Source organism: Schistocerca gregaria, unplaced genomic scaffold (genome assembly GCF_023897955.1).
Source record: "Schistocerca gregaria isolate iqSchGreg1 unplaced genomic scaffold, iqSchGreg1.2 ptg000247l, whole genome shotgun sequence".
NCBI classification, from domain to species: Eukaryota; Metazoa; Arthropoda; class Insecta; order Orthoptera; family Acrididae; genus Schistocerca; species Schistocerca gregaria.
In genome coordinates this window covers 3,350,337-3,422,425 of record NW_026061756.1, presented here as the reverse complement: position 1 = coordinate 3,422,425, position 72,089 = coordinate 3,350,337, and positions in this window count along the sequence as shown.

The following is a 72,089-nucleotide window of genomic DNA, read 5'->3' as shown; positions in this document are numbered from 1 at the left end:
TGTTCATATGTAGTAAAAACCTGAGAAATCCGTCCGTTTTCGTCATTTGTTATCGAATCGGCTTAAAGCCAGATCGTCAAATTGGCAACTTTTCTCTCTGAAACGGTTACATTTATCGTCTGCAAAGCCATGTCGCATGTTGCGGTATGCCGAAACACTAAAAGCACCATAGTAGAACACAGAAGAAGCTTCTAAGTTGAAGTAATAGCCAGTAAGAAGTAGTAGAATTGAAGTTTTAGTTGTCGATTATTCACTTTTTAGCCGGCTTTTGTGGCTTGGACATGACCTAGGACCATAAGATTTTGCATGAAAGGAGGACTTGCAGCCGCGTTGCACGGGAGAATGTGAAAAGTGTTCATATGTAGTAAAAACCTGAGAAATCCGTCCGTGTTAGTCATTTGTTAACGAATCGACTTAAAGCCAGATCGTCACATTGGCCGCTTTTCTCCCTGAAACGGTTACATTTATCGTCTTAAAAGCTATGTCGCGTGCTGCGGTATGCGGAGACACTAAAAGCACCATAGTAGAACACAGAAGAAGCTTCTAAGTTGAAGCAATAGCCAGTAAGAAGTAGTATAATTCAAGTTTTAGTTGTGGATTATTCACTTTTTAGCCGGCTTTGGTGGCTTGGACATGACCTAGGACCTTAAGATTTTGCATGAAAGGAGGACTAGCAGCCGCGTTGCACGGGAGAATGTGAAAAGTGTTCATATGTAGTAAAAACCTGAGAAATCCGTCCGTTTTCTTCATTTGTTATCGAATCGACTTAAAGCCAGATCGTCACATTGGCCGCTTTTTTCTCTGAGACGGTTACATTTTTCGTCTGCAAAGCTATGTCGCGTGCTGCGGTATGCGGAGACACTAAAAGCACCATAGTAGAACACAGAAGTAGCTTCTAAGTTGAAGCAATAGCCAGTAAGAAGTAGTACAATTCAAAATTTAGTTGTCGATTATTCACTTTTTAGCCGGCTTTGGTGGCTTGGACATAAAGCGGAACCTTAAGATTTTGCATGAATCTAGGACTAGCAACCGCGTTGCACGGGAGAATGTGAAAAGGGTTCATATGTAGTAAAAACCTGAGAAATCCGTCCGTTTTCGTCATTTGTTATCGAATCGACTTAAAGCCAGATCGTCACATTGGCCGCTCTTCTCTCTGAATCGGTTACATTTATCGTCTGCAAAGCTATGTCGCGTGCTGCGGTATGCGGAGACACTAAAAGCACCATAGGAAAAAACAGAAGTAGCTTCTAATTTGAAGTAATAGCCAGTAAGAAGTGGTACAATTCAAGTTTTAGTTGTCGATTATTCACTTTTTAGCCGGCTTTATTGGCTTGGACATGACCTTGGACCTTAAGATTTTGCATGAAAGGAGGACTAGCTGCCGCGTAGCACGGGAGAATGTGAAAAGTGAGATATGTAGTAAAAATCTGAGAAATCCGTCCGTTTTCGTCATTTGTTATCGAATCGACTTAAAGCCAGATCGTCACATTGGCCGCTTTCTTTCTGAAACGGTTACATTTATCGTCTGCAAAGCTATGTCACGTGCTGCGGTATGCGGAGACACTAAAAGCACCATAGTAGAACACAGAAGAAGCTTCTAAGTTGAAGTAATAGCCAGTATGAAGTAGTACAATTCAAGTTTTAGTTGTCGATTATTCACTTTTCAGCCGGCTTTGGTGGCTTGAACATGACCTAGGAACTTAAGATTTTGCATGAAAGGAGGACTAGCAGCCGCGTTGCACGGGTGAATGTGAAAAGTGTTCATATGTAGTAAAAACCTGAGAAATCCGTCCGTTTTCGTCATTTGTTATCGAATCGACTTAAAGCCAGATCGTCACATTGGCCGCTTTTCTCCCTGAAACGGTTACATTTATCGTCTGCAAAGCTATGTCACGTGCTGCGGTATGCGGAGACACTAAAAGCACCATAGTAGAACACAGAAGATCCTTCTAAGTTGAAGCAATAACCAGTAACAAGTAGTACAATTCAAGTTTTAGTTGGCGATTATTCACTTTTTAGACGGCTTTATCGGCTTGGACATGACCAAGTACCTTAAGATTTTGCATGAAAGGAGGACTAGCAGCCGCGTTGCACGGGAGAATGTGAAAAGTGTTCATATGTACTAAAAACCTGAGAAATCCGTCCGTTTTCGTCATTTGTTATCGAATCGACTTAAAGCCAGTTCTTCAGATTGGCCGCTCTTCTCTATGAAACGGTTACTTTTATCGTCTGCAAACCTATGTCGCGTGCTGCGGTATGCGGAGACACTAAAAGCACCATAGGAGAACACAGAAGAAGCTTCTAAGTTGAAGTAATAGCCAGTAAGATGTAGTACAATTCAAGTTTTAGTTGTCGATTATTCACTTTTCAGCCGGCTTTGGTGGCTTAGACACGACCTAGGACCTTAAGATTTTGGATGAAAGGAGGCCTTGCAGCCGCGTTGCACGGAAGAATGTGAAAAGTGTTCATATGTAGTAAAAACCTGAGAAATCCGTCCGTTTTCGTCATTTGTTATCGAATCGACTTAAAGCCAGATCGTCACATTGGCCGCTTTCTTTCTGAAACAGCTACATTTATCGTCTGTAATGCTATGTCACGTGCTGCGGTATGCGGAGACACTAAAAGCACCATAGTAGAACACAGAAGAAGCTTCTAAGATGAAGCAATAGCCAGTATGAAGTAGTACAATTCAAGTTTTAGTTGTCGATTATTCACTTTTTAGCCGGCTTTATTGGCTTGGACATGACTTAGTACCTTAAGATTTTGCATGAAAGGAGGACTAGCAGCCGCGTTGCAAGGGAGAGTGTGAAAAGGGATCATATGTAGTAAAAACCTGAGAAATCCGTCTGTTTTCGTCATTTGTTATCGAATCGACTTAAAGCCAGAACGTCACATTGGCCGCTCTTCTCACTGAAACGGTTATATTTATCGTGTGCAAAGCTATGTCGCGTGCTGCGGTATGCGGAGACACTAAAAGAACCGTAGTACAACACAGAAGAGGCTTCTAAGTTGAAGCAATAGCCAGCAAGAAGCGGTACAATTCAAGTTTTGTTAATCGATTATTGATTTTTAGACGGCTATGGTGCCTTGGACATGAGGTGTATCCTTAAGATTTTGCATGAACCAAGGATTAGCAGCCGCGTTGCTCGAGAGAATGTGAAAAGTGTTCATATGTAGTAGAAACCTAAGAAATCCGTCCGTTTTCGTCATATTTTATCGAATCGACTTAAAACCAGATCGTCACATTGGCCGCTCTTCTCTCTGAGACGGTTGAACTTATCGTTTGCAAAGCTCTGTCGCGTGCTGCGGTATGCGGAGAACTAAAAGCTCCGTAGTAGAACACAGATGAAACTTCTAAGTTGATGTAATAGAAAGTAAGAAGTAGTGCAATTCAAGTTTTAGGTATCGATTATTCACTTTTTAGCCGGCTGTGGTGGCTTGGACACGACCTAGGACCTTAAGATTTTGCATGAAAGGAGGACTTGCAGCCGCGTTGCACGGGAGAATGTGAAAAGTGCTCATATGATGTAAAAACCTGAGAAATCCGTTCGTTTTCGTCATTTGTTATATAATCGACTTAAAGCCAGATCGTCAGATTGGCCGCTTTTCTCTCTGAGACGGTTACATTTATCGTCTGCAGCGCTATGTCGCGTGCTGCGGTATGCGGAGACACTAAAAGCACCATAGTAGAACACAGAAGAAGCTTCTACGTGGAAGCAATAGCCAGTAAGAAGCAGTCCAATTCAAGTTTTGGTTATCGATTATTGACTTTTAGCAGGCTTTGGTGCCCTGGTTATGAGGTGGAACCTTAAGATTATGCATGAAAGGAGGACTAGCAGCCGTGTTGCACGGGAGAATGTGAAAAGGGTTCATATGTAGTAAAAACCTGAGAAATCCGACCGTTTTCGTCATTTGTTATCGAATCGACTTAAAGCCAGATCGTCACATTGGCCGCTTTTCTCTCTGAGACGGTTACATTTATCGTCTGCAAAGCTATGTCGTGCGCTGCGGTATGCGGAGACACTAAAAGCACCATAGTAGAACACAGAAGAAGCTTCTAAGTTGAAGCAATAACCAGTAAGAAGTAGTATAATTCAAGTTTTTGTTGTCGATTATTCTCTTTTTAGCCGGCTTTGGTGGCTTGGACATGATATAGGACCTAAAGATTTTGCATGAAAGAAGGACTAGCAGCCGCGTTGCACGGGAGAATGTGTAAAGTGTTCATATGTAGTAAAAACTTCAGAAATCCGTCTGTTTTCGTCATTTGTTATCATGTCGAGTTAGAGCCAGATCGTCACATTGGCCGCTCTTCTCTCTGAAATGGTTACATTTATCGTCTGAAAAGCTATGTCGAATGCTGCGGTATGCGGAGACACTAAAAGCACCATAGTAGTACACAGAAGAAGCTTCTAAGTTGAAGCAATAGCCAGTAAGAAGTAGTACAATTCAAGTTTTAATTGTCGATTATTCACTTTTTAGCCGGCTTTGGTTGCTTGGACATGACCTAGGACCTTAAGATTTTGCATGAAAGGAGGACTAGCAGCCGCGTTGCACGGGAGAATGTGAAAAGTTTTCATATGTAGTAAAAACCTTAGAAATCTGTCCGTTTTCGTCATTTGTTATCGAATCGACTTAAAGCCAGATCGTCACATTGGCCGCTTTTCTCTCTGAGACGGTTACATTTATCGTCTGCTAAGCTATGTCGCGTGCTGCGGTATGCGGAGACACTAAAAGCACCATAGTAGAACACAGAAGAAGCTTCCACGTTCAAGCGTTAGCCAGTAAGAAGCAGTACAATTCAAGTTTTAGGTATCGATTATTGACTTTTTACCCTTCTTTGGTGCCTTGGACATGAGCTAGGAACTTAAGATTTTGCATGAAAGGAGGACTAGCAGCCGCGTTGCACGGGAGAATGTGAAAAGTGTTCATATGTAGTAAAAACCTGAGAAATCCGTTCGTTTTCGTCATTTGTTATCTAATATACTTAAAGCCAGATCGTCACATGGTCCGCTTTTCTCCCTGAAACGTTTACATTTATCGTCTGCAAAGCTATGTCACGTGCTGCGGTATGCGGAGACACTAAAAGCACCATAGTAGAACACAGAAGAACCTTCTAAGTTGAAGCAATAACCAGTAAAAAGTAGTACAATTCAAGTTTTAGTTGTCGATTATTCACTTTTTAGACGGCTTTATCGGCTTGGACATAACCTAGTACCTTAAGATTTTGCATGAAAGGAGGACTAGCAGCCGCGTTGCACGGGAGAATGTGAAAAGTGTTCATATGTACTAAAAACCTGAGAAATCCGTCCGTTTACGTCTTTTGTTATCGAATCGACTTAAAGCCAGATCGTCACATTGGCCGCTTTGTTTCTGAAACAGTTACATTTATCGTCTGTAAAGCTATGTCACGTGCTGCGGTATGCGGAGACACTAAAAGCACCATAGTAGAACACAGAAGAAGCTTCTAAGTTGAAGCAATAGCCAGTAAGAAGTAGTACAATTCAAGTTTTAGTTGTCGATTATTCACTTTTTAGCCGGCTTTATTGGCTTGGACATGACCTAGTACCTTAAGGTTTTGCATGAAATGAGGACTAGCAGCCGCGTTGCACGGGAGAATGTGAAAAGGGTTCATATGTAGTAAAAACCTGAGAAATCCGTCCGTTTTCGTCATTTGTTATCGAATCGACTTAAAGCCAGATCGCCACACTATGGGCTTTTCTCTCTGAGACGGTTACATTTATCGTCTGCAAAGTTATGTCACGTGCTGCGGTATGCGGAGACACTAAAAGCACCATAGTAGAACACAGAAGAAGCTTCTAAGTTGAAGCAATAGCCAGTAAGAAGTAGTACAATTCAAGTTTTATTTGTCGATTATTCACTTTTTAGCCGGCTTTGGTGGCTTGGACATGACCTAGGAACTTAAGATTTTGCATGAAAGGAGGACTAGCAGCCGCGTTGCACGGGAGAATGTGAAAAGTTTTCATATGTAGTAAAAACCTTAGAAATCTGTCCGTTTTCGTCATTTGTTATCGAATCGACTTAATGCCAGATCATCACATTGGCCGCTTTTCTCTCTGAGACGGTTACATTTATCGTCTGCAAAGCTATGTCGCGTGCTGCGGTATGCGGAGACACTAAAAGCACCATAGTAGAACACAGAAGAAGCTTCCACGTTCAAGCGTTAGCCAGTAAGAAGCAGTACAATTCAAGTTTTAGGTATCGATTATTGACTTTTTACCCTTTTTTGGTGCCTTGGACATGAGCTAGGAACTTAAGATTTTGCATGAAAGGAGGACTAGCAGCCGCGTTGGACGGGAGAATGTGAAAAGGGTTCATATGTAGTAAAAACCTGAGAAATCCGTCCGTTTTCGTCATTTGTTATCGAATCGACTTAAAGCCAGATCGTCACATTGGCCGCTCTTCTCTCTGAAACGGTTTCATTTGTCGTCTGCAAAGCTATGTCGCGTGCTGCGGTATGCAGAGACACTAAAAGCACCATAGTAGAACACAGAAGAAGCTTCTAAGTTGAAGCAATACCCAGTAAGAAGCAGTCCAATTCATGTTTTGGTTATCGATTATTGATTTTTAGCCTGCTTTGGTGCCCTGGTTATGAGGTGGAACCTTAAGATTTTGCATGAAAGGAGGAATAGCAGCCGCGTTGCACGGGAGAATGTGAAAAGTGTTCATATGTAGTAAAAACCTTAGAAATCCGTCCGTTTTCGTCATTTGTTATCGAATCGACTTAAAGCCAGATCACCCATTGGCCGCTTTTCTCTCTGAAACGGTTACATTTATCGTCTGCAAAGCTATGTCGCGTGCTGCGGTATGCGGAGACATTAAAGCACCATAGTAGAACACAGAAGAAGCATCTAAGTTGAAGTAATAGCCAGTTTGATGTAGTACAATTGAAGTTTTACTTGTCGATTATTCACTTTTTAGCCGGCTTTGGTGGCTTGGACATGCCCTAGGACCTTAAGATTTTGCATGAAAGGAGGACTAGCAGCCGCGTTGCACGGGAGAATGTGAGAAGTGTTCATATGTAGTAAAAAACCTGAGAAATCCGTCCGTTTTCGTCATTTGTTATCGAATCGACTTAAAACCAGATCGTCACATTGGCCGCTTTTCTCTCTGAGACGGGTACATTTATCGTCTGCAAAGCTATGTCGCGTGCTGCGGTATGCGGAGACACTAAAAGCACCATAGTAGAACACAGAAGAAGCTTCTACGTTCAAGCGTTAGCCAGTAAGAAGCAGTACAATTCAAGTTTTAGGTACCGATTATTGACTTTTTACCCTTCTTTGGTGCCTTGGACATGAGCTAGGAACTTAAGATTATGCATGAAAGGATTACTAGCAGCCGCGTTGCACGGGAGAATGTGAAAAGTGTTCATATGTAGTAAAAACCAGAGAAATCCGTCCGTTTTCGTCATTTGTTATCGAATCGACTTAAAGCCAGATCGTCACATTGGCCGCTTTTCTCTCTGAGACGGTTACATTTATCGTCTGCAAAGCTATGTCGCGTGCTGCGGTATGCTTAGACACTAAAAGCACCATAGTAGAACACAGAAGAAGCTTCTAAGTTGAATTAATAGCCTGTAAGAAGCAGTACATTTCAAGTTTTGGTTATCGATTATTGATTTTTAGCATGCTTTGGTGCCTTGGACATGAGGTGGAACCTTAAGATTTTGCATGAAAGGAGGACTAGCAGCCGCGTTGCACGGGAGAATGTGAAAAGGGTTCATATGTAGTAAAAACCTGAGAAATCCGTCCGTTTTCGTCATTTGTTATCGAATCGACTTAAAGCCTGATCGTCACATTGGCCGCTATTCTCTCTGAAACGGTTACATTTGTCGTCTGCAAAGCTATGTCGCGTGCTGCGGTATGCAGAGACACTAAAAGGACCATAGTACAACACAGTAGAAGCTTCTAAGTTGAAGCAATAGCCAGTAAGAAGCAGTCCAATTCATGTTTTGGTTATCGATTATTGATTTTTAGCCGGCTTTGGTGCACTGGTTATGATGTGGAACCTTAAGATTTTGCATGAAAGGAGGACTAGCAGCCGTGTTGCACGGGAGAATGTGAAAAGTGTTCATATGTAGTAAAAACCTGAGAAATCCGATCGTTTTCGTCATTTGTTATCGAATCGACTTAAAGCCAGATCGTCACATTGGCCGCTTTTCTCTCTGAGACGGTTACATTTATCGTTTGCAATGCTATGTCGCGTACTGCGGTGTGCGGAGACACTAAAAGCACTATAGTAGAACACAGAAGAACCTTCTAAGTTGAGGTAATAGCCAGTAAGAAGTAGTAGAATTCAAGTTTTAATGTCGAATATTCACTTTTTAGCCGGCTTCGGTGGCTTGGACATGACCTAGGACCTTAAGATTTTGCATGAAAGAAGGACTAGCAGCCGCGTTGCACGGGAGAATGTGCAAAGTGTTCATATGTAGTAAAAACCTGAGAAATCCGTCCGTTTTCGACATTTGTTATCGAATCGACTTAAACACAGATCGTCACATTGGCCGCTTTTCTCTCTGAGACGGTTACATTTATCGTCTGCAAGGCTATGTCGCGTGCTGCGGTATGCTTAGACACTAAAAGCACCATGGTAGAACACAGAAGATGCTTCTAAGTTGAAGCAATAGCCAGTAAGAAGCAGTACATTTCAAGTTTTGGTTATCGCTTATTGATTTTTAGCCGGCTTTGGTGCCTTGGACATGAGGTGGAACCTCAAGACTTTGCATGAAAGGAGGACTAGCAGCCGCGTTGCACGGGAGAATGTGAAAAGTGTTCATATGTAGTAAAAACCTGAGAATTCCGTCCGTTTTCGTCATTTGTTACCAGATCGTCACATTCACCGTTCTTCTCTCTGAGACGGTTACATTTATCGTCTGCAAAGCTATGTCACGTGCTGCGGTATGCGGAGACACTAAAAGCACCGTTGTAGACCACAGAAGAAGCTTCTAAGTTGAAGTAATAGCCAGTAAGAAGTAGTATAATTCAAGATTTAGTTTTCGATTATTCACTTTTTAGCCGGCTTTGGTGGCTTGTACATGACCTAGGACCATAGGATTTTGCATGAAAGGAGGTCTTACAGCCGCTTTGCACAGGAGAATGTAAAAAGTGTTCATATGTAGTAAAAACCTGAGACATCCGTGCGTTTTCGTCATTTGTTATCGAATCGGCTTAAAGCCAGATCGTCACATTGGCAACTTTTCTCTCTGAAACGGTTACATTTATCGTCTGCAAAGCCATGTCGCGTGTTGCGGTATGCCGAAACACTAAAAGCACCATAGTAGAACACAGAAGAAGCTTCTAAGTTGAAGTAATAGCCAGTAAGAAGTAGTACAATTCAAGTTTTAGTTGTCGATTATTCACTTTTTATTCGGCTTTGGTGGCTTGGACATGACCTAGGACCATAAGAATTTGCATGAAAGGAGGACTTGCAGCCGCGTTGCACGGGAGAATGTGAAAAGTGTTCATATGTAGTAAAAACCTGAGAAATCCGTCGGTTTTCGTAATTTTGTTTCGAATCGACTTAAAGCCAGATCGTCACATTGGCCGCTTTTCTCTCTGAGACGTTTACATTTATCGTCTTCTAAGCTATGTCGCGTGCTGCGTTATGCGGAGACACTAAAAGCACAATAGTAGAACACAGAAGAAGCTTCTAAGTTGAAGTAATAGCCAGTAGGAAGTAGTACAATTCAAGTTTTACTTTTCGATTATTCACTTTTTAGTCGGCTTTGGTGGCTTGGACATGACATAGGACCTTAAGATTTTGCATGAAAGGAGGACTAGCAGCCACGTTGCACGGGAGAATGTGTAAAGTGTTCATATGCAGTAAAAACCTCAGAAATCCGTCTGTTTTCCTCATTTGTTATCATGTCGGATAAGAGCCAGATCGACACATTGTCCGCTCTTCTCTCTGAAACGGTTACATTTATCGTCTGAAAAGCTATGTCGCGTACTGCTGTATGCGGAGACACTAGAAGCACCATAGTAGTACACAGAAGAAGCTTCTAAGTTGAAGCAATAGCCAGTAAGAAGTAGTACAATTCAAGTTTTAGTTGTCGATTATTCACTTTTTAGCCGGCTTTGGTGGCTTGGACATGACCTAGGACCTTAAGATTTTGCATGAAAGGAGGACTTGCAGCCGCGTTGCACGGGAGAATGTGCAAAGTGTTCATATGTAGTAAAAACCTGAGAAATCCGTCCGTTTTCGTCATTTGTTATCGAATCGACTTAAAGCCAGATCGTCACATTGGCCGCTTTTCTCTCTGAGACGGTTACATTTATCGTCTGCAAAGCTATGTCGCGTGCTGCGGTATGCGGAGACACTAAAAGCACCGTAGTAGAACACAGAAGAAGCTTCTAAGTTGAAGTAATAGCCAGTAAGAAGTAGTACAATTAAGGTTTAGTTGTCGATTATTCACTTTTTAGCCGGCTTTGGTGGCTTGGACATGAACTAGGACTTTAAGATTTTGCATGAAAGGAGGAATAGCAGCCGCGTTGCACGGGAGAATGTGAAAAGTGTTCATATGTAGTAAAAACCTTAGAAATCCGTTCGTTTTCGAAATTTGTTATCTAATCGACTTAAAGCCAGATCGTCACATTGGCCGCTTTTCTCTCTGAGACGGTTACATTTATCGTCTGCAAAGCTATGTCGCGTGCTGCGGTATGGGGAGACACTAAAAGCACCATGTTAGAACACAGAAGAAGCTTCTAAGTTGAAGCAGTAGCCAGTAAGAAGCAGTCCAATTCAAGTTTTGGTTATCGATTTTTGATTTTTAGCCGGCTTTGGTGCCTTGGACATGAGGTGGAACCTTAAGATTTTGCATGAAAGGAGGACTAGCAGCCGCGTTGCACGGGAGAATGTGAAAAGGGTTTATATGTAGTAAATCCTGAGAAATCCGTCCGTTTTCGTCATTTGTTATCGAATCGACTAAAAGCCAGATCGTCACTTTGGACGCTCTTCTCTCTGAAACGGTTACATTTGTCGTCTGCAAAGCTATGTCACGTGCTGCGGTATGCAGAGACACTAAAAGCACCATAGTAGAACACAGAAGAAGCTTCTAAGTTGAAGCAATAGCCAGTAAGAAGCAGTCCAATTCATGTTTTGGTTATCGATTATTAATTTTTAGCCGGCTTTGGTGCCCTGGTTATGAGGTGGAATCTTAAGATTTTGCATGAAAGGAGGAATAGCAGCCGCGTTGCACGGGAGAATGTGAAAAGTGTTCATATGTAGTAAAAACCTTAGAAATCCGTCCGTTTTCGTCATTTGTTATCGAATCGACTTAAAGCCAGATCGCCCATTGGCCGCCTTTCTCTCTGAAACGGTTACATTTATCGTCTGCAAAGCCATGTCGCGTGCTGCGGTATGCGGAGACATTAAAGCACCATAGTAGAACACAGAAGAAGCATGTAAGTTGAAGTAATAGCCAGTTTGAAGTAGTACAATTCAAGTTTTAATTGTCGATTATTCACTTTTTAGCCGGCTTTGGTGGCTTGGACATGCCCTAGGACCTTAAGATTTTGCATGAAAGGAGGACTAGCAGACGCGTTGCACGGGAGAATATGAAAAGTATTCATATGTAGTACAAAACAAGAGAAATTCGTCCGTTTTCGTAATTTTTATCGAATCGACTTAAAGCCAGATCGTCACATTGGCCGCTTTTTTCTCTGAAACGGTCTAATTTATCGTCTGCAAAGCTATGTCGAGTGCTGCGGTATGCGGAGACACTAAAAGCACCATAGTAGAACACAGAAGAAGCTTCTAAGTTGAAGTAATAGCCAGTAAGAAGTAGTACAATCCAAGTTTTAGTTGTCGATTATTCACTTTTTAGCCGGCTTTGGTGGCTTGGATATGACCTAGGACCTTAAGATTTTGCATGAAAGGAGGACTAGCAGCCGCGTTCGAGGAAGAATGTGAAAAGTGTTCATATGTAGTAAAAAACCAGAGAAATCCGTCCGTTTTCGTCATTTGTTATCGAATCGACTTAAAGCCAGATCGTCACATTGGCCGCTTTTCTCTCTGAGACGGTTACATTTATCGTCTGCAAAGCTATGTCGCGTGCTGCGGTATGCTTAGACACTAAAAGCACCATAGTAGAACACAGAAGAAGCTTCTAAGTTGAATTAATAGCCTGTAAGAAGCAGTACATTTCAAGTTTTGGTTATCGATTATTGATTTTTAGCCGGCTTTGGTGCCTTGGACATGAGGTGGAACCTTAAGATTTTGCATGAAAGGAGGACTAGCAGCCGCGTTGCACGGGAGAATGTGAAAAGGGTTCATATGTAGTAAAAATCTGAGAAATCCGTCCGTTTTCGTCATTTGTTATCGAATCGACTTAAAGCCTGATCGTCACATTGGCCGCTCTTCTCTCTGAAACGGTTACATTTGTCGTCTGCAAAGCTATGTCGCGTGCTGCGGTATGCAGAGACACAAAAACCACCATAGTAGAACACAGAAGAAGCTTCTAAGTTGAAGCAATAGCCAGTAAGAAGCAGTCCAATTCATGTTTTGGTTATCGGTTATTGATTTTTAGCCGGCTTTGGTGCCCTGGTTATGAGGTGGAACCTTAAGATTTTGCATGAAAGGAGGACTAGCAGCCGCGTTGCACGGGAGAATGTGAAAAGTGTTCATATGTAGTAAAAACCTGAGAAAACCGTCCGTTTTCGTGATTTGTTATCGAATCGACTTAAAGCCAGATCGTCACATTGGCCGCTCTTCTCTCTGAAACGGTTACATTTATCGTCTCCAAGGTATGTCGCGTGCTGCTGTATTCGGAGACACTAAAAGCTCCATAGCAGAACACTGAAGAAGCTTCTAAGTTGAAGTAATAGCCAGTAAGAAGTAGTACATTTCAAGTTGTAGTTGTCGATTATTCACTTTTTAGCCGGATTTGGCGGCTTGGACATGACCTAGGACCTTAAGATTTTGCATGAAAGGAGGACTAGCAGCCGCGTTGCACAGGAGAATGTGAAAAGTGTTCATATGTAGTAAAAACCTGAGAAATCCGTCCGTTTTCGTCATTTGTTATCGAATCGGCTTAAAGCCAGATCGTCACATTGGCCGCTTTTCTCTCTGTAACGGTTACATTTATCGTCTGCAAAGCCATGTCGCGTGTTGCGGGATGCCGAAAGCACCATAGTAGAATACAGAAGAAGCTTCTAAGTTGAAGTAATAGCCAGTAAGAAGTAGTACAATTCAAGTTTTAGTTGTGGATTATTCACTTTTTAGGCGGCTTTATTGGCTTGGAAATGACCTAGTACCTTAAGATATTGCATGAAAGGAGGACTAGCAGGCGCGTTGCACGGGAGAATGTGAAAAGTGTTCATATGTAGTAAAAACCTGAGAAATCCGTCCGTTTTCGTCATTTGTTATCGAATCGAATTAAAGCCAGATCGTCAAATTGGCCGTTCTTTTCTCTGAGACGGTTACATTTATCGTCTGCAAACTTATGTCGCGTGCTGCGGTATGCGGAGACACTAAAAGCACCATAGTAGACCACAGAAGAAGCTTCTAGGTTGAAGCAATAGCCAGTAAGAAGTAGTACAATTCAAGTTTTAGTTGTGGATTATTCACTTTTTAGCCGGCTTTATTGGCTTGGAAATGACCTAGTACCTTAAGATATTGCATGAAAGGAGGACTAGCAGCCGCGTTGCACGGGAGAATGTGAAAAGTGTTCATATGTAGTAAAAACCTGAGAAATCCGTCCGTTTTCGTCATTTGTTATCGAATCGACTTAAAGCCAGATCGTCACATTGGCCGCTTTTCACTCTGAGACATTTACATTTATCATCTGCAAAGTTATGTCACGTGCTGCGTTATGCGGAGACACTAAAAGCACCGTAGTAGAACACAGAAGAAGCTTCTAAGTTGAAGCAATAGCCAGTAAGAAGTAGTACAATTCAAGTTTTAGTTATCGATTATTCACTTTATAGCCGGCTTTGGTGGCTTGGACATGACATAGGACCTTAAGATTTTGCATGAAAGGAGGACTAGCAGCCACGTTGCACGGGAGAATGTGTAAAGTGTTCATATGCAGTAAAAACCTCAGAAATCCGTCTGTTTTCCTCATTTGTTATCATGTCGAGTTAGAGCCAGATCGTCACATTGGCCGCTCTTCTCTCTGAAACGGTTACATTTATCGTCTGAAAAGCTATGTCGCGTGCTGCGGTATGCGGAGACACTAAAAGCACCATAGTAGTACACAGAAGAAGCTTCTAAGTTGAAGCAATAGCCAGTAAGAATTAGTACAATTCAAGTTTTAGTTGTCGATTATTCACTTTTTAGCCGGCTTTGGTGGCTTGGACATGACCTAGGACCTTAAGATTTTGCATGAAAGGAGGACTTGCAGCCGCGTTGCACGGGAGAATATGAAAAGTGTTCATATGTAGTAAAAACCTGAGAAATCCGTCGGTTTTCGTAATTTTGTATCGAATCGACTTAAAGCCAGATCGTCACATTGTCCGCTTTTCTCTCTGAGACGTTTACATTTATCGTCTTCTAAGCTATGTCGCGTGCTGCGTTATGCGGAGACACTAAAAGCACAATCGTAGAACACAGAAGAAGCTTCTAAGTTGAAGCAATAGCCAGTAACAAGCAGCCAAATTCAAGTTTTGGTTATCGATTATTGATTTTTAGCCGGCTTTGGTGCCCTGGTTATGAGGTGGAACCTTAAGATTTTGCATGAAAGGAGGCACTTGCAGCCGCGTTGCACGGGAGAATGTGAAAAGTGTTCATATGTAGTAAAAACCTGAGAAATCCGTCCGTTTTCGTCATTTGTTATCGAATCGACTTAAAGCCAGATCGTCACATTGGCCGCTTTTCTCTCTGAAACGGTTACATTTATCGTCTGCAAAGCTATGTCGCTTGCTGCGGTATGCGGAGACATTAAAGCACCATAGTAGAACACAGAAGAAGCATCTAAGTTGAAGTAATAGCCAGTAAGAAGCAGTACAATTCAAGTTTTGGTTATCGATTATTCACTTTTTAGCCGGCTTTGGTGGCTTGGATATGACCTAGTACCTTAAGATTTTGCATGAAAGGAGGACTAGCAACCGCGTTGCACGGGAGAATGTGAAAAGGGTTCATATGTAGTAAAAACCTGAGAAATCCGTCCGTTTTCGTCATTTGTTATCGAATCGACTTAAAGCCAGATCGTCACATTGGCCGCTTTTCTCTCTGAGACGGTTACATTTATCGTCTGCAAAGTTATGTCGCGTGCTGCGTTATGCGGAGACACTAATAGCACGATAGTAGAACACAGAAGAAGCTTCTAAGTTGAAGCAATAGCCAGTAAGAAGCAGTACAATTCATGTTTTGGTTATCGATTATTCACTTTTCAGCCGGCTTTGGTGGCTTAGACACGACCTAGGACCTTAAGTTTTTGCATGAGGGAGGACTTGCAGCCGCGTTGCACGGGAGAGTGTGAAAAGTGTTCATATGTAGTAAAAACCTGAGAAATCCGTCCGTTTTCGTAATTTGTTGTTGAAACGACTTAAAGCCAGATCTTCACATTGGCCGCTTTCTTTCTGAAACAGTTACATTTATCGTCTGAAAAGCTATGTCACGTGCTGTGGTATGCGGAGACACTAAAAGCACCATAGTAGAACACAGAAGAAGCTTCTAAGTTGAAGCAATAGCCAGTAAGAAGCAGTACAATTCAAGTTTTGGTTATCGATTATTCACTTTTTAGCCGGCTTTGGTGGCTTGGATATGACCTAGTACCTTAAGATTTTGCATGAAAGAGGACTAGCAACCGCGTTGCACGGGAGAATGTGAAAAGGGTTCATATGTAGTAAAAACCTGAGAAATCCGTCCGTTTTCGTCATTTGTTATCGAATCGACTTAAAGCCAGATCGTCACATTGGCCGCTTTTCTCTCTGAGACGGTTACATTTATCGTCTGCAAAGTTATGTCGCGTGCTGCGTTATGCGGAGACACTAATAGCACGATAGTAGAACACAGAAGAAGCTTCTAAGTTGAAGCAATAGCCAGTAAGAAGCAGTACAATTCATGTTTTGGTTATCGATTATTGATTTTTAGCCGGCTATGGTGCCTTGGACATGAGGTGGAACCTTAAGATTTTGCATGAAAGGAGGACTAGCAGATGCGTTGCACGGGAGAATGTGAAAAGGGTTCATATGTAGTAAAAACCTGAGAAATCCGTTCGTTTTCGTCATTTGTTATCGAATCGACTTAAAGCCAGATCGTCACATTGGCCGCTTTTCTCTCTGAGACGGTTACATTTATCGTTTGCAAAGCTATGTCGCGCGCTGCGGTATGCGGAGACTCTAAAAGCACCATAGTAGAACACAGAAGAAGCTTCTAAGTTGAAGCAATAGCCAGTAAGAAGTAGTACAATTCAAGTTTTAGTTGTCGATTATTCTCTTTTTAGCCGGCTTTGGTGGCTTGGACATGACATAGGACCTAAAGAATTTGCATGAAAGGAGGACTAGCAGCCGCGTTACACGGGAGAATTTGAAAAGTGTTCATATGTAATAAAAACCTGAGAAATCTGTCCGTTTTCGTCTTTTGTTATCGAATCGACTTAAAGCCAGATCGTCACATTGGCCGCTTTTCTTTCTGAGACGGTTACATTTATCGTCTGCAAAGTTAAGTCGCTTGCTGCGGTATGCGGAGATACTAAAAGCACCATAGTAGAACACAGAAGAAGCTTCTACGTTCAAGCGTTAGCCAGTAAGAAGCAGTACAATTCAAGTTTTAGGTATCGATTATTGACTTTTTACCCTTCTTTGGTGCCTTGGACATGAGCTAGGAACTTAAGATTTTGCATGAAAGGAGGACTAGCAGCCGCGTTGCACGGGAGAATGTGAAAAGTGTTCATATGTAGTAAAAACCTGAGAAATCCGTCCGTTTTCGTCACTTGTTATCGAATCGACTTAAAGCCAGTTCGTCAGATTGGCCGCTCTTCTCTATGAAACGGTTACTTTTACCGTCTGCAAAGCTATGTCACGTGCTGCGGTATGCGGAGACACTAAAAGCACCATAGGAGAATACAGAAGAAGCTTCTAAGTTGAAGTAATAGCCAGTAAGAAGTAGTAAAATTTAAGTTTTAGTTGTCGATTATTCACTTTCCAGCCGGCTTTGGTGGCTTAGACACCTTAAGATTTTGCTTGAAAGGAGGACTTGCAGCCGCGTTGCACGGGAGAATGTGAAAAGTGTTAATATGTACTAAAAATCTGAGAAATCCGTCTGTTTACGTCTTTTGTTATCGAATCGACTTAAAGCCAGATCGTCACATTGTCCGCTTTCTTTCTGAAACAGTTACATTTATCGTCTGTAAAGCTATGTCACGTGCTGCGGTATGCGGAGACACTAAAAGCACCATAGTAGAACACAGAAGAAGCTTCTAAGTTGAAGCAATAGCCAGTAAGAAGCAGTACAATTCAAGTTTTGGTTATCGATTATTGATTTTTAGCCGGCAATGGTGCCTTGAACATAAGGTGAAACCCTAAGATTTTGCATGAAAGGAGGACTAGCAGCCGCGTTGCACTGGAGAATGTGAAAAGGGTTCATATATAGTAAAAACCTGAGAAATCCGTCCGTTTTCGTCATTTGTTATCGAATCGACTTAAAGCCAGATCGTCACATTGGCCGCTCTTCTAACTGCAACGGTTATATTTATCGTGTGCAAAGCTATGTCGCGTGCTGCGGTATGCGGAGACACTAAAAGCACTGTAGTAGAACACAGAAGAGGCTTCTAAGATGAAGCAATAGAGAGCAGGCAGCAGTACAATTCAAGTTTTGGTTATCGATTATTGATTTTTAGCCGGCTATGGTGACTTGGACATCAGGTGGAACCTTAAGATTTTGCATGAAACAATTACTAGCAGCCGCGTTGCTCGGGAGAATGTGAAAAGGGTTCATATGTAGTAAAAACCTGAGAAATACGTCCGTTTTCGACATTTGTTATCGAATCGACTTAAAGCCAGATCGTCACATTGGCCGCTTTTCTCTCTGAAACGGTTACATTTATCGTCTGCAAAGCTATGTCGCTTGCTGCGGTATGCGGAGACATTAAAGCACCATAGTAGAACACAGAAGAAGCATCTAAGTTGAAGTAATAGCCAGTAAGAAGCAGTACAATTCAAGTTTTGGTTATCGATTATTCACTTTTTAGCCGGCTTTGGTGGCTTGGATATGACCTAGTACCTTAAGATTTTGCATGAAAGGAGGACTAGCAACCGCGTTGCACGGGAGAATGTGAAAAGGGTTCATATGTAGTAAAAACCTGAGAAATCCGTCCGTTTTCGTCATTTGTTATCGAATCGACTTAAAGCCAGATCGTCACATTGGCCGCTTTTCTCTCTGAGACGGTTACATTTATCGTCTGCAAAGTTATGTCGCGTGCTGCGTTATGCGGAGACACTAATAGCACGATAGTAGAACACAGAAGAAGCTTCTAAGTTGAAGCAATAGCCAGTAAGAAGCAGTACAATTCATGTTTTGGTTATCGATTATTCACTTTTCAGCCGGCTTTGGTGGCTTAGACACGACCTAGGACCTTAAGTTTTTGCATGAGGGAGGACTTGCAGCCGCGTTGCACGGGAGAGTGTGAAAAGTGTTCATATGTAGTAAAAACCTGAGAAATCCGTCCGTTTTCGTAATTTGTTGTTGAAACGACTTAAAGCCAGATCTTCACATTGGCCGCTTTCTTTCTGAAACAGTTACATTTATCGTCTGAAAAGCTATGTCACGTGCTGTGGTATGCGGAGACACTAAAAGCACCATAGTAGAACACAGAAGAAGCTTCTAAGTTGAAGCAATAGCCAGTAAGAAGCAGTACAATTCAAGTTTTGGTTATCGATTATTCACTTTTTAGCCGGCTTTGGTGGCTTGGATATGACCTAGTACCTTAAGATTTTGCATGAAAGAGGACTAGCAACCGCGTTGCACGGGAGAATGTGAAAAGGGTTCATATGTAATAAAAACCTGAGAAATCTGTCCGTTTTCGTCTTTTGTTATCGAATCGACTTAAAGCCAGATCGTCACATTGGCCGCTTTTCTTTCTGAGACGGTTACATTTATCGTCTGCAAAGTTAAGTCGCTTGCTGCGGTATGCGGAGATACTAAAAGCACCATAGTAGAACACAGAAGAAGCTTCTACGTTCAAGCGTTAGCCAGTAAGAAGCAGTACAATTCAAGTTTTAGGTATCGATTATTGACTTTTTACCCTTCTTTGGTGCCTTGGACATGAGCTAGGAACTTAAGATTTTGCATGAAAGGAGGACTAGCAGCCGCGTTGCACGGGAGAATGTGAAAAGTGTTCATATGTAGTAAAAACCTGAGAAATCCGTCCGTTTTCGTCACTTGTTATCGAATCGACTTAAAGCCAGTTCGTCAGATTGGCCGCTCTTCTCTATGAAACGGTTACTTTTACCGTCTGCAAAGCTATGTCACGTGCTGCGGTATGCGGAGACACTAAAAGCACCATAGGAGAATACAGAAGAAGCTTCTAAGTTGAAGTAATAGCCAGTAAGAAGTAGTAAAATTTAAGTTTTAGTTGTCGATTATTCACTTTCCAGCCGGCTTTGGTGGCTTAGACACCTTAAGATTTTGCATGAAAGGAGGACTTGCAGCCGCGTTGCACGGGAGAATGTGAAAAGTGTTAATATGTACTAAAAATCTGAGAAATCCGTCTGTTTACGTCTTTTGTTATCGAATCGACTTAAAGCCAGATCGTCACATTGTCCGCTTTCTTTCTGAAACAGTTACATTTATCGTCTGTAAAGCTATGTCACGTGCTGCGGTATGCGGAGACACTAAAAGCACCATAGTAGAACACAGAAGAAGCTTCTAAGTTGAAGCAATAGCCAGTAAGAAGCAGTACAATTCAAGTTTTGGTTATCGATTATTGATTTTTAGCCGGCAATGGTGCCTTGAACATAAGGTGAAACCCTAAGATTTTGCATGAAAGGAGGACTAGCAGCCGCGTTGCACTGGAGAATGTGAAAAGGGTTCATATATAGTAAAAACCTGAGAAATCCGTCCGTTTTCGTCATTTGTTATCGAATCGACTTAAAGCCAGATCGTCACATTGGCCGCTCTTCTAACTGCAACGGTTATATTTATCGTGTGCAAAGCTATGTCGCGTGCTGCGGTATGCGGAGACACTAAAAGCACTGTAGTAGAACACAGAAGAGGCTTCTAAGATGAAGCAATAGAGAGCAGGCAACAGTACAATTCAAGTTTTGGTTATCGATTATTGATTTTTAGCCGGCTATGGTGACTTGGACATCAGGTGGAACCTTAAGATTTTGCATGAAACAATTACTAGCAGCCGCGTTGCTCGGGAGAATGTGAAAAGGGTTCATATGTAGTAAAAACCTGAGAAATACGTCCGTTTTCGTCATTTGTTATCGAATCGACTTAAAGCCAGATCGTCACATTGGCCGCTTTTCTCTCTGAGACGGTTACATTTATCGTCTGCAAAACTATGTCGCGCGCTGCGGTATGCGGTGACACTAAAAGCACCATAGTAGAACACAGAAGAAGCTTCTAAGTTGATGCAATAACCAGTAAGAAGTAGTATAATTCAAGTGTTAGTTGTCGATTATTCACTTTTCAGCCGGCTTTGGTGGCTTGGACATGACATAGGACCTAAAGATTATGCATGAAAGGAGGACTAGCAGCCGCGTTGCACGGGAGAATTTGAAAAGTGTTCATATGTAGTGAAAACCTGAGAAATTTGTCCGTATTCGTCATTTGTTATCGAATCGACTTAATGCCAGATCGTCACATTGGCCGCTTTTCTCTCTGAGACGGTTGCATTTATCGTCAGCAAAGCTATGTCGCGTGCTGCGGTATGCGGAGACACTAAAAGCACCATAGTAGAACACAGGAGAAGCTTCTAAGTTGAAGCAATAGCCAGTAACAAGTAGTACAATTCAAGTTTTAGTTGTCGATTATTCACTTTATAGCCGGCTTTGGTGGCTTGGACATGACCTAGGACCTTAAGATTTTACATGAAACAATTACTAGCAGCCGCGTTGCTCGGGAGAATGTGAAAAGTGTTCATATGTAGTAAAAACCTCAGAAATCCGTCTGCTTTCGTCATTTGTTATCATGTCGAGTTAGAGCCAGATCGTCACATTGGCCGCTCTTCTCTCTGAAACGGTTACATTTATCGTCTGAAAAGCTATGTCGCGTGCTGCGGTATGCAGATACACTAAAAGCACCATAGTAGTACACAGAAGAATCTTCTAAGTTGAAGCAATAGCCAGTAAGAAGTAGTACAATTCATGTTTTAGTTGTCGATTATTCACTTTTTAGCCGGCTTTGGTGGCTTGGACATTACCTAGGACCTTAAGATTTTGCATGAAAGGAGGACTAGCAGCCGCGTTGCACGGGAGAATGTGAAAATTTTTCATATGTAGTAAAAACCTGAGAAATCCGTCCGTTTTCGTCATTTGTTATCGAATCGACTTAAAGCCAGATCGTCACATTGGCCGCTTTTCTCTCTGAGACGGTTACATTTATCGTCTGCAAAGCTATGTCGCGTGCTGCGGTATGCGGAGACACTAAAAGCACCATAGTAGAACACAGAAGAAGCTTCTACGTTCAAGCGTTAGCCAGTAAGAAGCAGTTTAGTTCAAGCTTTAGGTATCGATTATTGACATTTTACCCTTCTTTGGTGCCTTGGACATTAGCTAGGAACATAAGATTTTGCATGAAAGGAGGACTAGCAGCCGCGTTGTACGGGAGAATGTGAAAAGTGTTCATATGTAGTAAAATCCTTAGAAATCCGTCCGTTTTCGTCATTTGTTATCGAATCGACTTAAAACCAGATCGTCACATTGGCCGCTCTTCTCTCTGAGACGGTTGAACTTATCGTTTGCAAAGCTATGTCGCGTGCTGCGGTATGCGGAGAACTAAAAGCTCCGTAGTAGAACACAGATGAAACTTCTATGTTGATGTAATAGAAAGTAAGAAGTAGTACAATTCAAGTTTTAGGTATCGATTATTCACTTTTTAGCCTTCTTTGGTGGCTTGGACATGACCTAGGACCTTAAGATTTTGCATGAATGGAGGACTTGCAGCCGCGTTGCACGGGAGAATGTGAAAAGTGTTCATATGTAGTAAAAACCTGAGAAATCCGTCCGTTTTCGTCATTTGTTATCGAATCGACTTAAAGCCAGATCGCCCATTGGCCGCTTTTCTCTCTGAATCGGTTACATTTATCGTCTGCAAAGCTATGTCGCGTGCTGCGGTATGCGGAGACATTAAAGCACCATTGTAGAACACAGAAGAAGCATCTAAGTTGAAGTAATAGCCAGTAAGAAGTAGTACATTTCAAGTTTTAATAGTCGTTTATTCACTTTTTAGCCGGCTTTATTGGCTTGGACATGACCTAGTACCTTAAGATTTTGCATGAAAGGAGGACTAGCAGCCGCGTTGCACGGGAGAACGTGAAAAGTGTTCATATGTACTAAAAACCTGAGAAATCCGTCCGTTTTCGTCATTTGTTATCGAATGGACTTAAAGCCAGTTCGTCAGATTGCCCGCTCTTCGCTATGAAATGGTTACTTTTATCGTCTGCAAAGCTATGTCGCGTGCTGCGGTATGCGGAGACACTAAAAGCACCATAGGAGAACACAGAAGAAGCTTCTAAGTTGAAGCAATAGCCAGTAAGAAGCTGCCCAATTCAAGTTTTGGTTATCGATTATTGATTTTTAGCCGGCTTTGGTGCCCTGGTTATGAGGTGGAACCTTATGATTTTGCGTGAAAGGAGGACTTGCAGCCTCGTTGCACGGGAGAATGTGAAAAGTGTTCATATGTAGTAAAAACCTGAGAAATCCGTTCGTATTCGTCATTTGTTATCTAATCGACTTAAAGCCAGATCGTCACATTGGCCGCTTTTCTCTCTGAGACGGTTACATTTATCGTCTGCAAAGCTATGTCGCGTGCTGCGGTATGCGGAGACACTAAAAGCACCATAGTAGAACACAGAAGTAGCTTCTACGTTCAAGCGTTAGCCAGTAAGAAGCAGTTTAGTTCAAGCTTTAGGTCTCGATTATTGACTTTTTACCCTTCTTTGGTGCCTTGGACATTAGCTAGGAACATAAGATTTTGCATGAAAGGAGGACTAGCAGCCGCGTTGCACGGGAGAATGTGAAAAGTGTTCATATGTAGTAAAAACCTTAGAAATCCGTCCGTTTTCGTCATTTGTTATCGAATCCACTTAAAGCCAGATCGCCCATTGGCCGCTTTTCTCTCTGAAACGGTTACATTTATCGTCTGCAAAGCTATGTCGCGTGCTGCGGTATGCGGAGACATTAAAGCACCATAGTAGAACACAGAAGAAGCATCTAAGTTGAAGTAATAGCCAGTAAGATGTAGTACAATTCAAGTTTTAATTGTCGATTATTCACTTTTTAGCCGGCTTTATTGGCTTGGACATGACCTAGTACCTTAAGATTTTGCAAGAAAGGAGGTCTAGCAGCCGCGTTGCACGGGAGAACGTGAAAAGTGTTCATATGTACTAAAAACCTGAGAAATCCGTCCGTTTTCGTCATTTGTTATCGAATCGACTTAAAGCCAGTTCGTCAGATTGGCCGCTCTTCTCTATGATATGGTTACTTTTATCGTCTGCAAAGCTATGTCGCGTGCTGCGGTATGCGGAGACACTAAAAGCACCATAGGAGAACTCAGAAGATGCTTCTAAGTTGAAGTAATAGCCAGCAAGAAGTAGTGCAATTCAAGTTTTAGATGTCGATTATTCACTTTTCAGCCGGCTTTGGTGGCTTAGACACGACCTAGGACCATAAGATTTTGCATGAGGGAGGACTTGCAGCCGCGTTGCACGGGAGAATGTGAAAAGTCTTCATATGTAGTAAAAACCTGAGAAATCAGTCCGTTTTCGTAATTTGTTATCGAATCGACTTAAAGCCAGATCTTCACATTGGCCGCTTTCTTTCTGAAACAGTTACATTTATCGTCTGTAAAGCTATGTCACGTGCTGTGGTATGCGGAGACACTAAAAGCACCATAGTAGAACACAGAAGAAGCTTCTAAGTTGAAGCAATAGCCAGTAAGAAGCAGTACAATTCAAGTTTTGGTTATCGATTATTCACTTTTTAGCCGGCTTTGGTGGCTTGGATATGACCTAGTACCTTAAGATTTTGCATGAAAGGAGGACTAGCTACCGCGTTGCACGGGAGAATGTGAAAAGGGTTCATATGTAGTAAAAACCTGAGAAATCCGTCCGTTTTCGTCATTTGTTATCGAATCGACTTAAAGCCAGATCGTCACATTGGCCGCTTTTCTCTCTGAGACGGTTAAATTTATCGTCTGCAAAGTTATGTCGCGTGCTGCGTTATGCGGAGACACTAAAAGCACGATAGTAGAACACAGAAGAAGCTTCTAAGTTGAAGCAATAGCCAGTAAGAAGCAGTACAATTCAAGTTTTGGTTATCGATTATTGATTTTTACCCGGCTATGGTGCCTTGGACATGAGGTGGAACCTTAAGATTTTCCATGAAAGGAGGACTAGCAGATGCGTTGCACGGGAGAATGTGAAAAGGGTTCATATGTAGTAAAAACCTGAGAAATCCGTCCGTTTTCGTCATTTGTTATCGAATCGACTTAAAGCCAGTTCGCCAGATTGGCCGCCCTTCTCTATGATATGGTTACTTTCATCGTCTGCAAAGCTATGTCGCGTGCTGCGGTATGCGGAGACACTAAAAGCACCATAGGAGAACACAGAAGAAGCTTCTAAGTTGAAGTAATAGCCAGTAAGAAGTAGTACAATTTAAGTTTTACTTGTCGATTATTCACATTTTAGCCGGCTTTGGTGGCTTGGACATGACCTAGGACCTTAAGATTTTGCATGAAAGGAGGACTAGCAGCCGCGTTGCACGGGAGAATTTGAAAAGAGTTCATATGTAGTAAAAATCTGAGAAATCTGTCCGTTTTCGTCATTTGTTATCGAATCGACTTAAAGCCACATCGTCACATTGGCCGCTTTTCTCTCTGAGACGGTTACATTTATCGTCTGGAAAGTTATGTCGCTTGCTGCGGTATGCGGAGACACTAAAGCACCATAGTAGAACACAGAAGAAGCTTCTACGTTCAAGCGTTAGCCAGTAAGAAGCAGTACAATTCAAGTTTTAGGTATCGATTATTGACTTTTTACCCTTCTTTGGTGCCTTGGACATGAGCTAGGAACTTAAGATTTTGCATGAAAGGAGGACTTGCAGCCGCGTTGCACGGGAGAATGTGAAAAGTGTTCATATGTAGTAAAAACCTGAGAAATCCGTCCGTTTTCGTCATTTGTTATCGAATCGACTTAAAGCCAGATCGTCACATTGGCCGCTTTTCTCTCACAGACAGTTACATTTATCGTCTGCAAAGCTATGTCGCGTGCTGCGGTATGCGGAGACACTAAAAGCACCATAGTAGAACACAGAAGAAGCTTCTAAGTTGAAGCAATAGCCAGTAAGAAGTAGTACAATTGAAATTTTACTTGTCGATTATTCACTTTTTAGCCGGCTTTGGTGGCTTGGACATGACCTGGGACCTTACGATTTTGCATGAATGGAGATATAGCAGCCGCGTTGCACGGGAGAATATGAAAAGTGTACATATGTAGTAAAAACCTGAGAAATCCGTCCGTTTTCGTCATTTGTTATCGAATCGACTTAAAGCCAGATCGTCACATTGGCCGCTTTTCTCTCCGAGACGGTTACATTTATTGTCTGCAAAGCTATGTCGCGTGCTGCGGTATGCTTTGACACTAAAAGCGCCACATTGGAACACGGAATAAGCTTCTAAGTTGAAGCAATAGCCAGTAAGAAGCAGTTCATTTCAAGTTTTGGTTATCGATTATAGATTTTTAGCCTTCTTTGGTGCCTTGAACATGAGGTGGAACCTTAAGATTTTGCATGAAAGGAGGACTAGCAGCCGCGTTGCCCGGGAGAATGTGAAAAGTGTTCATATCTAGTTAAAACCTGAGAAATTCGTCCGTTTTCGTCATTTGTTATCGAATCGACTTAAAGCCATATCGCCACATTGGCCGCTTTTCTCTCTGAGACGGTTACATTTATCGTCTGCAACACTATGTCGCGTGCTGCGGTATGCGGAGACACTAAAAGTACCATAGTAGACCACAGAAGAAGCTTCTAAGTTGAAGCAATAACCAGTAACAAGTAGTACAATTCAAGTTTTAGTTGTCGATTATTCACTTTTCAGCCGGCTTTGGTGGCTTGGGCATGACCTAGGACCTTAAGATTTTGCATGAAAGGAGGACTAGCAGCCGCGTTGCATGGGAGAATGTGAAAAGTGTTCATATGTAGTAAAAACCTGAGAAATCCGTCCGTTTTCGTCATTTGTTATCGAATCGACTTCAAGCCAGATCGTCACATTGGCCGCTTTTCTCTCTGAGACGGTTACATTTATCGTTTGCAAAGGTATGTCGCGAACTGCGGTATGCGGAGACACTAAAAGCACTATAGTAGAACACAGAAGAACCTTCTAAGTTGAGGTAATAGCCAGTAAGAAGTAGTAGAATTTACGTTTTAATGTCGATTATTCACTTCTTAGCCGGCTTCGGTGGCTTGGACATGACCTAGGACCTTAAGATTTTGCATGAAAGGAGGACTTGCAGCCGCGGTGCACGGGAGAATGTGCAAAGTGTTCATATGTAGTAAAAACCTGAGAAATCCGTCCGTTTTCGTCATTTGTTATCGAATCGACTTAAAGACAGATCGTCACATTGGCCGCTTTTCTCTCTGAGACGGTTACATTGATCGTCTGCAAAGCTATGTCGCGTGCTGCGGTATGCTTAGACACTAAAAGCACCATAGTAGAACAGAGAATAAGCTTCTAAGTTGAAGATATAGCCAGTAAGAAGCAGTACATTTCAAGTTTTGGTTATCGATTATTGATTTTTAGCCGTCTTTGGTGCCTTGGACATGAGGTGGAACCTTAAGATTTTGCATGAAAGGAGGACTAGCAGCCGCGTTGCACAGGAGAATGTGAAAAGTTTTCATATTTAGTAAAAAAATGAGAATTCCGTCCGTTTTCGTCATTTGTTACCAGATCGTCACATTGGCCGTTCTTCTCTCTGAGACGGTTACATTTATTGTCACAAAGCTATGTCACGTGCTGCGGTATGCGGAGACACTAAAAGCACCGTTGTAGACCACAGAAGAAGCTTCTAAGTTGAATCAATAGCTAGTAAGAAGTAGTACAATTCAAGTTTTAGTTGTCGATTATTAACTTTTTAGCCGGCTTTGGTGGCTTGGACATGACATAGGACTTTAAGATTTTGCATGAAAGGAGGACTAGCAGCCGCGTTGGACGGGAGAATGTGAAAAGTGTTCATATGTAGTAAAAACCTGAGAAATCCGTTCGTTTTCGTCATTTGTTATCGAATCGACTTAAAGCCAGATCGTCACATTGGCCGCTTTTCTCTCTGAGACGGTTACATTTATCGTCTGCAAAGCTATGTCGCGTGCTGCGGTATGCGGAGACACTAAAAGAACCGTAGTAGAACACAGAAGAAGCTCCTAAGTTGAAGTAATAGCCAGTAAGAAGTAGTACAATTCAAGTTTTAGTTGTCGATTATTAACTTTTTAGCCGGCTTTGGTGGCTTGGACATGACATAGGACTTTAAGATTTTGCATGAAAGGAGGACTAGCAGCCGCGTTGGACGGGAGAATGTGAAAAGTGTTCATATGTAGTAAAAACCTGAGAAATCCGTTCGTTTTCGTCATTTGTTATCTAATCGACTTAAAGACAGATCGTCACATTGGCCGCTTTTCTCTCTGAGACGGTTACATTTATCGTCTGGAAAGCTATGTCTCGTGCTGCGGTATGCGGGGACACTAAAAGCACCATAGTAGAACACAGAAGAAGCTTCTAAGTTGAAGCAATAGCCAGTAACAAGCAGCCCAATTCAAGTTTTGGTTATCGATTATTGATTTTTAGCCGGCTTTGGTGCCCTGGTTATGAGGTGGAACCTTAAGATTTTGCATGAAAGGAGGACTTGCAGCCGTGTTGCACGGGAGAATGTGAAAAGTGTTCATATGTAGTAAAAACCTGAGAAATCCGTCCGTTTTCGTCATTTGTTATCGAATCGACTTAAAGCCAGATCGCCCATTGGCCGCTTTTCTCTCTGAAACGGTTACATTTATCGTCTGCAAAGCTATGTCGCGTGCTGCGGTATGCGGAGACACTAAAAGAACCGTAGTAGAACACAGAAGAAGCTCGTAAGTTGAAGTAATAGCCAGTAAGAAGTAGTACAATTCAAGTTTTAGTTGTCGATTATTCACTTTTTAGCCGGCTTTGGTGGCTTGGACATGACATAGGACTTTAAGATTTTGCATGAAAGGAGGACTAGCAGCCGCGTTGGACGGGAGAATGTGAAAAGTGTTCATATGTAGTAAAAACCTGAGAAATCCGTTCGTTTTCGTCATTTGTTATCTAATCGACTTAAAGACAGATCGTCACATTGGCCGTTCTTCTCTCTGAGACGGTTACATTTATTGTCTGCAAAGCTATGTCACGTGCTGCGGTATGCGGAGACACTAAAAGCACCGTTGTAGACCACAGAAGAAGATTCTAAGTTGAATCAATAGCCAGTAAGAAGTAGTACAATTCAAGTTTTAGTTGTCGATTATTCACTTTTCAGCCGGCTTTGGTGGCTTGGACATGACCTAGGACCTTAAGATTTTGCATGAAAGGAGGACTTGCAGCCGCGTTGCACGGGAGAATGTGAAAAGTGTTCATATGTAGTAAAAACCTGAGAAATCCGTCCGTTTTCGTCATTTGTTATCGAATCGACTTAAAGCCAGATCTTCACATTGGCCGCTTTCTTTCTGAAACAGTTACATTTATCGTCTGTAAAGCTATGTCACGTGCTGTGGTATGCGGAGACACTAAAAGCACCATAGTAGAACACAGAAGAATCTTCTAAGTTGAAGCAATAGCCAGTAAGAAGCAGTACAATTCAAGTTTTGGTTATCGATTATTCACTTTTTAGCCGGCTTTGGTGGCTTGGATATGACCTAGTACCTTAAGATTTTGCATGAAAGGAGGACTAGAAGCCGCGTTGCACGGGAGAATGTGAAAAGGGTTCATATGTAGTAAAAACCTGAGAAATCCGTCCGTTTTCGTCATTTGTTATCGAATCTACTTAAAGCCAGATCGTCACATTGGCCGCTTTTCTCTCTGAGACGTTTACATTTATCGTTTGCAAAGCTATGTCGCGCGCTGAGGTATGCGGAGACTCTTTAAGCACCATAGTAGAACACAGAAGAAGCTTCTAAGTTGAAGCAATAGCCAGTAAGAAGTAGTACAATTCGAGTTTTAGTTGTCGATTATTCTCTTTTTAGCCGGCTTTGGTGGCTTGGACATGACATAGGACCTAAAGATTTTGCATGAAAGGAGGACTAGCAGCCGCGTTGCACGGGAGAATTTGAAAAGTGTTCATATGTAGTAAAAACCTGAGAAATCTGTTCGTTTTCGTCATTTGTTATCGAATCGACTTAAAGCCAGATCGTCACATTGGCCGTTTTTCTCTCTGAGACGGTTACATTTATCGTCTGCAAAGTTATGTCGCTTGCTGCGGTATGCGGAGACACTAAAAGCACCATAGTAGAACACAGAAGAAGCTTCTTCGTTCAAGCGTTAGCCAGTAAGTAGCAGTACAATTCAAGTTTTAGGTATCGATTATTGACTTTTTACCCTTCTTTGGTGCCTTGGACATGAGCTAGGAACTTAAGATTTTGCATGAAAGGAGGACTAGCAGCCGCGTTGCACGGGAGAATGTGAAAAGTGTTCATATGTAGTAAAAACCTTAGAAATCCGTCCGTTTGCGTCATTTGTTATCGAATCGACTTAAAACAAGATCGTCACATTGGCCGCTCTTCTCTCTGAGACGGTTGAACTTATCGTTTTTCAAAGGTATGTCGCGTGCTGCGGTATGCGGAGAACTAAAAGCTCCGTAGTAGAACACAGATGAAACTTCTATGTTGATGTAATAGAAAGTAAGAAGTAGTGCAATTCAAGTTTTAGGTATCGATTATTCACTTTTTAGCCGGCTTTGGTGGCTTGGACATGACCTAGGACCTTAAGATTTTGCATGAAAGGAGAACTTGCAGCCGCGTTGCACGGGAGAATGTGAAAAGTGTTCATATGTAGTAAAAACCTGAGAAATCCGTCCGTTTTCGTCATTTGTTATCGAATCGACTTAAAGCCAGATCGTCACATTGGCCGCTTTTCTCTCTGAGACGGTTACATTTATCGTCTGCAAAGCTACGTCGCGTGCTGCGGTATGCGGAGACACTGAAAGCACCGTAGTAGAACACAGAAGAAGCTTCTAAGTTGAAGCAATAGCCAGTAAGAAGCAGTCCAATTCAAGTTTTGGTTATCGACTATTGATTTTTAGCCGGCTTTGGTGCCCTGGTTATGAGGTGGAACCTTAAGATTTTGCATGAAAGGAGGACTAGCAGCCGCGTTGCACGGGAGAATGTGAAAAGTGTTCATATGTAGTAAAAACCTGAGAAATCCGTCCGTTTTCGTCATTTGTTATCGAATCGACTTAAAGCCAGTTCGCCAGATTGGCCGCTCTTCTCTATGATATGGTTACTTTCATCGTCTGCAAAGCTATGTCGCGTGCTGCGGTATGCGGAGACACTAAAAGCACCATAGGAGAACACAGAAGAAGCTTCTAAGTTGAAGTAATAGCCAGTAAGAAGTAGTACAATTTAAGTTTTACTTGTCGATTATTCACATTTTAGCCGGCTTTGGTGGCTTGGACATGACCTAGGACCTTAAGATTTTGCATGAAAGGAGGACTAGCAGCCGCGTTGCACGGGAGAATGTGAAAAGTGTTCATATGTAGTAAAAACCAGAGAAATCCGTCCGTTTTCGTCATTTGTTATCGAATCGACTTAAAGCCAGATCGTCACATTGGCCGCTTTTCTCTCTGAGACGGTTACATTTATCGTCTGCAAAGCTATGTCGTGTGCTGCGGTATGCTTAGACACTAAAACACCAGAGTAAAACACAGAAGAAGCTTCTAAGTTGAATTAATAGTCTGTAAGAAGCAGTACATTTCAAGTTTTGGTTATCGATTATTGATTTTTAGCCGGCTTTGGTGCCTTGGACATGAGGTGGAACCTTAAGATTTTGCATGGAAGGAGGACTAGCCGCCACGTTGCACGGGAGAATGTGAAAAGGGTTCATATGTAGTAAAAACCTGAGAAATCCGTCCGTTTTCGTCATTTGTTATCGAATCGACTTAAAGCCAGATCGTTACATTGGCCGCTTTTCTCTCACAGACAGTTACATTTATCGTCTGCAAAGCTATGTCGCGTGCTGCGGTATGCGGAGACACTAAAAGTACCATAATAGACCACAGAAGAAGCTTCTAAGTTGAAGCAATAGCCAGTAAGATGCAGTACAATTCAAGTTTTAGTTGTCGAATATTCACTTTTTAGCAGGCTTTGGTGGCTTGGACATGACCTAGGACCTTAAGAATTTGCATGAAAGGAGGACTAGCAGCCGCGTTGCACGGGAGAATGTGCAAAGTGTTCATAGGTAGTAAAAACCTGAGAAATCCGTCCGTTTTCGTCATTTGTTATCAAATCGACTTAAAGCCAGATCGTCACATTGGCCGCTTTTCTCACCGAGGAGGTTACATTTATTGTCTGCAAAGCTATGTCGCGTGCTGCGGTATGCTTAGACACTAAAAGCACCACATTAGGACACAGAATAAGCTTCTAAGTTGAAGCAATAGCCAGTAAGAAGCAGTACATTTCAAGTTTTGGTTACCGATTATTGATTTTTAGCCGGCTTTGGTGCCTTGAACATGAGGTGGAACCTTAAGATTTTGCATGAAAGGAGGACTAGCAGCCGCGTTGCACGGGAGAATGTGAAAAGTGTTCATATGTAGTTAAAACCTGAGAAATTCGTCCGTTTTCGTCATTTTTTATCGAATCGACTTAAAGCCATATCGTCACATTGGCCGCTTTTCTCTCTGAGACGGTTACATTTATCGTCTGCAAAACTATGTCGCGTGCTGCGGTATGCGGAGACACTAAAAGTACCATAGTAGACCACAGAAGAAGCTTCTAAGTTGAAGCAATAGCCAGTAAGAAGTAGTACAATTCAAGTTTTAGTTGTCGATTATTCACTTTTCAGCCGGCTTTCGTGGCTTGGACATGACCTAGGACCTGAAGATTTTGCATGAAAGGAGGACGTGCAGCCGCGTTGCACGGGAGAATGTGAAAAGTGTTCATATGTAGTAAAAACCTGAGAAATCCGTCAGTTTTCGTCATTTGTTATCGAATCGACTTCAAGCCAGATCGTCACATTGGCCGCTTTTCTCTCTGAGACGGTTACATTTATCGTCTGCAAAGCTATGTCGCGTGCTGCGGTATGCGGTTGACACTAAAAGCACCGTAGTAGAACACAGAAGAAGCTTCTAAGTTGAAGCAATAGCCAGTAAGAAGCAGTCCAATTCAAGTTTTGGTTATCGATTATTGATTTTTAGCCGGCTTTGGTGCCCTGGTTATGAGGTGGAACCTTAAGATTTTGCATGAAAGGAGGACTAGCAGCCGCGTTGCACGGGAGAATGTGAAAAGTGTTCATATGTAGTAAAAACCTGAGAAATCCGTCCGTTTTCGTAATTTGTTATCGAATCTACTTAAAACCAGATCGACACATTGGCCGCTTTTCTCTCTGAGACGGTTACATTTATCGTCTGCAAAGTTATGTCGCGTGCTGCGTTATGCGGAGACACTAAAAGCACGATAGTAGAACACAGAAGAAGCTTCTAAGTTGAAGCAATAGCCAGTAAGAAGCAGTACAATTCAAGTTTTGGTTATCGATTATTGATTTTTAGCCGGCTATGGTGCCTTGGACATGAGGTGGAACCTTAAGATTTTGCATGAAAGGAGGCCTAGCAAATGCGTTGCACGGGAGAATGTGAAAAGGGTTCATATGTAGTAAAAACCTGAGAAATCCCTCGGTTTTCGTCATATGTTATCGAATCGACTTAAAGCCAGATCGTCACATTGGCCGCTTTTCTGTCTGAGACGGTTACATTTATCGTTTGCAAAGCTATGTCGCGCGCTGCGGTATGCGGAGACTCTAAAGGCACCATAGTAGAACACAGAGGAAGCTTCTAAGTTGAAGCGATAGCCAGTAAGAAGTAGTACAATTCGAGTTTTAGTTGTCGATTATTCTCTTTTTAGCCGGCTTTGGTGGCTTCGACATGACATAGGACCTAAAGATTTTGCATGAAAGGAGGACTAGCAGCCGCGTTGCACGGGAGAATTTGAAAAGTGTTCATATGTAGTAAAAACCTGAGAAATCTGTTCGTTTTCGTCATTTGTTATCGAATCGACTTAAAGCCAGATCGTCACATTGGCCGCTTTTCTCTCTGAGACGGTTACATTTATCGTCTGCAAAGTTATGTCGCTTGCTGCGGTATGCGGAGACACGAAAAGCACCATAGTAGAACACAGAAGAAGCTTCTACGTTCAAGCGTTAGCCAGTAAGAAGCAGTACAATTCAAGTTTTAGGTATCGATTATTGACTTTTTACCCTTCTTTGGTGCCTTGGACATGAGCTAGGAACTTAAGATTTTGCATGAAAGGAGGACTAGCAGCCGCGTTGCACGGGAGAATGTGAAAAGTGTTCATATGTAGTAAAAACCTTAGAAATCCGGCCGTTTGCGTCATTTGTTATCGAATCGACTTAAAACAAGATCGTCACATTGGCCGCTCTTCTCTCTGAGACGGTTGAACTTATCGTTTTTCAAAGCTATGTCGCGTGCTGCGGTATGCGGAGAACTAAAAGCTCCGTAGTAGAACACAGATGAAACTTCTAAGGTGATGTAATAGAAAGTAAGAAGTAGTGCAATTCAAGTTTTAGGTATCGATTATTCACTTTTTAGCCGGCTTTGGTGGCTTGGACATGACCTAGGACCTTAAGATTTTGCATGAAAGGAGAACTTGCAGCCGCGTTGCACGGGAGAATGTGAAAAGTGTTCATATGTAGTAAAAACCTGAGAAATCCGTCAGTTTTCGTCATTTGTTATCGAATCGACTTAAATCCTGATCGTCACATTGGCCGCTTTTCTCTCTGAGACGGTTACATTTATCGTCTGCAAAGCTATGTCGCGTGCTGCGGTATGCGGAGACACTAAAAGCACCGTAGTACAACACAGAACAAGCTTCTAAGTTGAAGCAATAGCCAGTAAGAAGCAGTCCAATTCAAGTTTTGGTTATCGATTATTTATTTTTAGCTGGCTTTGGTGCCTGGTTATGAGGTGGAACCTTAAGATTTTGCATGAAAGGAGGACTAGCAGCCGCGTTGCACGGGAGAATGAGAAAAGTGTTCATATGTAGTAAAAACCAGATAAATCCGTCCGTTTTCGTCATTTGTTATCGAATCGACTTAAAGCCAGATCGTCACATTGGCCGCTTTTCTCTCTGAGACGGTTACATTTATCGTCTGCAAAGCTATGTCCCGTGCTGCGGTATGCTTAGACACTAAAACACCATAGTAGAACACAGAAGAAGCTTCTAAGTTGAATTAATAGTCTGTAAGAAGCAGTACATTTCAAGTTTTGGTTATCGATTATTGATTTTTAGCCGGCTTTGGTGCCTTTGACATGAGGTGGAACCTTAAGATTTTGCATGGAAGGAGGACTAGCCGCCGCGTTGCACGGGAGAATGTGAAAAGGGTTCATATGTAGTAAAAACCTGAGAAATCCGTCCGTTTTAGTCATTTGTTATCGAATCGACTTAAAGCCAGATCGTCACATTGGCCGCTTTTCTCTCACAGACAGTTACATTTATCGTCTGCAAAGCTATGTCGCGTGCTGCGGTATGCGGAGACACTAAAAGTACCATAGTAGACCACAGAAGAACCTTCTAAGTTGAAGCAATAGCCAGTAAGATGTAGTACAATTCAAGTTTTAGTTGTCGATTATTCACTTTTTAGCAGGCTTTGGTGGCTTGGACATGACCTATGACCTTAAGAATTTGCATGAAAGGAGGACTAGCAGCCGCGTTGCACGGGAGAATGTGCAAAGTGTTCATAGGTAGTAAAAACCTGAGAAATCCGTCCGTTTTCGTCATTTGTTATCGAATCGTCTTAAAGCCAGATCGTCACATTGGCCGCTTTTCTCTCCGAGACGGTTACATTTATTGTCTGCAAAGCTATGTCGCGTGCTGCGGTATGCTTAGACACTAAAAGCACCACATTAGAACACAGAATAAGCTTCTAAGTTGAAGCAATAGCCAGTAAGAAGCAGTACATTTCAAGTTTTGGTTATCGATTATTGATTTTTAGCCGGCTTTGGTGCCTTGAACATGAGGCGGAACCTTAAGATTTTGCATGAAAGGAGGACTAGCAGCCGCGTTGCACGGGAGAATGTGAAAAGTGTTCATATGTAGTTAAAACCTGAGACATTCGTCCGTTTTCGTCATTTGTTATCGAATCGACTTAAAGCCATATCGTCACATTGGCCGCTTTTCTCTCTGAGACGGTTACATTTATCGTCTGCAAAACTATGTCGCGTGCTGCGGTATGCGGAGACACTAAAAGTACCATAGTAGACCACAGAAGAAGCTTCTAAGTTGAAGCAATAGCCAGTAAGAAGTAGTACAATTCAAGTTTTAGTTGTCGATTATTCACTTTTCAGCCGGCTTTGGTGGCTTGGACATGACCTAGGACCTTAAGATTTTGCATGAAAGGAGGACGTGCAGCCGCGTTGCACGGGAGAATGTGAAAAGTGTTCATATGTAGTTAAAACCTGAGAAATTCGTCCGTTTTCGTCATTTGTTATCGAATCGACTTAAAGCCATATCGTCACATTGGCCGCTTTTCTCTCTTTGACGGTTACATTTATCGTCTGCAAAACTATGTCGCGTGCTGCGGTATGCGGAGACACTAAAAGTACCATAGTAGACCACAGAAGAAGCTTCTAAGTTGAAGCAACAGCCAGTAAGAAGTAGTACAATTCAAGTTTTAGTTGTCGATTATTCACTTTTCAGCCGGCTTTCGTGGCTTGGACATGACCTAGGACCTGAAGATTTTGCATGAAAGGAGGACGTGCAGCCGCGTTGCACGGGAGAATGTGAAAAGTGTTCATATGTAGTAAAAACCTGAGAAATCCGTCCGTTTTCGTCATTTGTTAACGAATCGACTTAAAGACAGATCGTCACATTGGCTGCTTTTCTCTCTGAGACGGTTACATTTATCGTCTGCAAAGCTATGTCGCGTGCTGCGGTATGCGGTTGACACTAAAAGCACCGTAGTAGAACACAGAAAAAGCTTCTAAGTTGAAGCAATAGCCAGTAAGAAGCAGTCCAATTCAAGTTTTGGTTATGGATTATTGATTTTTTGCCGGCTTTGGTGCCCTGGTTATGAGGTGGAACCTTAAGATTTTGCATGAAAGGAGGACTAGCAGCCGCGTTGCACGGGAGAATGTGAAAAGTGTTCATATGTAGTAAAAACCTGAGAAATCCGTTCGTTTTCGTCATTTGTTATCTAATCGACTTAAAGACAGATCGTCACATTGGCCGTTCTTCTCTCTCAGACGGTTACATTTATTGTCTGCAAAGCTATGTCACGTGCTGCGGTATGCGGAGACACTAAAAGCACCGTTGTAGACCACAGAAGAAGATTCTAAGTTGAATCAATAGCCAGTAAGAAGTAGTACAATTCAAGTTTTAGTTGTCGATTATTCACTTTTCAGCCGGCTTTGGTGGCTTGGACATGACCTAGGACCTTAAGATTTTGCATGAAAGGAGGACTTGCAGCCGCGTTGCACGGGAGAATGTGAAAAGTGTTCAAATGTAGTAAAAACCTGAGAAATCCGTCCGTTTTCGTCATTTGTTATCGAATCGACTTAAAGCCAGATCTTCACATTGGCCGCTTTCTTTCTGAAACAGTTACATTTATCGTCTGTAAAGCTATGTCACGTGCTGTGGTATGCGGAGACACTAAAAGCACCATAGTAGAACACAGAAGAAGCTTCTAAGTTGAAGCAATAGCCAGTAAGAAGCAGTACAATTCAAGTTTTGGTTATCGATTATTCACTTTTTAGCCGGCTTTGGTGGCTTGGATATGACCTAGTACCTTAAGATTTTGCATGAAAGGAGGACTAGCAGCCGCGTTGCACGGGAGAATGTGAAAAGGGTTCATATGTAGTAAAAACCTGAGAAATCCGTCCGTTTTCGTCATTTGTTATTGAATCTACTTAAAGCCAGATCGTCACATTGGCCGCTTTTCTCTCTGAGACGTTTACATTTATCGTTTGCAAAGCTATGTCGCGCGCTGCGGTATGCGGAGACTCTTTAAGCACCATAGTAGAACACAGAAGAAGCTTCTAAGTTGAAGCAATAGCCAGTAAGAAGTAGTACAATTCGAGTTTTAGTTGTCGATTATTCTCTTTTTAGCCGGCTTTGGTGGCTTGGACATGACATAGGACCTAAAGATTTTGCATGAAAGGAGGACTAGCAGCCGCGTTGCACGGGAGAATTTGAAAAGTGTTCATATGTAGTAAAAACCTGAGAAATCTGTTCGTTTTCGTCATTTGTTATCGAATCGACTTAAAGCCAGATCGTCACATTGGCCGTTTTTCTCTCTGAGACGGTTACATTTATCGTCTGCAAAGTTATGTCGCTTGCTGCGGTATGCGGAGACACTAAAAGCACCATAGTAGAACACAGAAGAAGCTTCTTCGTTCAAGCGTTAGCCAGTAAGAAGCAGTACAATTCAAGTTTTAGGTATCGATTATTGACTTTTTACCCTTCTTTGGTGCCTTGGACATGAGCTAGGAACTTAAGATTTTGCATGAAAGGAGGACTAGCAGCCGCGTTGCACGGGAGAATGTGAAAAGTGTTCATATGTAGTAAAAACCTTAGAAATCCGTCCGTTTGCGTCATTTGTTATCGAATCGACTTAAAACAAGATCGTCACATTGGCCGCTCTTCTCTCTGAGACGGTTGAACTTATCGTTTTTCAAAGGTATGTCGCGTGCTGCGGTATGCGGAGAACTAAAAGCTCCGTAGTAGAACACAGATGAAACTTCTATGTTGATGTAATAGAAAGTAAGAAGTAGTGCAATTCAAGTTTTAGGTATCGATTATTCACTTTTTAGCCGGCTTTGGTGGCTTGGACATGACCTAGGACCTTAAGATTTTGCATGAAAGGAGAACTTGCAGCCGCGTTGCACGGGAGAATGTGAAAAGTGTTCATATGTAGTAAAAACCTGAGGAATCCGTCCGTTTTCGTCATTTGTTATCGAATCGACTTAAAGCCAGATCGTCACATTGGCCGCTTTTCTCTCTGAGACGGTTACATTTATCGTCTGCAAAGCTACGTCGCGTGCTGCGGTATGCGGAGACACTAAAAGCACCGTAGTAGAACACAGAAGAAGCTTCTAAGTTGAAGCAATAGCCAGTAAGAAGCAGTCCAATTCAAGTTTTGGTTATCGACTATTGATTTTCAGCCGGCTTTGGTGCCCTGGTTATGAGATGGAACCTTAAGATTTTGCATGAAAGGAGGACTAGCAGCCGCGTTGCACGGGAGAATGTGAAAAGTGTTCATATGTAGTAAAAACCTGAGAAATCCGTCCGTTTTCGTCATTTGTTATCGAATCGACTTAAAGCCAGTTCGCCAGATTGGCCGCTCTTCTCTATGATATGGTTACTTTCATCGTCTGCAAAGCTATGTCGCGTGCTGCGGTATGCGGAGACACTAAAAGCACCATAGGAGAACACAGAAGAAGCTTCTAAGTTGAAGTAATAGCCAGTAAGAAGTAGTACAATTTAAGTTTTACTTGTCGATTATCCACATTTTAGCCGGCTTTGGTGGCTTGGACATGACCTAGGACCTTAAGATTTTGCATGAAAGGAGGACTAGCCGCCACGTTGCACGGGAGAATGTGAAAAGGGTTCATATGTAGTAAAAACCTGAGAAATCCGTCCGTTTTCGTCATTTGTTATCGAATCGACATAAAGCCAGATCGTTACATTGGCCGCTTTTCTCTCACAGACAGTTACATTTATCGTCTGCAAAGCTATGTCGCGTGCTGCGGTATGCGGAGACACTAAAAGTACCATAACAGACCACAGAAGAAGCTTCTAAGTTGAAGCAATAGCCAGTAAGATGTAGTACAATTCAAGTTTTAGTTGTCGAATATTCACTTTTTAGCAGGCTTTGGTGGCTTGGACATGACCTAGGACCTTAAGAATTTGCATGAAAGGAGGACTAGCAGCCGCGTTGCACGGGAGAATGTGCAAAGTGTTCATAGGTAGTAAAAACCTGAGAAATCCGTCCGTTTTCGTCATTTGTTATCAAATCGACTTAAAGCCAGATCGTCACATTGGCCGCTTTTCTCACCGAGACGGTTACATTTATTGTCTGCAAAGCTATGTCGCGTGCTGCGGTATGCTTAGACACTAAAAGCACCACATTAGGACACAGAATAAGCTTCTAAGTTGAAGCAATAGCCAGTAAGAAGCAGTACATTTCAAGTTTTGGTTACCGATTATTGATTCTTAGCCGGCTTTGGTGCCTTGAACATGAGGTGGAACCTTAAGATTTTGCATGAAAGGAGGACTAGCAGCCGCGTTGCACGGGAGAATGTGAAAAGTGTTCATATGTAGTTAAAACCTGAGAAATTCGTCCGTTTTCGTCATTTGTTATCGAATCGACTTAAAGCCATATCGTCACATTGGCCGCTTTTCTCTCTGAGACGGTTACATTTATCGTCTGCAAAACTATGTCGCGTGCTGCGGTATGCGGAGACACTAAAAGTACCATAGTAGGCCACAGAAGAAGCTTCTAAGTTGAAGCAATAGCCAGTAAGAAGTAGTACAATTCAAGTTTTAGTTGTCGATTATTCACTTTTCAGCCGGCTTTCGTGGCTTGGACATGACCTAGGACCTGAAGATTTTGCATGAAAGGAGGACGTGCAGCCGCGTTGCACGGGAGAATGTGAAAAGTGTTCATATGTAGTAAAAACCTGAGAAATCCGTCCGTTTTCGTCATTTGTTATCGAATCGACTTCAAGCCAGATCGTCACATTGGCCGCTTTTCTCTCTGAGACGGTTACATTTATCGTCTGCAAAGCTATGTCGCGTGCTGCGGTATGCGGTTGACACTAAAAGCACCGTAGTAGAACACAGAAGAAGCTTCTAAGTTGAAGCAATAGCCAGTAAGAAGCAGTCCAATTCAAGTTTTGGTTATCGATTATTGATTTTTAGCCGGCTTTGGTGCCCTGGTTATGAGGTGGAACCTTAAGATTTTGCATGAAAGGAGGACTAGCAGCCGCGTTGCACGGGAGAATGTGAAAAGTGTTCATATGTAGTAAAAACCTGAGAAATCCGTCCGTTTTCGTAATTTGTTATCGAATCTACTTAAAGCCAGATCGACACATTGGCCGCTTTTCTCTCTGAGACGGTTACATTTATCGTCTGCAAAGTTATGTCGCGTGCTGCGTTATGCGGAGACACTAAAAGCACGATAGTAGAACACAGAAGAAGCTTCTAAGTTGAAGCAATAGCCAGTAAGAAGCAGTACAATTCAAGTTTTGGTTATCGATTATTGATTTTTAGCCGGCTATGGTGCCTTGGACATGAGGTGGAACCTTAAGATTTTGCATGAAAGGAGGCCTAGCAAATGCGTTGCACGGGAGAATGTGAAAAGGGTTCATATGTAGTAAAAACCTGAGAAATCCCTCGGTTTTCGTCATATGTTATCGAATCGACTTAAAGCCAGATCGTCACATTGGCCGCTTTTCTGTCTGAGACGGTTACATTTATCGTTTGCAAAGCTATGTCGCGCGCTGCGGTATGCGGAGACTCTAAAGGCACCATAGTAGGACACAGAGGAAGCTTCTAAGTTGAAGCAATAGCCAGTAAGAAGTAGTACAATTCGAGTTTTAGTTGTCGATTATTCTCTTTTTAGCCGGCTTTGGTGGCTTCGACATGACATAGGACCTAAAGATTTTGCATGAAAGGAGGACTAGCAGCCGCGTTGCACGGGATAATTTGAAAAGTGTTCATATGTAGTAAAAACCTGATAAATCTGTTCGTTTTCGTCATTTGTTATCGAATCGACTTAAAGCCAGATCGTCACATTGGCCGCTTTTCTCTCTGAGACGGTTACATTTATCGTCTGCAAAGTTATGTCGCTTGCTGCGGTATGCGGAGACACGAAAAGCACCATAGTAGAACACAGAAGAAGCTTCTACGTTCAAGCGTTAGCCAGTAAGAAGCAGTACAATTCAAGTTTTAGGTATCGATTATTGACTTTTTACCCTTCTTTGGTGACTTGGACATGAGCTAGGAACTTAAGATTTTGCATGAAAGGAGGACTAGCAGCTGCGTTGCACGGGAGAATGTGAAAAGTGTTCATATGTAGTAAAAACCTTAGAAATCCGTCCGTTTGCGTCATTTGTTATCGAATCGACTTAAAACAAGAACGTCACATTGGCCGCTCTTCTCTCTGAGACGGTTGAACTTATCGTTTTTCAAAGCTATGTCGCGTGCTGCGGTATGCGGAGAACTAAAAGCTCCGTAGTAGAACACAGATGAAACTTCTAAGGTGATGTAATAGAAAGTAAAAAGTAGTGCAATTCAAGTTTTAGGTATCGATTATTCACTTTTTAGCCGGCTTTGGTGGCTTGGACATGACCTAGGACCTTAAGATTTTGCATGAAAGGAGAACTTGCAGCCGCGTTGCACGGGAGAATGTGAAAAGTGTTCATATGTAGTAAAAACCTGAGAAATCCGTCCGTTTTCGTCATTTGTTATCGAATCGACTTAAAGCCTGATCGTCACATTGGCCGCTTTTCTCTCTGAGACGGTTACATTTATCGTCTGCAAAGCTATGTCGCGTGCTGCGGTATGCGGAGACACTAAAAGCACCGTAGTACAACACAGAAGAAGCTTCTAAGTTGAAGCAATAGCCAGTAAGAAGCAGTCCAATTCAAGTTTTGGTTATCGATTATTGATTTTTAGCTGGCTTTGGTGCCTGGTTATGAGGTGGAACCTTAAGATTTTGCATGAAAGGAGGACTAGCAGCCGCGTTGCACGGGAGAATGTGAAAAGTGTTCATATGTAGTAAAAACCTGAGAAATCCGTCCGTTTTCGTAATTTGTTATCGAATCTACTTAAAGCCAGATCGACACATTGGCCGCTTTTCTCTCTGAGACGGTTACATTTATCGTCTGCAAAGTTATGTCGCGTGCTGCGTTATGCGGAGACACTAAAAGCACGATAGTAGAACACAGAAGAAGCTTCTAAGTTGAAGCAATAGCCAGTAAGAAGCAGTACAATTCAAGTTTTGGTTATCGATTATTGATTTTTAGCCGGCTATGGTGCCTTGGACATGAGGTGGAACCTTACGATTTTGCATGAAAGGAGGCCTAGCAAATGCGTTGCACGGGAGAATGTGAAAAGGGTTCATATGTAGTAAAAACCTGAGAAATCCCTCGGTTTTCGTCATATGTTATCGAATCGACTTAAAGCCAGATCGTCACATTGGCCGCTTTTCTGTCTGAGACGGTTACATTTATCGTTTGCAAAGCTATGTCGCGCGCTGCGGTATGCGGAGACTCTAAAGGCACCATAGTAGAACACAGAGGAAGCTTCTAAGTTGAAGCAATAGCCAGTAAGAAGTAGTACAATTCGAGTTTTAGTTGTCGATTATTCTCTTTTTAGCCGGCTTTGGTGGCTTCGACATGACATAGGACCTAAAGATTTTGCATGAAAGGAGGACTAGCAGCCGCGTTGCACGGGAGAATTTGAAAAGTGTTCATATGTAGTAAAAACCTGAGAAATCTGTTCGTTTTCGTCATTTGTTATCGAATCGACTTAAAGCCAGATCGTCACATTGGCCGCTTTTCTCTCTGAGACGGTTACATTTATCGTCTGCAAAGTTATGTCGCTTGCTGCGGTATGCGGAGACACGAAAAGCACCATAGTAGAACACAGAAGAAGCTTCTACGTTCAAGCGTTAGCCAGTAAGAAGCAGTACAATTCAAGTTTTAGGTATCGATTATTGACTTTTTACCCTTCTTTGGTGCCTTGGACATGAGCTAGGAACTTAAGATTTTGCATGAAAGGAGGACTAGCAGCCGCGTTGCACGGGAGAATGTGAAAAGTGTTCATATGTAGTAAAAACCTTAGAAATCCGTCCGTTTGCGTCATTTGTTATCGAATCGACTTAAAACAAGATCGTCACATTGGCCGCTCTTCTCTCTGAGACGGTTGAACTTATCGTTTTTCAAAGCTATGTCGCGTGCTGCGGTATGCGGAGAACTAAAAGCTCCGTAGTAGAACACAGATGAAACTTCTAAGGTGATGTAATAGAAAGTAAGAAGTAGTGCAATTCAAGTTTTAGGTATCGATTATTCACTTTTTAGCCGGCTTTGGTGGCTTGGACATGACCTAGGACCTTAAGATTTTGCATGAAAGGAGAACTTGCAGCCGCGTTGCACGGGAGAATGTGAAAAGTGTTCATATGTAGTAAAAACCTGAGAAATCCGTCCGTTTTCGTCATTTGTTATCGAATCGACTTAAAGCCTGATCGTCACATTGGCCGCTTTTCTCTCTGAGACGGTTACATTTATCGTCTGCAAAGCTATGTCCCGTGCTGCGGTATGCTTAGACACTAAAACACCATAGTAGAACACAGAAGAAGCTTCTAAGTTGAATTAATAGTCTGTAAGAAGCAGTACATTTCAAGTTTTGGTTATCGATTATTGATTTTTAGCCGGCTTTGGTGCCTTTGACATGAGGTGGAACCTTAAGATTTTGCATGGAAGGAGGACTAGCCGCCGCGTTGCACGGGAGAATGTGAAAAGGGTTCATATGTAGTAAAAACCTGAGAAATCCGTCCGTTTTAGTCATTTGTTATCGAATCGACTTAAAGCCAGATCGTCACATTGGCCGCTTTTCTCTCACAGACAGTTACATTTCTCGTCTGCAAAGCTATGTCGCGTGCTGCGGTATGCGGAGACACTAAAAGTACCATAGTAGACCACAGAAGAAGCTTCTAAGTTGAAGCAATAGCCAGTAAGATGTAGTACAATTCAAGTTTTAGTTGTCGATTATTCACTTTTTACCAGGCTTTGGTGGCTTGGACATGACCTATGACCTTAAGAATTTGCATGAAAGGAGGACTAGCAGCCGCGTTGCACGGGAGAATGTGAAAAGTGTTCATATGTAGTTAAAACCTGAGAAATTCGTCCGTTTTCGTCATTTGTTATCGAATCGACTTAAAGCCATATCGTCACATTGGCCGCTTTTCTCTCTGAGACGGTTACATTTATCGTCTGCAAAACTATGTCGCGTGCTGCGGTATGCGGAGACACTAAAAGTACCATAGTAGACCACAGAAGAAGCTTCTAAGTTGAAGCAATAGCCAGTAAGAAGTAGTACAATTCAAGTTTTAGTTGTCGATTATTCACTTTTCAGCCGGCTTTCGTGGCTTGGACATGACCTAGGACCTGAAGATTTTGCATGAAAGGAGGACGTGCAGCCGCGTTGCACGGGAGAATGTGAAAAGTGTTCATATGTAGTAAAAACCTGAGAAATCCGTCAGTTTTCGTCATTTGTTATCGAATCGACTTCAAGCCAGATCGTCACATTGGCCGCTTTTCTCTCTGAGACGGTTACATTTATCGTCTGCAAAGCTATGTCGCGTGCTGCGGTATGCGGTTGACACTAAAAGCACCGTAGTAGAACACAGAAGAAGCTTCTAAGTTGAAGCAATAGCCAGTAAGAAGCAGTCCAATTCAAGTTTTGGTTATCGATTATTGACATTTAGCCGGCTTTGGTGCCCTGGTTATGAGGTGGAACCTTAAGATTTTGCATGAAAGGAGGACTAGCAGCCGCGTTGCACGGGAGAATGTGAAAAGTGTTCATATGTAGTAAAAACCTGAGAAATCCGTCCGTTTTCGTAATTTGTTATCGAATCTACTTAAAGCCAGATCGACACATTGGCCGCTTTTCTCTCTGAGACGGTTACATTTATCGTCTGCAAAGTTATGTCGCGTGCTGCGTTATGCGGAGACACTAAAAGCACGATAGTAGAACACAGAAGAAGCTTCTAAGTTGAAGCAATAGCCAGTAAGAAGCAGTACAATTCAAGTTTTGGTTATCGATTATTGATTTTTAGCCGGCTATGGTGCCTTGGACATGAGGTGGAACCTTAAGATTTTGCATGAAAGGAGGCCTAGCAAATGCGTTGCACGGGAGAATGTGAAAAGGGTTCATATGTAGTAAAAACCTGAGAAATCCCTCGGTTTTCGTCATATGTTATCGAATCGACTTAAAGCCAGATCGTCACATTGGCCGCTTTTCTGTCTGAGACGGTTACATTTATCGTTTGCAAAGCTATGTCGCGCGCTGCGGTATGCGGAGACTCTAAAGGCACCATAGTAGAACACAGAGGAAGCTTCTAAGTTGAAGCAATAGCCAGTAAGAAGTAGTACAATTCGAGTTTTAGTTGTCGATTATTCTCTTTTTAGCCGGCTTTGGTGGCTTCGACATGACATAGGACCTAAAGATTTTGCATGAAAGGAGGACTAGCAGCCGCGTTGCACGGGAGAATTTGAAAAGTGTTCATATGTAGTAAAAACCTGAGAAATCTGTTCGTTTTCGTCATTTGTTATCGAATCGACTTAAAGCCAGATCGTCACATTGGCCGCTTTTCTCTCTGAGACGGTTACATTTATCGTCTGCAAAGTTATGTCGCTTGCTGCGGTATGCGGAGACACGAAAAGCACCATAGTAGAACACAGAAGAAGCTTCTACGTTCAAGCGTTAGCCAGTAAGAAGCAGTACAATTCAAGTTTTAGGTATCGATTATTGACTTTTTACCCTTCTTTGGTGCCTTGGACATGAGCTAGGAACTTAAGATTTTGCATGAAAGGAGGACTAGCAGCTGCGTTGCACGGGAGAATGTGAAAAGTGTTCATATGTAGTAAAAACCTTAGAAATCCGTCCGTTTGCGTCATTTGTTATCGAATCGACTTAAAACAAGAACGTCACATTGGCCGCTCTTCTCTCTGAGACGGTTGAACTTATCGTTTTTCAAAGCTATGTCGCGTGCTGCGGTATGCGGAGAACTAAAAGCTCCGTAGTAGAACACAGATGAAACTTCTAAGGTGATGTAATAGAAAGTAAAAAGTAGTGCAATTCAAGTTTTAGGTATCGATTATTCACTTTTTAGCCGGCTTTGGTGGCTTGGACATGACCTAGGACCTTAAGATTTTGCATGAAAGGAGAACTTGCAGCCGCGTTGCACGGGAGAATGTGAAAAGTGTTCATATGTAGTAAAAACCTGAGAAATCCGTCCGTTTTCGTCATTTGTTATCGAATCGACTTAAAGCCTGATCGTCACATTGGCCGCTTTTCTCTCTGAGACGGTTACATTTATCGTCTGCAAAGCTATGTCGCGTGCTGCGGTATGCGGAGACACTAAAAGCACCGTAGTACAACACAGAAGAAGCTTCTAAGTTGAAGCAATAGCCAGTAAGAAGCAGTCCAATTCAAGTTTTGGTTATCGATTATTGATTTTTAGCTGGCTTTGGTGCCTGGTTATGAGGTGGAACCTTAAGATTTTGCATGAAAGGAGGACTAGCAGCCGCGTTGCACGGGAGAATGTGAAAAGTGTTCATATGTAGTAAAAACCTGAGAAATCCGTCCGTTTTCGTAATTTGTTATCGAATCTACTTAAAGCCAGATCGACACATTGGCCGCTTTTCTCTCTGAGACGGTTACATTTATCGTCTGCAAAGTTATGTCGCGTGCTGCGTTATGCGGAGACACTAAAAGCACGATAGTAGAACACAGAAGAAGCTTCTAAGTTGAAGCAATAGCCAGTAAGAAGCAGTACAATTCAAGTTTTGGTTATCGATTATTGATTTTTAGCCGGCTATGGTGCCTTGGACATGAGGTGGAACCTTACGATTTTGCATGAAAGGAGGCCTAGCAAATGCGTTGCACGGGAGAATGTGAAAAGGGTTCATATGTAGTAAAAACCTGAGAAATCCCTCGGTTTTCGTCATATGTTATCGAATCGACTTAAAGCCAGATCGTCACATTGGCCGCTTTTCTGTCTGAGACGGTTACATTTATCGTTTGCAAAGCTATGTCGCGCGCTGCGGTATGCGGAGACTCTAAAGGCACCATAGTAGAACACAGAGGAAGCTTCTAAGTTGAAGCAATAGCCAGTAAGAAGTAGTACAATTCGAGTTTTAGTTGTCGATTATTCTCTTTTTAGCCGGCTTTGGTGGCTTCGACATGACATAGGACCTAAAGATTTTGCATGAAAGGAGGACTAGCAGCCGCGTTGCACGGGAGAATTTGAAAAGTGTTCATATGTAGTAAAAACCTGAGAAATCTGTTCGTTTTCGTCATTTGTTATCGAATCGACTTAAAGCCAGATCGTCACATTGGCCGCTTTTCTCTCTGAGACGGTTACATTTATCGTCTGCAAAGTTATGTCGCTTGCTGCGGTATGCGGAGACACGAAAAGCACCATAGTAGAACACAGAAGAAGCTTCTACGTTCAAGCGTTAGCCAGTAAGAAGCAGTACAATTCAAGTTTTAGGTATCGATTATTGACTTTTTACCCTTCTTTGGTGCCTTGGACATGAGCTAGGAACTTAAGATTTTGCATGAAAGGAGGACTAGCAGCCGCGTTGCACGGGAGAATGTGAAAAGTGTTCATATGTAGTAAAAACCTTAGAAATCCGTCCGTTTGCGTCATTTGTTATCGAATCGACTTAAAACAAGATCGTCACATTGGCCGCTCTTCTCTCTGAGACGGTTGAACTTATCGTTTTTCAAAGCTATGTCGCGTGCTGCGGTATGCGGAGAACTAAAAGCTCCGTAGTAGAACACAGATGAAACTTCTAAGGTGATGTAATAGAAAGTAAGAAGTAGTGCAATTCAAGTTTTAGGTATCGATTATTCACTTTTTAGCCGGCTTTGGTGGCTTGGACATGACCTAGGACCTTAAGATTTTGCATGAAAGGAGAACTTGCAGCCGCGTTGCACGGGAGAATGTGAAAAGTGTTCATATGTAGTAAAAACCTGAGAAATCCGTCCGTTTTCGTCATTTGTTATCGAATCGACTTAAAGCCTGATCGTCACATTGGCCGCTTTTCTCTCTGAGACGGTTACATTTATCGTCTGCAAAGCTATGTCCCGTGCTGCGGTATGCTTAGACACTAAAACACCATAGTAGAACACAGAAGAAGCTTCTAAGTTGAATTAATAGTCTGTAAGAAGCAGTACATTTCAAGTTTTGGTTATCGATTATTGATTTTTAGCCGGCTTTGGTGCCTTTGACATGAGGTGGAACCTTAAGATTTTGCATGGAAGGAGGACTAGCCGCCGCGTTGCACGGGAGAATGTGAAAAGGGTTCATATGTAGTAAAAACCTGAGAAATCCGTCCGTTTTAGTCATTTGTTATCGAATCGACTTAAAGCCAGATCGTCACATTGGCCGCTTTTCTCTCACAGACAGTTACATTTCTCGTCTGCAAAGCTATGTCGCGTGCTGCGGTATGCGGAGACACTAAAAGTACCATAGTAGACCACAGAAGAAGCTTCTAAGTTGAAGCAATAGCCAGTAAGATGTAGTACAATTCAAGTTTTAGTTGTCGATTATTCACTTTTTACCAGGCTTTGGTGGCTTGGACATGACCTATGACCTTAAGAATTTGCATGAAAGGAGGACTAGCAGCCGCGTTGCACGGGAGAATGTGAAAAGTGTTCATATGTAGTTAAAACCTGAGAAATTCGTCCGTTTTCGTCATTTGTTATCGAATCGACTTAAAGCCATATCGTCACATTGGCCGCTTTTCTCTCTGAGACGGTTACATTTATCGTCTGCAAAACTATGTCGCGTGCTGCGGTATGCGGAGACACTAAAAGTACCATAGTAGACCACAGAAGAAGCTTCTAAGTTGAAGCAATAGCCAGTAAGAAGTAGTACAATTCAAGTTTTAGTTGTCGATTATTCACTTTTCAGCCGGCTTTCGTGGCTTGGACATGACCTAGGACCTGAAGATTTTGCATGAAAGGAGGACGTGCAGCCGCGTTGCACGGGAGAATGTGAAAAGTGTTCATATGTAGTAAAAACCTGAGAAATCCGTCAGTTTTCGTCATTTGTTATCGAATCGACTTCAAGCCAGATCGTCACATTGGCCGCTTTTCTCTCTGAGACGGTTACATTTATCGTCTGCAAAGCTATGTCGCGTGCTGCGGTATGCGGTTGACACTAAAAGCACCGTAGTAGAACACAGAAGAAGCTTCTAAGTTGAAGCAATAGCCAGTAAGAAGCAGTCCAATTCAAGTTTTGGTTATCGATTATTGATTTTTAGCCGGCTTTGGTGCCCTGGTTATGAGGTGGAACCTTAAGATTTTGCATGAAAGGAGGACTAGCAGCCGCGTTGCACGGGAGAATGTGAAAAGTGTTCATATGTAGTAAAAACCTGAGAAATCCGTCCGTTTTCGTAATTTGTTATCGAATCTACTTAAAGCCAGATCGACACATTGGCCGCTTTTCTCTCTGAGACGGTTACATTTATCGTCTGCAAAGTTATGTCGCGTGCTGCGTTATGCGGAGACACTAAAAGCACGATAGTAGAACACAGAAGAAGCTTCTAAGTTGAAGCAATAGCCAGTAAGAAGCAGTACAATTCAAGTTTTGGTTATCGATTATTGATTTTTAGCCGGCTATGGTGCCTTGGACATGAGGTGGAACCTTAAGATTTTGCATGAAATGAGGCCTAGCAAATGCGTTGCACGGGAGAATGTGAAAAGGGTTCATATGTAGTAAAAACCTGAGAAATCCCTCGGTTTTCGTCATATGTTATCGAATCGACTTAAAGCCAGATCGTCACATTGGCCGCTTTTCTGTCTGAGACGGTTACATTTATCGTTTGCAAAGCTATGTCGCGCGCTGCGGTATGCGGAGACTCTAAAGGCACCATAGTAGAACACAGAGGAAGCTTCTAAGTTGAAGCAATAGCCAGTAAGAAGTAGTACAATTCGAGTTTTAGTTGTCGATTATTCTCTTTTTAGCCGGCTTTGGTGGCTTCGACATGACATAGGACCTAAAGATTTTGCATGAAAGGAGGACTAGCAGCCGCGTTGCACGGGAGATTTTGAAAAGTGTTTATATGTAGTAAAAACCTGAGAAATCTGTTCGTTTTCGTCATTTGTTATCGAATCGACTTAAAGCCAGATCGTCACATTGGCCGCTTTTCTCTCTGAGACGGTTACATTTATCGTCTGCAAAGTTATGTCGCTTGCTGCGGTATGCGGAGACACGAAAAGCACCATAGTAGAACACAGAAGAAGCTTCTACGTTCAAGCGTTAGCCAGTAAGAAGCAGTACAATTCAAGTTTTAGGTATCGATTATTGACTTTTTACCCTTCTTTGGTGCCTTGGACATGAGCTAGGAACTTAAGATTTTGCATGAAAGGAGGACTAGCAGCTGCGTTGCACGGGAGAATGTGAAAAGTGTTCATATGTAGTAAAAACCTTAGAAATCCGTCCGTTTGCGTCATTTGTTATCGAATCGACTTAAAACAAGAACGTCACATTGGCCGCCCTTCTCTCTGAGACGGTTGAACTTATCGTTTTTCAAAGCTATGTCGCGTGCTGCGGTATGCGGAGAACTAAAAGCTCCGTAGTAGAACACAGATGAAACTTCTAAGGTGATGTAATAGAAAGTAAAAAGTAGTGCAATTCAAGTTTTAGGTATCGATTATTCACTTTTTAGCCGGCTTTGGTGGCTTGGACATGACCTAGGACCTTAAGATTTTGCATGAAAGGAGAACTTGCAGCCGCGTTGCACGGGAGAATGTGAAAAGTGTTCATATGTAGTAAAAACCTGAGAAATCCGTCCGTTTTCGTCATTTGTTATCGAATCGACTTAAAGCCTGATCGTCACATTGGCCGCTTTTCTCTCTGAGACGGTTACATTTATCGTCTGCAAAGCTATGTCCCGTGCTGCGGTATGCTTAGACACTAAAACACCATAGTAGAACACAGAAGAAGCTTCTAAGTTGAATTAATAGTCTGTAAGAAGCAGTACATTTCAAGTTTTGGTTATCGATTATTGATTTTTAGCCGGCTTTGGTGCCTTTGACATGAGGTGGAACCTTAAGATTTTGCATGGAAGGAGGACTAGCCGCCGCGTTGCACGGGAGAATGTGAAAAGGGTTCATATGTAGTAAAAACCTGAGAAATCCGTCCGTTTTAGTCATTTGTTATCGAATCGACTTAAAGCCAGATCGTCACATTGGCCGCTTTTCTCTCACAGACAGTTACATTTATCGTCTGCAAAGCTATGTCGCGTGCTGCGGTATGCGGAGACACTAAAAGTACCATAGTAGACCACAGAAGAAGCTTCTAAGTTGAAGCAATAGCCAGTAAGATGTAGTACAATTCAAGTTTTAGTTGTCGATTATTCACTTTTTAGCAGGCTTTGGTGGCTTGGACATGACCTATGACCTTAAGAATTTGCATGAAAGGAGGACTAGCAGCCGCGTTGCACGGGAGAATGTGCAAAGTGTTCATAGGTAGTAAAAACCTGAGAAATCCGTCCGTTTTCGTCATTTGTTATCGAATCGTCTTAAAGCCAGATCGTCACATTGGCCGCTTTTCTCTCCGAGACGGTTACATTTATTGTCTGCAAAGCTATGTCGCGTGCTGCGGTATGCTTAGACACTAAAAGCACCACATTAGAACACAGAATAAGCTTCTAAGTTGAAGCAATAGCCAGTAAGAAGCAGTACATTTCAAGTTTTGGTTATCGATTATTGATTTTTAGCCGGCTTTGGTGCCTTGAACATGAGGCGGAACCTTAAGATTTTGCATGAAAGGAGGACTAGCAGCCGCGTTGCACGGGAGAATGTGAAAAGTGTTCATATGTAGTTAAAACCTGAGAAATTCGTCCGTTTTCGTCATTTGTTATCGAATCGACTTAAAGCCATATCGTCACATTGGCCGCTTTTCTCTCTGAGACGGTTACATTTATCGTCTGCAAAACTATGTCGCGTGCTGCGGTATGCGGAGACACTAAAAGTACCATAGTAGACCACAGAACAAGCTTCTAAGTTGAAGCAATAGCCAGTAAGAAGTAGTGCAATTCAAGTTTTAGTTGTCGATTATTCACTTTTCAGCCGGCTTTGGTGGCTTGGACATGACCTAGGACCTTAAGATTTTGCATGAAAGGAGGACGTGCAGCCGCGTTGCACGGGAGAATGTGAAAAGTGTTCATATGTAGTTAAAACCTGAGAAATTCGTCCGTTTTCGTCATTTGTTATCGAATCGACTTAAAGCCATATCGTCACATTGGCCGCTTTTCTCTCTGAGACGGTTACATTTATCGTCTGCAAAACTATGTCGCGTGCTGCGGTATGCGGAGACACTAAAAGTACCATAGTAGACCACAGAAGAAGCTTCTAAGCTGAAGCAATAGCCAGTAAGAAGTAGTACAATTCAAGTTTTAGTTGTCGATTATTCACTTTTCAGCCGGCTTTCGTGGCTTGGACATGACCTAGGACCTGAAGATTTTGCATGAAAGGAGGACGTGCAGCCGCGTTGCACGGGAGAATGTGAAAAGTGTTCATATGTAGTAAAAACCTGAGAAATCCGTCCGTTTTCGTCATTTGTTATCGAATCGACTTAAAGACAGATCGTCACATTGGCCGCTTTTCTCTCTGAGACGGTTACATTTATCGTCTGCAAAGCTACGTCGCGTGCTGCGGTATGCGGAGACACTAAAAGCACCGTAGTAGAACACAGAAGAAGCTTCTAAGTTGAAGCAATAGCCAGTAAGAAGCAGTCCAATTCAAGTTTTGGTTATCGACTATTGATTTTTTGCCGGCTTTGGTGCCCTGGTTATGAGGTGGAACCTTAAGATTTTGCATGAAAGGAGGACTAGCAGCCGCGTTGCACGGGAGAATGTGAAAAGTGTTCATATGTAGTAAAAACCTGATAAATCCGTCCGTTTTCGTAATTTGTTATCGAATCTACTTAAAGCCAGATCGACACATTGGCCGCTTTTCTCTCTGAGACGGTTACATTTATCGTCTGCAAAGTTATGTCGCGTGCTGCGTTATGCGGAGACACTAAAAGCACGATAGTAGAACACAGAAGAAGCTTCTAAGTTGAAGCAATAGCCAGTAAGAAGCAGTACAATTCAAGTTTTGGTTATCGATTATTGATTTTTACCCGGCTATGGTGCCTTGGACATGAGGTGGAACCTTAAGATTTTGAATGAAAGGAGGCCTAGCAAATGCGTTGCACGGGAGAATGTGAAAAGGGTTCATATGTAGTAAAAACCTGAGAAATCCCTCGGTTTTCGTCATATGTTATCGAATCGACTTAAAGCCAGATCGTCACATTGGCCGCTTTTCTGTCTGAGACGGTTACATTTATCGTTTGCAAAGCTATGTCGCGCGCTGCGGTATGCGGAGACTCTAAAGGCACCATAGTAGAACACAGAAGAAGCTTCTAAGTTGAAGCAATAGCCAGTAAGAAGTAGTACAATTCGAGTTTTAGTTGTCGATTATTCTCTTTTTAGCCGGCTTTGGTGGCTTCGACATGACATAGGACCTAAAGATTTTGCATGAAAGGAGGACTAGCAGCCGCGTTGCACGGGAGAATTTGAAAAGTGTTCATATGTAGTAAAAACCTGAGAAATCTGTCCGTTTTCGTCATTTGTTATCGAATCGACTTAAAGCCAGATCGTCACATTGGCCGCTTTTCTCTCTGAGACGGTTACATTTATCGTCTGCAAAGTTATGTCGCTTGCTGCGGTATGCGGAGACACGAAAAGCACCATAGTAGAACACAGAAGAAGCTTCTACGTTCAAGCGTTAGCCAGTAAGATGCAGTACAATTCAAGTTTTAGGTATCGATTATTGACTTTTTACCCTTCTTTGGTGCCTTGGACATGAGCTAGGAACTTAAGATTTTGCATGAAAGGAGGACTAGCAGCCGCGTTGCACGGGAGAATGTGAAAAGTGTTCATATGTAGTAAAAACCTTAGAAATCCGTCCGTTTGCGTCATTTGTTATCGAATCGACTTAAAACAAGTTCGTCACATTGGCCGCTCTTCTCTCTGAGACGGTTGAACTTATCGTTTTTCAAAGCTATGTCGCGTGCTGCTGTATGCGGAGAACTAAAAGCTCCGTAGTAGAACACAGATGAAACTTCTAAGTTGATGTAATAGAAAGTAAGAAGTAGTGCAATTCAAGTTTTAGGTATCGATTATTCACTTTTTAGCCGGCTTTGGTGGCTTGGACATGACCTAGGACCTTAAGATTTTGCATGGAAGGAGAACTTGCAGCCGCGTTGCACGGGAGAATGTGAAAAGTGTTCATATGTAGTAAAAACCTGAGAAATCCGTCCGTTTTCGTCATTTGTTATCGAATCGACTTAAAGCCTGATCGTCACATTGGCCGCTTTTCTCTCTGAGACGGTTACATTTATCGTCTGCAAAGCTATGTCGCGTGCTGCGGTATGCGGAGACACTAAAAGCACCGTAGTACAACACAGAAGAAGCTTCTAAGTTGAAGCAATAGCCAGTAAGAAGCAGTCCAATTCAAGTTTTGGTTATCGATTATTGATTTTTAGCTGGCTTTGGTGCCTGGTTATGAGGTGGAACCTTAAGATTTTGCATGAAAGGAGGACTAGCAGCCGCGTTGCACGGGAGAATGTGAAAAGTGTTCATATGTAGTAAAAACCTGAGAAATCCGTCCGTTTTCGTAATTTGTTATCGAATCTACTTAAAGCCAGATCGACACATTGGCCGCTTTTCTCTCTGAGACGGTTACATTTATCGTCTGCAAAGTTATGTCGCGTGCTGCGTTATGCGGAGACACTAAAAGCACGATAGTAGAACACAGAAGAAGCTTCTAAGTTGAAGCAATAGCCAGTAAGAAGCAGTACAATTCAAGTTTTGGTTATCGATTATTGATTTTTAGCCGGCTATGGTGCCTTGGACATGAGGTGGAACCTTAAGATTTTGCATGAAAGGAGGCCTAGCAAATGCGTTGCACGGGAGAATGTGAAAAGGGTTCATATGTAGTAAAAACCTGAGAAATCCCTCGGTTTTCGTCATATGTTATCGAATCGACTTAAAGCCAGATCGTCACATTGGCCGCTTTTCTGTCTGAGACGGTTACATTTATCGTTTGCAAAGCTATGTCGCGCGCTGCGGTATGCGGAGACTCTAAAGGCACCATAGTAGAACACAGAGGAAGCTTCTAAGTTGAAGCAATAGCCAGTAAGAAGTAGTACAATTCGAGTTTTAGTTGTCGATTATTCTCTTTTTAGCCGGCTTTGGTGGCTTCGACATGACATAGGACCTAAAGATTTTGCATGAAATGAGGACTAGCAGCCGCGTTGCACGGGAGAATTTGAAAAGTGTTCATATGTAGTAAAAACCTGAGAAATCTGTTCGTTTTCGTCATTTGTTATCGAATCGACTTAAAGCCAGATCGTCACATTGGCCGCTTTTCTCTCTGAGACGGTTACATTTATCGTCTGCAAAGTTATGTCGCTTGCTGCGGTATGCGGAGACACGAAAAGCACCATAGTAGAACACAGAAGAAGCTTCTACGTTCAAGCGTTAGCCAGTAAGAAGCAGTACAATTCAAGTTTTAGGTATCGATTATTGACTTTTTACCCTTCTTTGGTGCCTTGGACATGAGCTAGGAACTTAAGATTTTGCATGAAAGGAGGACTAGCAGCCGCGTTGCACGGGAGAATGTGAAAAGTGTTCATATGTAGTAAAAACCTTAGAAATCCGTCCGTTTGCGTCATTTGTTATCGAATCGACTTAAAACAAGATCGTCACATTGGCCGCTCTTCTCTCTGAGACGGTTGAACTTATCGTTTTTCAAAGCTATGTCGCGTGCTGCGGTATGCGGAGAACTAAAAGCTCCGTAGTAGAACACAGATGAAACTTCTAAGGTGATGTAATAGAAAGTAAGAAGTAGTGCAATTCAAGTTTTAGGTATCGATTATTCACTTTTTAGCCGGCTTTGGTGGCTTGGACATGACCTAGGACCTTAAGATTTTGCATGAAAGGAGAACTTGCAGCCGCGTTGCACGGGAGAATGTGAAAAGTGTTCATATGTAGTAAAAACCTGAGAAATCCGTCCGTTTTCGTCATTTGTTATCGAATCGACTTAAAGCCTGATCGTCACATTGGCCGCTTTTCTCTCTGAGACGGTTACATTTATCGTCTGCAAAGCTATGTCCCGTGCTGCGGTATGCTTAGACACTAAAACACCATAGTAGAACACAGAAGAAGCTTCTAAGTTGAATTAATAGTCTGTAAGAAGCAGTACATTTCAAGTTTTGGTTATCGATTATTGATTTTTAGCCGGCTTTGGTGCCTTTGACATGAGGTGGAACCTTAAGATTTTGCATGGAAGGAGGACTAGCCGCCGCGTTGCACGGGAGAATGTGAAAAGGGTTCATATGTAGTAAAAACCTGAGAAATCCGTCCGTTTTAGTCATTTGTTATCGAATCGACTTAAAGCCAGATCGTCACATTGGCCGCTTTTCTCTCACAGACAGTTACATTTATCGTCTGCAAAGCTATGTCGCGTGCTGCGGTATGCGGAGACACTAAAAGTACCATAGTAGACCACAGAAGAAGCTTCTAAGTTGAAGCAATAGCCAGTAAGATGTAGTACAATTCAAGTTTTAGTTGTCGATTATTCACTTTTTAGCAGGCTTTGGTGGCTTGGACATGACCTATGACCTTAAGAATTTGCATGAAAGGAGGACTAGCAGCCGCGTTGCACGGGAGAATGTGCAAAGTGTTCATAGGTAGTAAAAACCTGAGAAATCCGTCCGTTTTCGTCATTTGTTATCGAATCGTCTTAAAGCCAGATCGTCACATTGGCCGCTTTTCTCTCCGAGACGGTTACATTTATTGTCTGCAAAGCTATGTCGCGTGCTGCGGTATGCTTAGACACTAAAAGCACCACATTAGAACACAGAATAAGCTTCTAAGTTGAAGCAATAGCCAGTAAGAAGCAGTACATTTCAAGTTTTGGTTATCGATTATTGATTTTTAGCCGGCTTTGGTGCCTTGAACATGAGGCGGAACCTTAAGATTTTGCATGAAAGGAGGACTAGCAGCCGCGTTGCACGGGAGAATGTGAAAAGTGTTCATATGTAGTTAAAACCTGAGAAATTCGTCCGTTTTCGTCATTTGTTATCGAATCGACTTAAAGCCATATCGTCACATTGGCCGCTTTTCTCTCTGAGACGGTTACATTTATCGTCTGCAAAACTATGTCGCGTGCTGCGGTATGCGGAGACACTAAAAGTACCATAGTAGACCACAGAACAAGCTTCTAAGTTGAAGCAATAGCCAGTAAGAAGTAGTACAATTCAAGTTTTAGTTGTCGATTATTCACTTTTCAGCCGGCTTTGGTGGCTTGGACATGACCTAGGACCTTAAGATTTTGCATGAAAGGAGGACGTGCAGCCGCGTTGCACGGGAGAATGTGAAAAGTGTTCATATGTAGTTAAAACCTGAGAAATTCGTCCGTTTTCGTCATTTGTTATCGAATCGACTTAAAGCCATATCGTCACATTGGCCGCTTTTCTCTCTGAGACGGTTACATTTATCGTCTGCAAAACTATGTCGCGTGCTGCGGTATGCGGAGACACTAAAAGTACCATAGTAGACCACAGAAGAAGCTTCTAAGTTGAAGCAATAGCCAGTAAGAAGTAGTACAATTCAAGTTTTAGTTGTCGATTATTCACTTTTCAGCCGGCTTTCGTGGCTTGGACATGACCTAGGACCTGAAGATTTTGCATGAAAGGAGGACGTGCAGCCGCGTTGCACGGGAGAATGTGAAAAGTGTTCATATGTAGTAAAAACCTGAGAAATCCGTCCGTTTTCGTCATTTGTTATCGAATCGACTTAAAGACAGATCGTCACATTGGCCGCTTTTCTCTCTGAGACGGTTACATTTATCGTCTGCAAAGCTACGTCGCGTGCTGCGGTATGCGGAGACACTAAAAGCGCCGTAGTAGAACACAGAAGAAGCTTCTAAGTTGAAGCAATAGCCAGTAAGAAGCAGTCCAATTCAAGTTTTGGTTATCGACTATTGATTTTTTGCCGGCTTTGGTGCCCTGGTTATGAGGTGGAACCTTAAGATTTTGCATGAAAGGAGGACTAGCAGCCGCGTTGCACGGGAGAATGTGAAAAGTGTTCATATGTAGTAAAAACCTGATAAATCCGTCCGTTTTCGTAATTTGTTATCGAATCTACTTAAAGCCAGATCGACACATTGGCCGCTTTTCTCTCTGAGACGGTTACATTTATCGTCTGCAAAGTTATGTCGCGTGCTGCGTTATGCGGAGACACTAAAAGCACGATAGTAGAACACAGAAGAAGCTTCTAAGTTGAAGCAATAGCCAGTAAGAAGCAGTACAATTCAAGTTTTGGTTATCGATTATTGATTTTTAGCCGGCTATGGTGCCTTGGACATGAGGTGGAACCTTAAGATTTTGCATGAAAGGAGGCCTAGCAAATGCGTTGCACGGGAGAATGTGAAAAGGGTTCATATGTAGTAAAAACCTGAGAAATCAGTCGGTTTTCGTCATATGTTATCGAATCGACTTAAAGCCAGATCGTCACATTGGCCGCTTTTCTGTCTGAGACGGTTACATTTATCGTTTGCAAAGCTATGTCGCGCGCTGCGGTATGCGGAGACTCTAAAGGCACCATAGTAGAACACAGAAGAAGCTTCTAAGTTGAAGCAATAGCCAGTAAGAAGTAGTACAATTCGAGTTTTAGTTGTCGATTATTCTCTTTTTAGCCGGCTTTGGTGGCTTCGACATGACATAGGACCTAAAGATTTTGCATGAAAGGAGGACTAGCAGCCGCGTTGCACGGGAGAATTTGAAAAGTGTTCATATGTAGTAAAAACCTGAGAAATCTGTCCGTTTTCGTCATTTGTTATCGAATCGACTTAAAGCCAGATCGTCACATTGGCCGCTTTTCTCTCTGAGACGGTTACATTTATCGTCTGCAAAGTTATGTCGCTTGCTGCGGTATGCGGAGACACGAAAAGCACCATAGTAGAACACAGAAGAAGCTTCTACGTTCAAGCGTTAGCCAGTAAGAAGCAGTACAATTCAAGTTTTAGGTATCGATTATTGACTTTTTACCCTTCTTTGGTGCCTTGGACATGAGCTAGGAACTTAAGATTTTGCATGAAAGGAGGACTAGCAGCCGCGTTGCACGGGAGAATGTGAAAAGTGTTCATATGTAGTAAAAACCTTAGAAATCCGTCCGTTTGCGTCATTTGTTATCGAATCGACTTAAAACAAGTTCGTCACATTGGCCGCTCTTCTCTCTGAGACGGTTGAACTTATCGTTTTTCAAAGCTATGTCGCGTGCTGCTGTATGCGGAGAACTAAAAGCTCCGTAGTAGAACACAGATGAAACTTCTAAGTTGATGTAATAGAAAGTAAGAAGTAGTGCAATTCAAGTTTTAGGTATCGATTATTCACATTTTAGCCGGCTTTGGTGGCTTGGACATGACCTAGGACCTTAAGATTTTGCATGAAAGGAGAACTTGCAGCCGCGTTGCACAGGAGAATGTGAAAAGTGTTCATATGTAGTAAAAACCTGAGAAATCCGTCCGTTTTCGTCATTTGTTATCGAATCGACTTAAAGCCTGATCGTCACATTGGCCGCTTTTCTCTCTGAGACGGTTACATTTATCGTCTGCAAAGCTATGTCGCGTGCTGCGGTATGCGGAGACACTAAAAGCACCGTAGTACAACACAGAAGAAGCTTCTAAGTTGAAGCAATAGCCAATAAGAAGCAGTCCAATTCAAGTTTTGGTTATCGATTATTGATTTTTAGCTGGCTTTGGTGCCTGGTTATGAGGTGGAACCTTAAGATTTTGCATGAAAGGAGGACTAGCAGCCGCGTTGCACGGGAGAATGAGAAAAGTGTTCATATGTAGTAAAAACCAGATAAATCCGTCCGTTTTCGTCATTTGTTATCGAATCGACTTAAAGCCAGATCGTCACATTGGCCGCTTTTCTCTCTGAGACGGTTACATTTATCGTCTGCAAAGCTATGTCCCGTGCTGCGGTATGCTTAGACACTAAAACACCATAGTAGAACACAGAAGAAGCTTCTAAGTTGAATTAATAGTCTGTAAGAAGCAGTACATTTCAAGTTTTGGTTATCGATTATTGATTTTTAGCCGGCTTTGGTGCCTTTGACATGAGGTGGAACCTTAAGATTTTGCATGGAAGGAGGACTAGCCGCCGCGTTGCACGGGAGAATGTGAAAAGGGTTCATATGTAGTAAAAACCTGAGAAATCCGTCCGTTTTAGTCATTTGTTATCGAATCGACTTAAAGCCAGATCGTCACATTGGCCGCTTTTCTCTCACAGACAGTTACATTTATCGTCTGCAAAGCTATGTCGCGTGCTGCGGTATGCGGAGACACTAAAAGTACCATAGTAGACCACAGAAGAAGCTTCTAAGTTGAAGCAATAGCCAGTAAGATGTAGTACAATTCAAGTTTTAGTTGTCGATTATTCACTTTTTAGCAGGCTTTGGTGGCTTGGACATGACCTATGACCTTAAGAATTTGCATGAAAGGAGGACTAGCAGCCGCGTTGCACGGGAGAATGTGCAAAGTGTTCATAGGTAGTAAAAACCTGAGAAATCCGTCCGTTTTCGTCATTTGCTATCGAATCGTCTTAAAGCCAGATCGTCACATTGGCCGCTTTTCTCTCCGAGACGGTTACATTTATTGTCTGCAAAGCTATGTCGCGTGCTGCGGTATGCTTAGACACTAAAAGCACCACATTAGAACACAGAATAAGCTTCTAAGTTGAAGCAATAGCCAGTAAGAAGCAGTACATTTCAAGTTTTGGTTATCGATTATTGATTTTTAGCCGGCTTTGGTGCCTTGAACATGAGGCGGAACCTTAAGATTTTGCATGAAAGGAGGACTAGCAGCCGCGTTGCACGGGAGAATGTGAAAAGTGTTCATATGTAGTTAAAACCTGAGAAATTCGTCCGTTTTCGTCATTTGTTATCGAATCGACTTAAAGCCATATCGTCACATTGGCCGCTTTTCTCTCTGAGACGGTTACATTTATCGTCTGCAAAACTATGTCGCGTGCTGCGGTATGCGGAGACACTAAAAGTACCATAGTAGACCACAGAAGAAGCTTCTAAGTTGAAGCAATAGCCAGTAAGAAGTAGTACAATTCAAGTTTTAGTTGTCGATTATTCACTTTTCAGCCGGCTTTGGGGGCTTGGACATGACCTAGGACCTTAAGATTTTGCATGAAAGGAGGACGTGCAGCCGCGTTGCACGGGAGAATGTGAAAAGTGTTCATATGTAGTAAAAACCTGAGAAATCCGTCCGTTTTCGTCATTTGTTATCGAATCGACTTGAAGCCAGATCGTCACATTGGCCGCTTTTCTCTCTGAGACGGTTACATTTATCGTTTGCAAAGCTATGTCGCGTACTGCGGTATGCGGAGACACTAAAAGCACTATAGTAGAACACAGAAGAACCTTCTACGTTGAGGTAATAGCCAGTAAGAAGCAGTAGAATTCAAGTTTTAATGTCGATTATTCACTTTTTAGCCGGCTTCGGTGGCTTGGACATGACCTAGGACCTTAAGATTTTGCATGAAAGGAGGACTTGCAGCCGCGTTGCACGGGAGGATGTCCAAAGTGTTCATATGTAGTAAAAACCTGAGAAATCCGTCCGTTTTCGTCATTTGTTATCGAATCGACTTAAAGACAGATCGTCACATTGGCCGCTTTTCTCTCTGAGACGGTTTCATTTATCGTCTGCAAAGCTATGTCGCGTGCTGTGGTATGCTTAGACACTAAAAGCACCATAGTAGAACACAGAATAAGCTTCTAAGTTGAAGCAATAGCCAGTAAGAAGCAGTACATTTCAAGTTTTGGTTATCGATTATTGATTTTTTGCCGGCTTTGGTGCCTTGGACATGAGGTGGAACCTTAAGATTTTGCATGAAAGGAGGACTAGCAGCCGCGTTGCACGGGAGAATGTGAAAAGTGTTCATATGTAGTAAAAACCTGAGAATTCCGTCCGTTTTCGTCATTTGTTATCGAATCGACTTAAAGCCAGATCGTCACATTGGCCGCTTTTCTCTCTGAGACGGTTACATTTATCGTCTGCAAAGCTATGTCGCGTGCTGCGGTATGCGGAGACACTAAAAGCACCATAGTAGAACACAGAAGAAGCTTCTAAGTTGAAGTAATAGCCAGTAAGAAGTAGTTCAATTCAAGTTTTAGTTGTCGATTATTCACTTTTTAGCCGGCTTTGGTGGCTTGGATATGACCTAGGACCTTAAGATTTTGCATGAATGGAGGACTTGCAGCCGCGTTGCACGGGAGAATGTGAAATGTGCTCATATGTAGTAAAAACCTGAGAAATCCGTCATTTTCGTCATTTGTTATCGAATCGACTTAAAGCCAGATCGTCACTTTGGCCGTTCATCTGTCTAAAACGGTTACATTTATCGTTTGCAAAGCTATGTCGCGTGCTGCGTTATGCCGAAACACTAAAACACCATACCAGAACACAGAAGAAGCTTCTAAGTTGAAGTAATAGCCAGTAGGAAGTAGTACAATTCAAGTTTTAGTTGTCGATTATTCACTTTTTAGCCGTCTTTGGTGGCTTGGACATGACCTAGGACCATAAGATTTTGCATGAAAGGAGGACGTACAGCCGCTTTGCACGGGAGAATGTGAAAAGTGTTCATATGTAGTAAAAACCTGAGAAATCCGTCCGATTTCGTCATTTTGTTATCGAATCGACTCAAAGCCATATCGTCACTTTGGCCGCTTTTCTCTCTGAGACGGTTACAATTATCGTCTGCAAAGCTATGTCGCGTTCTGCGGTATGCGGAGACACTAAAAGCACCGTAGTAGGACACAGAAGAAGCTTCTAAGTTGAAGTAATAGCCAGTAAGAAGTAGTACAATTCAAGTTGTAGTTGTCGATTATTCACTTTTTAGCCGGCTTTGGTTTATTGGACATGACCTAGGACCTTAAGAATTTGCATGAAAGGAGGACTAGCAGCCGCGTTACACGCTAGAATGTGAAAAGTGTTCATATGTAGTAAAAACCTGAGAAATCCGTCCGTTTTCGTCATTTGTTATCGAATCGACTCAAAGCCAGATCGTCACATTGGCCGCTCTTCTCTCTGAAACGGTTACATTTATCGTCTGCAAAGTTATGTCGCGTGCTGCGGTATGCTTAGACACTAAAAGCACCATAGTAGAACACAGAATAAGTTTCTAAGTTGAAGCAATAGCCAGTAAGAAGCAGTACATTTCAAGTTTTGGTTATCGATTATTGATATTTTGCTGGCTTTGGTGCCTTGGACATGAGGTGGAACCTTAAGATTTTGCATGAAAGGAGGACTAGCAGCCGCGTTGCACGGGAGAATGTGAAAAGTGTTCATATTTAGTAAAAACCTGAGAATTCCGTCCGTTTTCGTCATTTGTTACCAGATCGTCACATTGGCCGTTCTTCTGTCTAAAACGGTTACATTTATCGTTTGCAAAGCTATGTCGCGTGCTGCGGTATGCCGAAACACTAAAACACCATAGCAGAACACAGAAGAAGCTTCTAAGTTGAAGTAATAGCCAGTAAGAAGTAGTACAATTCAAGTTTTAGTTGTCGATTATTCACTTTTTGCCGTCTTTGGTGGCTTGGACATGACCTAGGACCATAAGATTTTGCATGAAAGGAGGACTTACAGCAGCTTTGCACTGGAGAATGTGAAAAGTGTTCATATGTAGTAAAAACCAGAGAAATCCGTCCGTTTTCGTCATTTGTTATCGAATCGACTTAAAGCCAGATCGTCACATTGGCCGCTTTTCTCTCCGAGAAGGTTACATTTATCGTCTGCAAAGCTATGTCGCGTGCTGCGGTATGCTTAGACACTAAAAGCACCATAGTAGAACACAGAAGAAGCTTCTAAGTTGAATTAATAGCCTGTAAGAAGCAGTACATTTCAAGTTTTGGTTATCGATTATTGATTTTTAGACGGCTTTGGTGCCTTGGACATGAGGTGGAACCTTAAGATTTTGCATGAAAGGAGGACTAGCAGCCGCGTTGCACGGGAGAATGTGAAAAGGGTTCATATGTAGTAAAAACCTAAGAAATCCGTCCGTTTTCGTCATTTGTTATCGAATCGACTTAAAGACAGATCGTCACATTGGCCGCTCTTCTCTCTGAAACGGTTACACTTGTCGTCTGCAAAGCTATGTCGCGTGCTGCGGTATGCAGAGACACTAAAAGCACCATAGTAGAACACAGAAGAAGCTTCTAAGTTGAAGCAATAGCCAGTAAGAAGCAGTCCAATTCATGTTTTGGTTATCGATTATTGATTTTTAGCCGGCTTTGGTGCCCTGGTTATGAGGTGGAACCTTAAGATTTTGCATGAAAGGAGGACTAGCAGCCGCGTTGCACGGGAGAATGTGAAAAGTGTTCATATGTAGTAAAAACCTGAGAAAACCGTCCGTTTTCGTCATTTGTTATCGAATCGACTTAAAGCCAGATCGTCACATTGGCCGCTTTTCTCTCCGAGACGGTAACATTTATTGTCTGCAAAGCTATGTCACGTGCTGCGGTATGCTTAGACACTTAAAGCACCACATTAGAACACAGAATAAGCTTCTAAGTTGAAGCAATAGCCAGTAAGAAGCAGTACATTTCAAGTTTTGGTTATCGATTATTGATTTTTAGCCGGCTTTGGTGCCTTGAACATGAGGTGGAACCTTAAGATTTTGCATGAAAGGAGGACTAGCAGCCGCGTTGCACGGGAGAATGTGAAAAGTGTTCATATGTAGTTAAAACCTGAGAAATCCGTCCGTTTTCGTCATTTGTTATCGAATCGACTTAAAGCCATATCGTCACATTGGCCGCTTTTCTCTCTGAGACGGTTACATTTATCGTCTGCAATACTATGTCGCGTCCAGCGGTATGCGGACACACTAAAAGTACCATAGTAGACCAAAGAAGAAGCTTCTAAGTTGAAGCAATAGCCAGTAAGAAGTAGTACTATTCAAGTTTTAGTTGTCGATTATTCACTTTTCAGCCGGCTTTGGTGGCTTGGACATGACCTAGGACCTTAAGATTTTGCATGAAAGGAGGACTTGCAGCCGCGTTGCACGGGAGAATGTGCAAAGTGTTCATATGTAGTAAAAACCTGAGAAATCCGTCCGTTTTCGTCATTTGTTATCGAATCGACTTAAAGACAGATCGTCACATTGGCCGCTTTTCTCTCTGAGACGGTTACATTTATCGTCTGTAAAGCTATGTCGCGTGCTGTGGTATGCTTAGACACTAAAAGCACCATAGTAGAACACAGAATAAGCATCTAAGTTGAAGCAATAGCCAGTAAGAAGCAGTACATTTCAAGTTTTGGTTATCGATTATTGATTTTTTGCCGGCTTTGGTGCCTTGGACATGAGGTGGAACCTTAAGATTTTGCATGAAAGGAGGACTAGCAGCCGCGTTGCACGGGAGAATGTGAAAAGTGTTCATATTTAGTAAAAACCTGAGAATTCCGTCCATTTTCGTCATTTGTTACCAGATCGTCACATTGGCCGTTCTTCTCTCTGAGACGGTTACATTTATTGTCTGCAAAGCTATGTCACGTGCTGCGGTATGCGGAGACACTAAAAGCACCGTTGTAGACCACAGAAGAAGATTCTAAGTTGAATCAATAGCCAGTAAGAAGTAGTACAATTCAAGTTGTAGTTGTCGATTATTCACTTTTTAGCCGGCTTTGGTTTATTGGACATGACCTAGGACCTTAAGAATTTGCATGAAAGGAGGACTAGCAGCCGCGTTGCACGGGAGAATGTGAAAAGTGTTCATATTTAGTAAAAACCTGAGAATTCCGTCCGTTTTCGTCATTTGTTACCAGATCGTCACATTGGCCGTTCTTCTGTCTAAAACGGTTACATTTATCGTTTGCAAAGCTATGTCGCGTGCTGCGGTATGCCGAAACACTAAAACACCATAGCAGAACACAGAAGAAGCTTCTAAGTTGAAATAATAGCCAGTAAGAAGTAGTACAATTCAAGTTTTAGTTGTCGATTATTCACTTTTTAGCCGGCTTTGGTTTATTGGACATGACCTAGGACCATAAGATTTTGCATGAAAGGAGGACTTACAGCAGCTTTGCACTGGAGAATGTGAAAAGTGTTCATATGTAGTAAAAACCAGAGAAATCCGTCCGTTTTCGTCATTTGTTATCGAATCGACTTAAAGCCAGATCGTCACATTGGCCGCTTTTCTCTCTGAGACGGTTACATTTATCGTCTGCAAAGCTATGTCGCGTGCTGCGGTATGCTTAGACACTAAAAGCACCATAGTAGAACACAGAAGAAGCTTCTAAGTTGAAGCAATAGCCAGTAAGAAGCAGTCCAATTCATCTTTGGTTATCGATTATTGATTTTTAGCCGGCTTTGGTGCCCTGGTTATGAGGTGGAACCTTAAGATTTTGCATGAAAGGAGGACTAGCAGCCGCGTTGCACGGGAGAATGTGAAAAGTGTTCATATGTAGTAAAAACCTGAGAAAACCGTCCGTTTTCTTCATTTGTTATCGAATCGACTTAAAGCCAGATCGTCACATTGGCCGCTTTTCTCTCCGAGACGGTAACATTTATTGTCTGCAAAGCTATGTCACGTGCTGCGGTATGCTTAGACACTTAAAGCACCACATTAGAACACAGAATAAGCTTCTAAGTTGAAGCAATAGCCAGTAAGAAGCAGTACATTTCAAGTTTTGGTTATCGATTATTGATTTTTAGCCGGCTTTGGTGCCTTGAACATGAGGTGGAACCTTACGATTTTGCATGAAAGGAGGACTAGCAGCCGCGTTGCACGGGAGAATGTGAAAAGTGTTCATATGTAGTTAAAACCTGAGAAATCCGTCCGTTTTCGTCATTTGTTATCGAATAGGGCTTAAAGCCAGATCATCACATTGGCCGCTGTTCTCTCTGAAACGGTTACATTTATCGTCTGCAAAGCCATGTCGCGTGTTGCGGTATGCCGAAACACTAAAAGCACCATAGTAGAACAAAGAAGAAGCTTCTAAGTTGAAGTAATAGCCAGTAAGAAGTAGTACAATTCAAGTTTTAGTTGTCGATTATTCACTTTTTAGCCAGCTTTGGTGGCTTGGACATGACCTAGGACCATAAGATTTTGCATGAAAGGAGGACTTGCAGCCGCGTTTCACGGGAGAATGTGCAAAGTGTTAATATGTAGTAAAAACCTGAGAAATCGGTCCGTTTTCGTCATTTGTTATCGAATCGACTTATAGCCAGATCGTCACATTGGCCGCTTTTCTCTCTGAGACGTTTACATTTATCGTCTGCAAAGCTATGTCGCGCGCTGCGGTATGCCGAAACACTAAAAGCACCATAGCAGAACACAGAAGAAGCTTCTAAGTTGTAGTAATAGCCAGTAGGAAGTAGTACAATTCAAGTTTTAGTTTTCGATTATTCAATTTTTAGCCGGCTTTGGTGGCTTGGACATGACCTAGGACCTTAAGATTTTGCATGAAAGGAGGACTAGCAGCCGCGTTGCACGGGAGAATGTGAAAAGTGTTCATATGTAGTAAAAACCTGAGGAATCCGTCCGTTTTCGTCATTTGTTATCGAATCGACTTAAAGCCAGATCGTCACATTGGCCGCTTTTATCTCTGAGACGGTTACATTTATCGTCTGCAAAGCTATGTCGCGTGCTGCGGTATGCGGAGACACTAAAAGCACCATAGTAGAACACAAAAGAAGCTTCTAAGTTGAAGTAATAGCCAGTAAGAAGTAGTACAATTCAAGATTTAGAGTTCGATTATTCACTTTTTAGCCGGCTTTGGTGGCTTGCACATGACCTAGGACCTTAAGATTTTGCATGAAAGGAGCACTTGCAGCCGCGTTGCACGGGAGAATGGGAAACGTGTTCATATGTAGTAAAAACCAGAGAAATCCGTCATTTTCGTCATTTGTTATCGAATCGACTTAAAGCCAGATCGTCACTTTGGCCGTTCATCTGTCTAAAACGGTTACATTTATCGTTTGCAAAGCTATGTCGCGTGCTGCGGTATGCCGAAACACTAAAACACCATACCAGAACACAGAAGAAGCTTCTAAGTTGAAGTAATAGCCAGTAGGAAGTAGTACAATTCAAGTTTTAGTTGTCGATTATTCACTTTTTAGCCGTCTTTGGTGGCTTGGACATGACCTAGGACCATAAGATTTTGCATGAAAGGAGGACTTACAGCCGCTTTGCACGGGATAATGTGAAAAGTGTTCATATGTAGTAAAAACCTGAGAAATCCGTCCGATTTCGTCATTTTGTTATCGAATCGACTCAAAGCCATATCGTCACTTTGGCCGCTTTTCTCTCTGAGACGGTTACATTTATCGTCTGCAAAGCTATGTCGCGTGCTGCGGTATGCGGAGACACTAAAAGCACCGTAGTAGAACACAGAAGAAGCTTCTAAGTTGAAGTTATAGCCAGTAAGAAGTAGTACAATTCAAGTTGTAGTTGTCGATTATTCACTTTTTAGCCGGCTTTGGTTTATTGGACATGACCTAGGACCTTAAGAATTTGCATGAAAGGAGGACTAGCAGCCGCGTTGCACGGGAGAATGTGAAAAGTGTTCATACGTAGTAAAAACCTGAGAAATCCGTCCGTTTTCGTCATTTGTTATCGAATCGACTTAAAGCCAGATCGTCACATTGGCCGCTCTTCTCTCTGAAACGGTTACATTTATCGTCTGCAAAGCTATGTCGCGTGCTGCGGTATGCTTAGACACTAAAAGCACCATAGTAGAACACAGAATAAGTTTCTAAGTTGAAGCAATAGCCAGTAAGAAGCAGTACATTTCAAGTTTTGGTTATCGATTATTGATTTTTTGCTGGCTTTGGTGCATTGGACATGAGGTGGAACCTTAAGATTTTGCATGAAAGGAGGACTAGCAGCCGCGTTGCACGGGAGAATGTGAAAAGTGTTCATATTTAGTAAAAACCTGAGAATTCCGTCCGTTTTCGTCATTTGTTATCGAATCGACTTCAAGCCAGATCGTCACATTGGCCGCTTTTCTCTCTGAGACGGTTACATTTATCGTTTGCAAAGCTATGTCGCGTACTGCGGTATGCGGAGACACTAAAAGCACTATAGTAGAACACAGAAGAACCTTCTAAGTTGAGGTAATAGCCAGTAAGAAGTAGTAGAATTCACGTTTTAATGTCGATTATTCACTTTTTAGCCGGCTTCGGTGGCTTGGACATGACCTAGGACCTTAAGATTTTGCATGAAAGGAGGACTTGCAGCCGCGTTGCACGGGAGAATGTGCAAAGTGTTCATATGTAGTAAAAACCTGGGAAATCCGTCCGTTTTCGTCATTTGTTATCGAATCGACTTAAAGACAGATCGTCACATTGGACGCTTTTCTCTCTGAGACGGTTACATTTATCGTCTGCAAAGCTATGTCGCGTGCTGCGGTATGCTTAGACACTAAAAGCACCATAGTAGTACACAGAATAAGCTTTTAAGTTGAAGATATAGCCAGTAAGAAGCAGTACATTTCAAGTTTTGGTTATCGATTATTGATTTTTAGCCGTCTTTGGTGCCTTGGACATGAGGTGGAACCTTAAGATTTTGCATGAAAGGAGGACTAGCAGCCGCATTGCACGGGAGAATGTGAAAAGTTTTCATATTTAGTAAAAAAATGAGAATTCCGTCCGTTTTCGTCATTTGTTACCAGATCGTCACATTGGCCGTTCTTCTCTCTGAGACGGTTACATTTATTGTCTGCAAAGCTATGTCACGTGCTGCGGTATGCGGAGACACTAAAAGCACCGTTGTAGACCACAGAAGAAGATTCTAAGTTGAATCAATAGCCAGTAAGAAGTAGTACAATTCAAGTTTTAGTTGTCGATTATTCACTTTTCAGCCGGCTTTGGTGGCTTGGACATGACCTAGGACCTTAAGATTTTGCATGAAAGGAGAACTAGCAGCCGCGTTGCACGGGAGAATGTGAAAAGGGTTCATATGTAGTAAAAACCTGAGAAATCCGTCCGTTTTCGTCATTTGTTATCGAATCGACTTAAAGCCAGATCGTCACATTGGCCGCTTTTCTCTCTGAGACGGTTACATTTATCGTCTGCAAAGCTATGTCGCGTGCTGCGGTATGCGGAGACACTAAAAGAACCGTAGTAGAACACAGAAGAAGCTCCTAAGTTGAAGTAATAGCCAGTAAGAAGTAGTACAATTCAAGTTTTAGTTGTCGATTATTCACTTTTTAGCCGGCTTTGGTGGCTTGGACATGACATGGGACTTTAAGATTTTGCATGAAAGGAGGACTAGCAGCCGCGTTGGACGGGAGAATGTGAAAAGTGTTCATATGTAGTAAAAATCTGAGAAATCCGTTCGTTTTCGTCATTTGTTATCTAATCGACTTAAAGACAGATCGTCACATTGGCCGCTTTTCTCTCTGAGACGGTTACATTTATCGTCTGGAAAGCTATGTCTCGTGCTGCGGTATGCGGGGACACTAAAAGCACCATAGTAGAACACAGAAGAAGCTTCTAAGTTGAAGCAATAGCCAGTAACAAGCAGCCCAATTCAGGTTTTGGTTATCGATTATTGATTTTTAGCCGGCTTTGGTGCCCTGGTTATGAGGTGGAACCTTAAGATTTTGCATGAAAGGAGGACTTGCAGCCGCGTTGCACGGGAGAATGTGAAAAGTGTTCATATGTAGTAAAAACCTGAGAAATCCGTCCATTTTCGTCATTTGTTATCGAATCGACTTAAAGCCAGATAGCCCATTGGCCGCTTTTCTCTCTGAAACGGTTACATTTATCGTCTGCAAAGCTATGTCGCGTGCTGCGGTATGCGGAGCCATTAAAGCACCATAGTAGAACACAGAAGAAGCATCTAAGTTGAAGTAATAGCCAGTAAGAAGTAGTACAATTCAAGTTTTAATTGTCGATTATTCACTTTTTAGCAGGCTTTATTGGCTTGGACATGACCTAGTACCTTAAGATATTGCATGAAAGGAGGACTAGCAGCCGCGTTGCACGGGAGAACGTGAAAAGTGTTCATATGTAGTAAAAACCTGAGAAATCCGTCCGTTTTCGTCATTTGTTATCGAATCGACTTAAAGCCAGTTCGTCAGATTGGCCGCTCTTCTCTATGAAACGGTTACTTTTATCGTCTGCAAAGCTATGTCGCGTGCTGCGGTATGCGGAGACACTAAAAGCACCATAGGAGAACACAGAAGAAGCTTCTAAGTTGAAGCAATAGCCAGTAAGAAGCAGTACAATTCAAGTTTTGGTTATCGATTATTCACTTTTTAGCCGGCTTTGGTGGCTTGGATATGACCTAGTACCTTAAGATTTTGCATGAAAGGAGGACTAGCAGCCGCGTTGCACGGGAGAATGTGAAAAGTGTTCATATGTAGTAAAAACCTGAGAAATCCGTCCGTTTTCGTCATTTGTTATCGAATCGACTTAAAGCCAGATCGTCACATTGGCCGCTTTTCTCTCTGAGACGGTTACATTTATCGTTTGCAAAGCTATGTCGCGCGCTGCGGTATGCGGAGACTCTTTAAGCACCATAGTAGAACACAGAAGAAGCTTCTAAGTTGAAGCAATAGCCAGTAAGAAGTAGTACAATTCGAGTTTTAGTTGTCGATTATTCTCTTTTTGGCCGGCTTTGGTGGCTTGGACATGACATAGGACCTAAAGATTTTGCATGAAAGGAGGACTAGCAGCCGCGTTGCACGGGAGATTGTGAAAAGTGTTCATATGTAGTAAAAACCTTAGAAATCCGTCCGTTTGCGTCATTTGTTATCGAATCGACTTAAAACAAGATCGTCACATTGGCCGCTCTTCTCTCTGAGACGGTTGAACTTATCGTTTTTCAAAGCTATGTCGCGTGCTGCGGTATGCGGAGAACTAAAAGCTCCGTA